The sequence below is a fragment of the Pelobates fuscus genome, chromosome 10, assembly GCF_036172605.1.
Source record: "Pelobates fuscus isolate aPelFus1 chromosome 10, aPelFus1.pri, whole genome shotgun sequence".
Taxonomy (NCBI): domain Eukaryota; kingdom Metazoa; phylum Chordata; class Amphibia; order Anura; family Pelobatidae; genus Pelobates; species Pelobates fuscus.
This window is the reverse complement of record NC_086326.1, coordinates 62,935,879-63,007,967: the sequence shown is the minus strand read 5'-3', so window position 1 is coordinate 63,007,967 and position 72,089 is coordinate 62,935,879.

Below are 72,089 nucleotides of genomic sequence, written 5' to 3'. Positions count from 1 at the left end.
CTTGGCAGATATGGATTGACACCTGTCCTCAAAACCCCTGATACACACTGACACAGAGCAGAATAGAGAATGTTCACCGTCCACAGAGACCATGATACACACTGACACAGAGCAGAATAGAGACTGTTCACCGTCCACAGAGACCATGATACACACTGACACAGAGCAGAATAGAGACTGTTCCCTGTCCACAGACACCATGATACACACTGACACAGAGTGTCCGCGTGAAATAGGGCCGTGAGTAATGACGTCACGGGTAGCCTGCCCATAGTATCGCATAGGGTGGAAGAGCTGATAGGACATCTGAAACGTATTGTGATGGAGATGCTTAATTGTTCTCCAAAATGCTTGACACCACCCCATAGTGAATCTCTGCAAACTTTAATACCATCAGAGGAGGAAGAATGTGGCAGCCCACTGGGATTATTCGAAAAATTTCAAATTGATGATTTTCCAGACCCTGGGGTTGACATTAGTCCAGATTTACATCTTGTGACCCATGAGGATGTTCCAGGCACTACTTGTGAAATAAAGACAGATAATAAAGTGAATGATCCTTCTCCTTGGGACTTGCACCCTGCCGTTGAAGGTGGAGTAGGCAATGGCAAGAGCATGCTGTGGGTAGTCAGTGCAAACACTCTCTGCCCGGTGAAAAATGAGGAGACTAACTATGATGACGTTATTTGCGTTGAAAGTAATGATGCCAGAGATCTTTTGAAACCATATGGAAGGAACGAATTGGTTAAAAGAAAGGCAAGAGACCACCTGCATATAGACAAGAATACGCATAAGAGAAAGAAGAGAACAGGTGAAAAAGAGAAGCTGCAGACTGCCTATCTGCAAATAGTTGAGTTATGTCCTGAAGATGTCCGTGTTACCACAGTGCAGACTCTGTTTGATACACTACTGAGGAGAGTCAGAGAAACCCCAGATCTTCACGTATTGGATGAGTCGGTGCGTGGAATTGCAGAGAACGTAGAACAAGAAATATTTAAACTTTTCCTGTGTACTGACAGCAGATATACATAGGGTCACTTGGCAGATATGGATTGACACCTGTCCTCAAAACCCCTGATACACACTGACACAGAGCAGAATAGAGACTGTTCCCTGTCCACAGAGACCATGATACACACTGACACAGAGCAGAATAGAGACTGTTCACCGTCCACAGAGACCATGATACACACTGACACAGAGCAGAATAGGGACTGTTCCCCCTACATAGGGTCACTTGGCAGATATGGATTGACACCTGTCCTCAAAACCCCTGATACACACTGACACAGAGCAGAATAGAGACTGTTCCCTGTCCACAGAGACCATGATACACACTGACACAGAGCAGAATAGAGACTGTTCACCGTCCACAGAGACCATGATACACACTGACACAGAGCAGAATAGGGACTGTTCCCCCTACATAGGGTCACTTGGCAGATATGGATTGACACCTGTCCTCAAAACCCCTGATACACACTGACACAGAGCAGAATAGAGACTGTTCCTTGTCCACAGAGACCATGATACACACTGACACAGAGCAGAATAGAGACTGTTCACCGTCCACAGAGACCATGATACACACTGACACAGAGCAGAATAGGGACTGTTCCCCCTACATAGGGTCACTTGGCAGATATGGATTGACACCTGTCCTCAAAACCCCTGATACACACTGACACAGAGCAGAATAGAGACTGTTCCCTGTCCACAGAGACCATGATACACACTGACACAGAGCAGAATAGAGACTGTTCACCGTCCACAGAGACCATGATACACACTGACACAGAGCAGAATAGGGACTGTTCCCCCTACATAGGGTCACTTGGCAGATATGGATTGACACCTGTCCTCAAAACCCCTGATACACACTGACACAGAGCAGAATAGAGACTGTTCCCTGTCCACAGAGACCATGATACACACTGACACAGAGCAGAATAGAGACTGTTCACCGTCCACAGAGACCATGATACACACTGACACAGAGCAGAATAGGGACTGTTCCCCCTACATAGGGTCACTTGGCAGATATGGATTGACACCTGTCCTCAAAACCCCTGATACACACTGACACAGAGCAGAATAGAGACTGTTCCTTGTCCACAGAGACCATGATACACACTGACACAGAGCAGAATAGAGACTGTTCACCGTCCACAGAGACCATGATACACACTGACACAGAGCAGAATAGGGACTGTTCCCCCTACATAGGGTCACTTGGCAGATATGGATTGACACCTGTCCTCAAATCCCCTGATACACACTGACACAGAGCAGAATAGAGACTGTTCCCTGTCCACAGAGACTATGATACACACTGACACAAAGCAGAATAGGGACTGTTACCCCTACATAGGGTCACTTGGCAGATATGGATTGACAAATCCCTGACAAACAGCTACCACATGCAAGGAAGGCAGCAGGGGCGCAAATGACCCACTCCCGACGCGGGAAGGTAGTGACGACAAATAACAATACAGGACTCTTTAGAGGCCCTGTAATTGTAATCCGTCCACTTGAAATCCTTTAACTTTGATCAATTGGAGGGATGTCTGGTGCAGAGCCACTGACCCATGCGCAGGGCCAGCCTTAGGCCTTTGGGCGCCCTGTGCAAGAAATCTTCACCCTGTCACACCCATGTGCAAGAAATCTTCACCCTGTCACACACACACACACACAGGCAGACAGCCATACACACGCACACACACAACTGCGACTGACTCGGTTTGTCACCTCCTCAAAAGGACGCATGAGCCTACAGGCATTGCGCATGAGCGTCCAGTAACGTGGCAAAAAAATTCCCAGCTCCCCAGAGGCTGTCCTAGCACCCCAGTCATACAAATATTCATTAACAGCTTTTTCTTGTTGGAGCAGGCGGTCGAACATTAGGAGTGTTGAATTCCAACGTGTAGGGCTGTCGCAAATCAAGCGCGTCACTGGCATGTTGTTTCGCCGCTGGATATCGGCAAAGTGAGCCATGGCCGTGTAGGAACGCCTGCAATGGCCACACACCTTCCTGGCCTGCTTCAGGACGTCCTGTAAGCCTGTGTACTTATGCACAAAGTACTTGTACTATGCGTGCAAGCTACTGTGAGACCAGATATGATTGGCAATGTGAACTGTAACAGTTCTGCAGAGCACACACTGTAGGCCTGAGACACCCGCTTGAAGACAAGTAACTGCTATTCAATCTATAACAGTGAAAAACAAATTTTGGTTTTAAAAGCACGCTATAGAGACACCAGATATGATTGGCAATGTGAACTGTAACAGTTCTGCAGAGCACACACTGTAGGCCTGAGACACCCGCTTGAAGACAAGTAACTGCTATTCAATCTATAACAGTGAAAAACAAATTTTGGTTTTAAAAGCACGCTATAGAGACACCAAATATGATTGGCAACTGTCAAAGCACGCTGGAACAGGTCTACAGAGCACACGCTGAAGTAGGCCTGACACCCAGACGCTTGCAGACAACTAACTGATCTTCTATTACAGTGAAAAAAAATGATTTCTTTAAAATCTAAAGCTTAAGCTATTGTTAAAACAGATATGAGTGGTGGCACTGGCCAAGTAGGCACAGTATCCAATGTGAACCTCACACAGAAGCTGGCAGGCAGGCAACTGCTCTTCTATTACAGTGGAAACAAAATTTTGGTTGTAAATGCACGCTAGAGAGACACCAGATATGAGTGGCAACTGTCAAAGCACGCTGGCACAGGTCTGCAGAGCACACGCTGAAGTAGGCCTGATACCCAGACGCTTGCAGACAACTAACTGCTCTTCTATTACAGTGAAAAAAAATATTTATTTTAAATGTAAAGCTTAACCAATTGTTAAAACAGATATGAGTGGTGGCACTGGGCAAGTAGGCACAGTATCCAATGTGAACCTCACACAGAAGCTGGCAGGCAGGCAACTGCTCTTCTATTACAGTGGAAACAAAATTTTGGTTGTAAAAGCACGCTAGAGAGACACCAGATATGAGTGGCAACTGTCAAAGCACGCTGGCACAGGTCTGCAGAGCACACGCTGAAGTAGGCCTGATACCCAGACGCTTGCAGACAACTAACTGCTCTTTTATTACAGTGAAAAAAAAATATTTATTTTAAATGTAAAGCTTAACCAATTGTTAAAACAGATATGAGTGGTGGCACTGGGCAAGTAGGCACAGTATCCAATGTGAACCTCACACAGAAGCTGGCAGGCAGGCAACTGCTCTTCTATTACAGTGGAAACAAAATTTTGGTTGTAAAAGCACGCTATAGAGACACCAGATATGAGTGGCAACTGTCAAAGTACGCTGGCAGAGTTGTGCAGGGCACACGCTGAAGGAAGGCCTGACAGAGCCGCTTGAAGGACACTGACTGTCTGCTATTAGCTTACACTGGAAACCTTTTTTCTTTGTAAAAGCACGCTAAAGAGACACCAGATATGATTGGCAACTGTCAAAGCACGCTGGCACAGGTCTGCAGAGCACACGCTGAAGTAGGCCTGACACCCAGATGCTTGCAGACAACTAACTGATCTTCTATTACAGTGAAAAAAAATGATTTCTTTAAAATCTAAAGCTTAAGCTATTGTTAAAACAGATATGAGTGGTGGCACTGACTGTGCAAATGGGCAAGGCATCCAACCTGACACAGAAGCTGGCAGGCAGGCAACTGCTCTTCTATTACAGTGAAAAAAAATTATTTATTTTAAATCTAAAGCTTAACCAATTGTTAAAACAGATATGAGTGGTGGCACTGACTGTGCAAATGGGCAAGGCATCCAACCTGACACAGAAGCTGGCAGGCAGGCAACTGCTCTTCTATTACAGTGAAAAAAAATTATTTCTTTTAAATCTAAAGCTTAACCAATTGTTAAAACAGATATGAGTGGTGGCACTGGGCAAGTGGGCACAGTATCCAATGTGAACCTCACACAGAAGCTGGCAGGCAGGCAACTGCTCTTCTATTACAGTGAAAAAAAATAATTTATTTTAAATCTAAAGCTTAACCAATTGTTAAAACAGATATGAGTGGTGGCACTGGGCAAGTAGGCACAGTATCCAATGTGAACCTCACACAGAAGCTGGCAGGCAGGCACCTGCAATTACATTACACAGGAAAAAAAAAAAAAAAAAGCAGCCTGATGTTCTAGCCCTAAAAAGGGCTTTTTGGGGTGCTGTCCTTACAGCAGAGATCAGATGAGTCCTTCAGGATTGTAGTGGACACTGAATACCCTAGCCTAGCTATCAATTTCCCTATCTAATCAGCAGCAGCTTAACTTTCCCTCCTCTCACTAAGCATGCATCTTCCGAATGAATCGAAAATGGATGCTTGGAGGGAGGTTGGAGGGTGTGGAAGGGAGGGAGTGCTGCTGATTGGCTGGAATGTGTCTGCTGACCGAGAGGCACAGGGTCAAAGTTTGCCCAATGATGACGAATAGGGGGCGGATCGAACTGCGCATGTGTCCGCCCGCCGCGGCGAACGCGAACAAGCTAATTTCGCCGGGAACTGTCCGCCGGCGGACAGTTCGGTACATCACTAGTTACAATGCTTATTTGTCCTTTATTTTATATGTTCTGCTGATGCACACACTGTTAGAAATATGTTAGGTACTAACAAGTTGATTGTTAGAAATATTCTTTCAAGTCATGTTCAAGTTGTTTTAGGTATTCAAGTGACTGACAGAGTTAGTCACTTAAGTGAGAATTCAAAGAAAGTTTAACTCTTAAGGTAAATAGCCAAATTAAAAAAAATCCTAACTTGGTTATCCTTCCAATTTGGCTACTTTGGACTTCGATTTGAAATTCACTTTAATTTTCCACTATACTGGATAACTCTATAAGTGTTTTATAGACTTGTAAACAGCTGGCATATTTGGCTTGACCAAACCATTTTTCATAATAATAGAACATTTTTTTGGGACACAGAAAATACACACATAATATATGTTGTTTATATTACACTAACAGGTGCATTTCCCGACATTTGGTTCACAGATCCAAAGTAAGGAAAATTAACCAATAGAGGGAAAAAACAGAGGATCAGTTAAAAATCCATATTTATATATTATAAATATTATATATTTATAAAATATATATCCAAATATATAACATTTAAATTATTTGACTGTTTTGCTTTTGTTTACCTCTATTGCTCACTTCTTACCTGATCTGTAAATAAAATAAATAATTTGTGATTGTCCCCTAGCTATCAATCATCTTATTTTCCCATCAATCATCTCAATGATCATTGTGGTCACATCAGCACCATTGCTAGCTCACCAGCAGCAGACAATGTTTCAATAAATACAAGACATGAACTTGCAGTTTACACCAGAGTTAAGAAAATATCTTAACCCCTTAACCCCTTAAGGACACATCACATGTGTGACATGCCATGATTCCCTTTTATTCCAGAAGTTTGGTCCTTAAGGGGTTAAACATAAATGAATCACTTGTTTTAATTTAAATGTTTAAAAATGTTATATGTGCTAATCCTTTGATAATTTTACAATTAAAATTAATAATTTATAGCGATAGTATCTATACATGGTCTATATGATCCATTAGCTGGGTCTTCGTAAAGTAAGTAAAAATTGTGTAGTGTGAAAATGATCAAACTGGAAAAATGTAATCTAAGGATCAAATGGTTAACTAAAGCAATCTCCTGCAAGGATTTATTGTAAATGCTATTCTTGTGATTAAGAAAGATGAGGTCAGCTACTCCGCACCAACCACATCCTGCCATTAAATGATTCTAATTGTAGAATGTCTTGGATTCAGGAACAGTTCCTGTTTAAAAGGCTAGAACAAGCATTCCAAGAGCACTGTCGATGGATATTGGGTAAAATAGCATGTCTCATTAGTTATTTAAGCATCTGAGCGAATTTGAATGTTAAAGTACTTGCTTATGATGAATATCCAATGCATTTAGGAAATGAAAGCACCCACATAGCACCTGAATTTTTTTTTGCAGAGATCTACAGAAAACATACAAATTAGTCAATGAAGAGACAAAATTTTGCAAGAAAAAATATTCTACAATAGTTTTTCACAGGTGTATGTTTAATATACCATAAATTTCTATGCGCACGGCTTCCCAATTCCCAATGACTTCAGATCAGACATGTGAAGTGGAAAAGATTGAAGCCACAACAAGTTTTAACAGATGTTAGTTACGCACATTTTTCATGGAGTGCCTTCCAGCATGTCTGAATATATTCCATTTTAAAACCAAGCATATTTGTTTATTAAATTTTTTTCCATTTTCTATTAAATTTACGTTTTCTTTTCCAATCAGGAAATTGAAGATCTCTGCTATTTCTCATTTTAAACACATTTGCAACTGTTAATTATGCTTACAATTAACTCTCAAGAGTATATTTTGAAACCCAATATGTACATGTGAAAAAAAGATGTGAAATTTAGAAAAAAAGAATGCAAAATATGCAATATATATTAAGTTATAAATTCAAAAGTCTCTTACAACACAGGCACCAGTAGGCAAAATATGTCTAGTAATCAAATAGTCCACTGTTAGTTTTCTTTCAGTTTAAAATGGTAAGGAAGTTGACAATATACAAAACAGGTGAGATATGATGGGAGGTAAAACCAGTTTTGGTAAAATTGGAGACATTCACTCAAAAATTATCCAAGTCCAGTTTGCCTTATGAAAATTGTTTCGTTTTTGTCCAAACTGCAATTCACCCAAACTTGGAACAATCAGGTGATCAGTAGAATTCTTGAATAGCACCCAAATCACAAATTATAAAATAAAAGGAGATGGTTGATAAAAAAAAAAAAAGTTAGGGTCAGTCAATAAATATTGATTTTATTCACAGAAGTGAGAAGTGAGCAATAGAGGCAAAAAAGGAACAGTTAACCACTACAAATATATATTTTTGTTCCATCTCTTTTTTTTTTCTCTATTGGTAATATTTCTTTTCTTCACATTATCTATGAACCAAATAGCTGGAAAATGCTCTTGTCAGTGTACTGCAAAGTATATACAAATTATTATAATATTATGTAAATGTTTTGCAGTACACTGTTTGGCCAATTTTCACACCATTTTGGCTCATAGGAATAATTATTTTGAATGGGATTTTAGTAACAAAAATCAGTTGGGTCAAACTTACATATGGCCGAAAATTTGGCATCCCAAACATTTTTCCAGCTTTGGAAAAAAAAGGATTGACCAAAATGTTGTCTGTCGGTGCAATTTTGTATTTCTGAACTGTGTTCTTTAGGGCCACCAGTGAAGGCCTGCACCTTCTTTTCTTTGGTGAGGCAAAGAGATGATAGTGGTAGTTGAGTTCTGCTATTTGATTGGGCCTTTGGACACTTTTTCTCTGATTACCAGGAATCTGGATGGGGCTCCCGGCGAACTGTTCGGGACATCTCTAATGCTAAGAAATTAGATACTGATTTACCTAAAACAGTGTATATAATTTCAATTATATAATGGATTAGTTTTGTTATAATCTAAATCACTTCTACTTTTTTTTTTTCTAAATGTATTCCAATTTTATTTTTCCTTTACTATGATGTCAAGGTACCACTGGGGTAAATTACAATCCAAGGTTTGTATTCCAAATGATAACATTCTTTAACTTTCAACCAATATCATTTGAGTAGTTTTAACACTAGTCCCAGTTTTAAAATTGCACATCTGCTGGTAACACTGCCAAAGTAGGAAATCATTATAGAGGAGGGTTGACATCTCTTGGCCTCGTGCAAGTAAAAACAAATTATCCTCTTTGTGCATAAAAGTCACACAACTCTGTGTGGTAGGTTCTATTCACTTGACATGTGTGACATTTAAATTTGATAAATAGAGGTTGCCAAAGTCTGATGTGACATCATACATCCCTGCCTCATTCATTAGTATAACCTATAACCTGGCCAGTACATACTGTATCATTCACTTGATATAGCACTAACATATGAAAAACAGAGATTTTGGCATGACTAAGTGATACAGATTTCATTTTCTTATAACTCCAATGACATGCCTCCCAAAAAAAATCCGCTTTTTGAGGTCCTGTCCAGCTGTACTGCTTTAGTTCCCTCTTGTCCAATCATCACAGCATGAGCACATTATGAGCACTAGTATGCTGTGCAGTGGGAACAAGACTCGTGCAGAGAGCACTTCAGCATTGGACTCTGCATGGTCCTGTCAACAAGGGGCTGGCCAGACAATCCAGCAAGCCTCTTCATGTCATAGGTGTGTTAAGCACTGTGTTATATAACCCAGCAGCCACTTGGAACTACCTACACACCATGCATACACACAATCAACCGCTGATGCTCTACTCGTACACCCCAATCAGCCACTGATTTAATAGACTAGTAAACCAGTCCAGGCAATTTTGGAACACCAGCCCAAGCAAAAGACAACAATTTTCTAGGCTAGCACGCTTGTTGCCAGGTGGCTCATACTTGCAGTATTCTGCCAACACACCTTTAGTTGCATTTAGAAGAAGAATGATAGTGTAAAGCTGTAGTCCAAAATCTCTCTATGCTAGTGAGCTAGTGTACCCTGTGTGCCAGTCCTCTCCTGATCATTACGACTTAAAAAATACTATATTTCAGTTTTCATCAATAATCTCAAAACTTTGAGGTTGATACTCAAAGATAGAAATGTTAACTACAGATTACATGGATCCACCACGAAAATGTCTGACCTCCCTGTTTGACCCAATTATAGTGCAGTGGTGATAATCATAAGTGACATGTATCTCATTAAGATGTTGTCAGTGGTGTATCCTGGTTTTGTGCTGCCCTAGGCAGGACAAAACTCAGGTGCCCCCCTCCCGCCCACGCCACCCCCACCCAACCCTCCCCCCCCCGCCCGCGCCACCCCCACCCAACCCTTCCCCCGTCCCGCCTTCTAAATACACACACACATTCACTGACAAATACGCACACACTCACTAACAGACACACACACTCACTAGCAGATACACACACAGTCTAACAGACACACACACTAACATACACACACACACTTACAGACACACACACTAGCACACACACACACTGACATACGCACACACTAAAACACACACTAACAGACACACACTTACAGACACACACACACACTAACAGACACACACATACAGACATACACACACACACTAACAGACATACACACACACTAACAGACATACACACACACACTAACAGACATACACACACACTGACATACACACACACACACACACACTAACAGACACACACAGACACACACACTAACAGACATACACACACACACTAACACACACTGACATATACACACACACACACACAAACACACACACACTAACAGACACACACAGACACACACACTAACAGACATACACACACACACTAACACACACTGACATATACACACACACACACACAAACACACACACACTAACAGACACACACAGACCCACACAATAACAGACATACCCACACAATAACAGACATACACACACACACTAACAGACACACACTTACAGACATACACACACTAACAGACACACACACACACACACAGACACACTAACAGACATACAAACACACTCACTCACTCACATATTTAATACATTTTTTTTTTTTAAATTTAACCCCCCCAGCCTCCTTACCTTTGGGAATGCTGGGGGGGGGGGGGTCGTATCTGTCTCCCTGGTGGTCCAGTGGCTGCTGGGCAGTGCGGGTAGGTGGGCGGCCGGCGAGGGAGCACTTCCTCTGAGCGGTCTGCTCAGCTCCCTTGCGCGCCGCAGAGTGAGGCTGGGAGGCGGAGCCGGAATATGACGTCATATTCCGGCTCCCAGCCTCACTCTGCGGCGCGCGAGGGAGCTGAGCAGACCGCTCAGAGGAAGTGCTCCCTCGCCGGCCGCCCACCTACCCGCACTGCCCAGCAGCCCGCCGGCCGCCCACCATGCCTTGTTAGCCGCAAGGCTAACAAGGCATTTGCCCTGGGCATTTGGGGGCGGCTTTTTTTGCCGCCCCCTGAAAAATGCCGCCCAAGGCAAATGCCTTGTTTGCCTCGCGGCTAATACGCCCCTGGATGTTGTTGTGTTCTAAATTTACATTGATATGTGTATATGTCTCAGCATGTTCAAATTGGATATTTTGGGTTTAGTGTACATGTGTATTTGTTGTGCTTTTTTGTGCTATGTTTTTTTTAGATAGTTTATTTGTACTTGGTTCACTTTAATTGATTATTGAGGAATCAATGGTTTGGTCATTTTGCTGTTTCTGGTGTTGGTTTTGCTCATGTGGGAATAGTGATATTTGTAGGGTATTTGTCAGGATCTTATCCTGACAATGCAAATCACGTTTCATTCCTTCTGTTTTATTTCCTACAATTACAGTTTTCACCACTAGTGGCCTCCCTAACCACTAGACAAACCTCAGTCTCTCTCACCTGCATAGCATGATAATCTGAATCTGCTATAAAATGGCCTTCTTCTGCTCCTTGCTCTTGCTAAAGAAAACCTGCTCTACCTTTACTTACCTTGAACCACCCTGTTTTATTCCAACCTACCTGGATATTACAGAATTTCATATTATTTGCAAGTATCCTAAAAGACCCTGAAACTGCAGTTTTGATTTTCAACCAAAGAGGCTGATCACCTAAATTGCTACCTTAACCTGTTTTACTTTATCCTTTATGTTCTAGTTTAATTTTATCTAATAGTATTCTTGTTACCTTAATCCTGCTTATGTCTTATTGCCTACACCTTCACTTATGTTCCTTCTATTAAATCCAACCTATAATTTCTCTTAGAGGTTTTTCTGCTACTTTATAATCCTATCTGGGGCTTAGTGCCTTACTCTTTTCTGTTATCCCTTAATTTTCTTACATGTAACTCAGTTTATAGATTCTACTTTCTCTATATTTATTATTCCCTTCTCCCTCTTGCCTTTTCTACTCTCATTGTTTCTTGTCAAACCATGTCTAAAAATTCCAATAAAGTACCTGAAATCTAGGCCCTTACAATCTTCTGAAGACTTGCGTATATCTTCTGTCCTTACTTCCACCTCTGATGCTAGCCTTCAAGATTTCTCGAGGGCTGCACCGTTCCTGTGGAACTCGCTTCCCTCCTCCGTTAGATGCTCACCCAGTCTCCACTCTTTCAAAAAATCGTTAAAAACCCACTTCTTCATAAAAGCGTATCAATTAAACTGTTAATAGATCCCAACTGATTCCTCTTCTGCAACTGTCACTAGTCTAATACTATCCTTACCTTTTTGTGTCATTTTACCCCAATCCTTCTAGCATGTAAGCTCATTGAGCAGGGCCCTCAACCCCTCTGTTCCTGTGTGCCCAACTTGTCTGGTTACAACTACATGTCTGTTCGTCCACCCATTGTAAAGCGCTGCGGAATTTGATGGTGCTCTATAAATATAATAATAATAATAATAATAATAATAATAATAACCCTGGCATAATCTCCTCTCTGACCTGCTCAGAATCATTCATGACCGTATTAGTTAACTGTTTAAAATATGTTTTCTTTAGTTTATTAATACCATTTAGGACCACTTTTTCCTAATGTTCTTTTTATGTATGTCAATAGCTCTCCTTCAGAAGAATAGTTATTGTATAAGATTAACTGTTTACTGTAATGTCTAAGTAAAAGTGTTGTCAAACAGTATCAGAATGATCCAGAGATTTTGCTTCTGTCCACACTTATTTTACCTCTTAATGACACACAACAGAAATATTCAGTCACGATTCCCTCTTATTTCTGAAATTGTGTCCTTAAGGGGTTAATTTTGGTGATAACAGCGAGGGAACAGACTCACAAAGCTAGACACATCATGTGCTGTGCTTTACTAATAGTTGTTTCTCAGATTTCACTTTCCATCAGTTGGCTAAGGCCAGTGGAAAAACATTTAACTTATGAGTAGTCTTTTGTAGAGAAACTATAGGATAAAAACTGTGAGTGATTTCATATAAGAAGCAGGATTAGTAAGAGGAAGCAGGAACTAGAGGCTCCATCCTGACTTGCCCGTTCACATTTATGGATCACTGAAAGTTGATCATTAGCTCCACTGCCCATTCCAGCTGCTGTGTATGTTGGGAACTAATAAAGAACATCATTGTCTGACTTCTGTTGAATCACATAAAACACAGATAAAACCATTTCAAAATACAATGATCTGCATGGATATCCATGAACTCCGTTCAAGTCAAATCTTTCAAAGAAACACAAGTCACCAACCAAGTATATAATATAATAAAGCATTTGACTTGGAACAAATGAAATATGATCTTCAACCAGCTCATGGTAGACCTCTACATTTTAATTGTATTTTTTAAATCTCACAAATACATATTTGTTAAAAATGATTAAGTATGTTTATAAAGATTTTTTGACAGCCTATTTCCAGCTAACAAATTGATTATTAGTGTGCATAATTTCCCAGTGCTGAATTAGTATAATTTTTAAATTGTTTTTTCATTTATTAAGAAAGGGTGCATAAAGTCATCTCCAACATGGTCACATACATTTTAAGTACTGTGGTAGTTTTATATACTATATTTTGGCTCTCAGGAATTTAATATGGCTTTTATTAAATGAGACAGAAAGATTTAATAAGGGTCAGTCCAAGGTGTCCTAGAGTTAAGAAAAAAAATATAAACAAATCCATCCCAAGAGTTAGGGCAACTCATTTTCATACAAGTGAAGGCAGTTCAGAAGTCTAGTATTTTAAAATTTAGTAGAGAAACAAATAATGTAGGAAGTGAGAGCTAGAACGAGGGTCAAATGGAAGTGTGAAAGGGAGCAGAACATGGTGTGCCTAAGGCAATAGTGAGAAACAATGGTGGTATGCTCTTGGGCTATATGAACAAAGTCAGACCACTAACTTGAAGGCGAGAGCTGCATTTCCTGGGTGACACAGGTTAAACCACTAAGTCTCCAAGTTACACAGGATGCACTTCCATCAACTCAGTGGACTCTCTGTGGTTCCTGAAAAATGAGGGATGCTGGAGTATGGACACCCGTATTGTGTCAGAAGATTTTCCAGCACTAACATAAAGCATATTTCTCATTACAGCCATGGCTGGTGCTACAGCTAGACAAAATAGGCTGCCACCTAGGTCGCACAACCACTTAAGGCACAGACTCTGGTGTTATCGCTCTCACACTCTCTCATACTGGTCACTGGAAGTTCAACATGGCACCTCATGGCAAAGAACTCACTGAGGATCTGAAAAAAAGAATTGTTGCTCTACATAAATATGGCCTAGATGATAAGAAGATTGTCAAGACCCTAAAAATGAGCTGCAGCACGGTGGGCAAGACCATACAGCGGGGTCACAGGACAGGTGGTCTGGTCTGGGGCTGCATGAGTGCTGTCATCACTGCGGAGCTACAATTCATTGGGGGAACTATGACATACTGAAGCAGAGCATGATCCACTCCCTATGGAGACTGAGCCACAGGGCAGTATTTTAACATGATAATGAACCCAAACACACCTCCAAGACGACCACTGCCATGCTAAAGAATCTGAAGGTAAAGGTTATGGACTTGCCAAGCATGTCTCCAGACCTAAACCCAATTGATCACCTGTGGGACATCCTCAAACGGAAGGCAGTCTCTAACATCCACCAGTTCTGTGATGTCGTCATGGAGGAGCGGAAGAGGACTCCAGTGGCAACCTGTGAAGCTCTGGTGAACTCCATGCCCATGATGGTTAAGGCAGGGCTGGAAAATAATGGTGGCCACACAAAATATTTTGGGCCTAATTCGGACATTTCCACTTTGGGGTGTACTCTTACGGTTTAGACATTAATGGTTGTGTGTTGTTATTTTGAGTGGACAGTAAATTTACACTGTTATACAGGCTGTACACTTCCTACTTTACATTTTTTGCAGAGTGTAATTTCTTCAGTGTTGTCACATGAAAAGATATAATAAAATATTTACAAAAATGTGAGGGGTGTACTCACTTTTGTGAGATACTGTATGTATATTTCATGTAACATTAGGGACTCTACATACTAAGATGGGCATGCACACTCATGGGGCTCCATGGGTTTGAGTGGCACACACTGTGCTATGTACGAAATGCTGGGACTGGGCTTCCAGTTTCTTTTAGACAGCTGTGAGACTACCGCAACTGCACTGTGGCCTGCGCGCTGAGGGTCCCATTAAGTGGCCCATGCACAGAATGGGCAACACTTTAACAGAGCGACCGGGCTTCTCTTATATTTGCAGCTAGTGCTGAGAGGAAGTAGGAGTCTGGCACTTCCTCCCAGCTGTAGACACAGAGCCGTGTGGGAGGAGAATTGAAGGCGGAAATAGCAGAACAAGACTCTACTTCGCCACAGTTTTAAACCGCAAAAACCTACCTACTACACTCAAAAGGTAGGAAACAGGAGAGTGGCAAAAGCTTGTAAGCTTGTAAATGTTGACCAGCATGTGTGTATGTGTATAGTGTATGCATGTCAGTGTTTGTATCTGTGTGTCTGCATGTGTCCATGTGTGTGTGTCTCTGTGGCTGTACATGGGTCATTGTGTGCATCTGTGTGTCTGTGTATTTGTATGTGTTTCAGTGTTTGTATCTGTGTATCTGTATGTGTTTCAGTGTTTGTATCTGTGTTACTGTGTATATGCATGTGTGTCAGCATGTTTTTTATGTGTGTTCCTATCTGCTCGTGTGTGTGTGTGTGTGTGACAGTGTATTTGTATATGTACATACATCTCAGCACATTCAAACTCCAATACTACACACAAATACACCCTTGCATTCAAACATAAATACTAGATACAAATACACCTCTGTATTAAAACACCAACATTATATATAAACACATACCTGCAAAAAACACTACACACAAATGCATGCTTAAATGCCAACACAGCATACAAACACACCACTACATTCAGCCCCAGATACTCCATACAGAAATATGCTTATATTCAAACACAAAATCACTACTCTGTGCTATGTACAACCTTGGAAGGATTGGCAAATCCTTTGCTATAGGAAAAACATTCTTGCATGAGGACGATTTCTACATTAGTTCGACCACCGCACTACTCTCAAGATGCACTGTTTTGCGCAGCACAGGCATAATTAGGATTGGCTAAAGTTTGCAGGAAATGGCATGAAGCTGACTGAGCTAGATGAGTGTGACAGGGAATCTTAATGTTGCCTGCGCACAACTACAATGCATCTTACAGTCAACAAAACAACTTTAGCTTAATGAAGCAGTTTCTGTGTATAGATCCTGCTTCTGAAGTCTCATTGCTCAATTCTCTGCCATTTGGGAGCTAGATCCCTTTTGTTTTTGCCTATGCAGCCCTAGCCACACCTCTCCTGGCTATGACAGACACAGCCTGCATGAAAAAAAGTAGTTTCATTGTCAATCAGATGTTAACTCGCTTTAGATGTGTGTTTTTTATCTTAAGAATTTTAAACAATAGATCTCACTTTACAGGAAGTGTTTACTAAGACTGTGTAAATCACATGCAAGAAGGTGTGACTAGTACTGCATCAACAAAGTGATTTAACGCCTAAATGGCAGAAAATTAAGCAGTGAGACTGTGGGGGCATAATCTATACACCAAAACTGCTTCATCAAGCTAAAGTTGTTTTGGTGACCATAGTGTCTCTTTAAGATCCCCTGTCAGTCACATTCACCTCACTCAGTCTGTTTGATGTCGTATCCTGCAAACTTCAGCCAATCCATGAACAGCATTCAGACAATGTGGCGCAAGCCATGCAACATTACTTTCTCCCACTGAGTCAGTCTCCACATACAGAGCTAAAGGCAGCCACCAGCAGGGATGTGAGAAGACGCCCTGTGTCTGCTCATGTTATTAGATCATGCCTTGCTGCAAATAATTAAATGGGTATTGTCACGTGTACCTGTCCACTCTGTTTCTTTCAGTTTGTTTCTTTGTCTGGTAACATGACAGGTTGGTAAATTGATATTTTGCCTCTAATATTTGTGCTGTTGGCATCTTATGGTACTTATTTTTAATCTTTAAAAGAAATTTAGTATTTTTAAGTTTTATGCCTTACATTTTTCTACATATCTGTTTTTAAAAATCATTTTTTTATATTTATTTTTATTTAGTTTTTTTTTGGTGGGGGGAGGGGAGGGGGGGCATGCACATAGCTAGTCTTGCTTAGAGCACAACATGGTCTAGCATTAGCCCTGATTACAGCCATCACAACTTATTTTATTTTTTTATCTTCATGGTGTGTTGCAAGTAAAAGATAATCTTTTAATTCAGAAAAGATTTTAACAGATTTCGAAGCAAACAATTACACACATATTTTATGGTGTTCTTATGTGGGCACTTAATTAAAGGAACTGTCAGATAGTACAATCATCATTGTTAAATTAGGTACTGTCTCGGCATCATTGTTTTTTATTGAATACTGTCTCTTTAAGAGTCATGGCTCATGATTATGACATAACAGTCTAGGTCTTTAACCCCTTGAGGACATATGACATGTGTGACATGTCATGATTCCCTTTTATTCCAGACGTTTGGTCCTTATGGGGTTAAAAGAGAAGATTTCTCCTCTGGCCCTTTGCCAATTTGTGGTCATTTATGTGCTATTGGTTTGGCTCAGAGTTTGGAGTTGTGTCTGCTCCTGTTTTTACTAATTTTGACCAGGCTTGTTCTTAACGATTCTGCTTGCTGCCTGCCCTGACCTTGGCTTACTTAACTACCTGATTTTTGCATTCTTGACCTTGGCTAGTTTTAGTTATCTAGTTTTTATACCGTCCTGTTGACTTTCTTTCATGTTAAGCATAGCCACTTTAAGGTTTATCTATCTTTCCATTCATGTGTTTGTCTTTTAGTTAGGGGTTACCTGTACTGTTTACCAGTTTGTTCACCAATAACTACATTTTGAATCCTTTGAACTGACAGGAAAACTCCAAACTCTATAAAGCCATTACAGTGTGCTGTAGTGCTTAGGGTATCAGTCCTGCCACCCCCCGAAATGTAAATAATCAACCTGTTTGCTAACTGTTTTAAATCTTACCCGGTGCTCCCTGCATCTTCCCTTCCATTTCTGAGAAGTGGAAGTTCCTGCTTGAACTTTCCATTAGCTATTCTGAGCTAAGCCCTGCTTTGCAGAGCCAGCTCATTGGCTGAGAGCATCAGCAGATTACTGTTAGCCAATAAGCTTAGCTGTGTACCACCATGTTTAGCTTAGAGTTAAGAGCTTTTGTTGAGGCAAGGAGCACTCTGTAGTGTATACCTACTATATCCGTGAACCATACTCTCTTAGGGACTCAGGCTTGCATATTTTTTTTTTATACAAGTCGTTTAAAAACATGCCTTGGCGCTATTGTTTCTTGAAGCATTGAATAACCGCTAGTGTATAAATATCACAGGCGAGAGACATGTTGAAGACGTGCGGTGTTGATAAAGACACACAGCCACTACAAATTAATGAAAATTTTTCAGGAGAGCAAAATTGAACCAAAATATCAATATTGCATACCTGACCTGTAGCAATTTAAAATGTGTCCCTTTGCATTAATTAATAAAATGTTAAATGACATTGTGATTAGCATGTGAGAACACATTAATTTAGAAATAAAAGTATAAATACCTCAAAATGGGAATAACATTTCTGGTCCTACACGTCTATCAGAACTAATAGCAATTGCAGATCCAAGCGTTTTATTTGGTCATTCACTTGGGGCAATGTATAATTTAATTGTTCCTGAAGTCCACATTTCAACTCATAGTACACATAGACATTGTCATGCGTTAGTGATTTACAAATGTTATAGTTTGAAAAAAGATTCTCCCAAAGAATGAGGAACAAATGATATAGAAAACTCTGTTTTATGCTAAATAATATCAGCAGGAAGATATGTTTAAGAAATGTTCTACATTCTCCAATAAATCAGTGCATTCAACTCATAACAGTAGGTATCTTGATTAGAGGACATCAGATAAAAGCAGACTGTTTTAAAAAATTGACTTTGAGGTCTTCATGAGGGATGAGATGACAAATATGCATGGAGATAAGGTACTGATTACAGGGTGTTTTTCTATGTGTCATTTATTTGTACATCGCAACAGTAACTAGAACAACATACTTGTAATTAAGATGCATAGCACATGGGCTGGCATGTGATGGATAATTTCCTCTGGTTATAATAGGTTTGCTCTTGGAATCAGAGATATCATCTAAAAACTTTGTAATTATAAACATCCCAGGCAAACAATACATAAAGGTTAGTTACATTATTCCCTTGTAGTTTGGTTCAAACAAAGTCTGAGTAACAACTGAAAAAGCAAATTATTAAAAACAAAAAAAAGTCAATGTGTACTCTAGTATGGTAAAGATACTCAACTTTACAACTTTACTAGTTGTAAACAGAATTAGTGCATAAATCAGGTTATCAATTTAACAATTATTTAATGATAAAAACTTTTTTTTTCCAAATGTCTTATTATTAGCTAATAACAATCTTATATCATCTTTCAAAATAACTGTATCCACTGCTTTCATACATGATTCTTCAAAGGGTTTTGGCCCTTAACAGAAATCCGATCAGTTCAATCGATTTTTCTCAACAAAAAAGGAACAACACATAGGTTATAAATGTAACATAAAAAAAAAAAAATGTAAACACCACAACATATCATGTAGACAAATAATGACTATGATTCAGTATGGCAGCTTTTGTGTGCATTTCCCATGATTCATGTTTAACTGTCTGAGAGCAATTCATTTTAGGCAAAATCCAATCCAGTTGAGTGACCAACCCTTCTTCATTACAGTGTGAATCAATTATTCAGGTAGTTTTAGATCCAATACTTTTTGTCCTCTTCAAGTCTGTATTCCAAGTAAAGTTGTAAATGAGGATAATAATGAAATCCTTGGTAGGAAATAGAGATTGGACAACCGCCACTCCGAGGATACCAAGAGGGTGCACAGCTGCCATGCTACAACAACATACCAGAAATGACATAAAAAGCCATATGGCATTTCAGATCAAAGAAGATTTTGTACAAAGGGTTAAAAAAAACTAAGATTCCAGCTCTAATGTCCCTCGGCAGTGACATCATCCGACAGAGCCTAATGTGCATGCGTATTGACGCTGGATGACCAGCATTAATTAAGGAACTCAGAGTCCGCTAGCATCACTTGGGGCAGTCTTAGTCTTGAAAAGTAATTATTGCAGTTTGTCGAAAACAGCAAAGATTTGCATTGAAGGACTAAATGGGACAGGGAAACTACACCCAGACCACTTCAATTAGATGAAGTGGTCTGGGTGAATATAGTGTCCCTTTAACCTATGGATTAATTAACTGGAATTCAGGGGTCATAAAGCCATATGCACGCCTGGCAGGTTTCCTTTCCAGCAGCTCGTTTGCAGCCCAGGATCATATGATTGGGCATCTCTTTTCCTCTTTTCTTTTAAAAGAATGATAGATACATTAAGGTTTGACCCATCATAAAGTAGTCAGATGGGGATTGTTGCGGAGCATATACAATCTTCAAACTTTGTCTACCAATTACTAATTATTACTAACAGCTGTACATAAATAGTCTCCTCAAACTTTTTGGATAATATCATGAAATCATCGTACATTTTGATTGCTCTGCAATAGGAAATAACTTTATGCCGTAATAAAGTAATAATATACTCTAAACATATTAAAACAATTAACACCAAAGACTGGGAGAAGAGAACAATTGGTGAAAGTGAACACTATGGTAATAAATGTTCTTCTGTAATTAGTAAGTGGCAGCAATTGACTTTTCAACTTCTTCCGATCTGAAGGACAGTCAGACATCTGTTTTGTGTTAGTGATCCCTATAATGAATTCCTTAAAAGTTCCTGCATTCTTGAAGACAGACACATCCCTTTTCAGTGACTGCTGAAAACATGTTTCACTTCCTGGGAGATGAAATGTCTTTATAGAAGCTGATGAATTTGGTCATTATTACATATAGTTGCATGTTACATGTGTTTGTCCTCCTGTAACCCTCGCATCACTTGATCAAATTGTCTCAAAACATTTATTAGAAATAAATACACGTGCACTGTATGGTATTTTAAAAACCATGTCACAATTTAGAAAGAGCACAGAGTAAGTATTCAGATTCATAGCTAGATTTTATTTTCCATAGTTAAAGTCTGTTCACCAGCTGAGAAGAAATGTAGGGAAGGAAAAAAGTGTTAACTACATAATGGTTAAACATTACTGACATTATGAACAAATAAGTGCTGCGGAATTTGATGGCGCTTTATAAATACTAATACTACTACTAATAACAATTCCCACAGCATTCTCAGAGTGCCATGGATCGATATGAAAATGATTACAGGCAGTATTGTTGTATTTTCTGTTCTTCGCTTTCCTCACCTTTAACCCCTTAAGGACCAAACTTCTGGAATAAAAGGGAATCATGACATGTCACACATGTCATGTGTCCTTAAGGGGTTAAAAGGATCTTGGTTAAGCAATTTTCTCTTTTAGGCCTCCACATACATAAGCATCCCTGACACCAGTACGAAGTCTCAGAAATCTTTTACATCAACCTACATTTAAAAAGCATTTTTACTCATTGGTAATTCCTAAATTAATTGTATATACCTACAGAATGTCTATAGTGTATCTTGGGGTAGCACTACCAGCAGTGCAGTTGGTGAAGCTGCCCCAGGGCCCACAATTTTCAAGGCCCATAAGGTTTCCCTCCCACTTAGGACAATCTGATGGGCATCTCTGATGAGGCAAGGTTGGGCATTGCGGTCTTTTAACAATGCTCGGGAGTAAGCGATTAACGTCCAAAACAAGTTAGCCAGATTATATATATATATATATATATATATATATATATATATATTATATTCTATAATGTTTAATAATGCATTTATTTTCACCATTCCACTTTTCATCAGTTAGCCATTCAATGTGCATCTTTGATGAGTGGTTTGGGTAAGTGTCTTGGTTTATTAAAGCACGTAACAGGCCCATGATGGTTTCTCTGCTCCCCCCGCCTTTCAGATGTGCTTATTATTATATATTATAACACTGAACAGCCACAACATCAAAACCACTGACAGGTGAAGTGAAAAACAGTGATTATATATTTAAAATGGCACCTGTTAAGAGTTGTGGGGTGTTCTTGGTATGTACCCAGTATGCGTGGTAGTACCTGCCAAAAGTGGTGCAAGGAAAAACACAGGTGTACCGATGCCAAGGTCATGGCTCCAAGCCATTCTTACTGGTAAATTTGATTTTGATACCAATTCTAAAATGAAATCTAAAGTCATTATAAAATGCACTTTCTCGCTCTAATTTCCATTAAAAGAGAAGTCTGAAAAAATGTTCTTCAGATTAAATAATAAATGCTGTACATAAAAAGTAAAAATAAAATATTATAACCCTGAATGGAATTGAGTTTATGCGTTCTGCAGTGTTTACATCTATTGTGTTTGTAAGGTAAAAAGTATGCAATGTAAAACTTTCGTTATGATATTTTCTTTTTTCACTTTTTACTTTTTCAATATTAACTGAATTCAACTCACAAAACATATGAGTACTGTCTACAGGACAAAAATAAAATTAGCACAAATACTTTTTTAATTAAGAAATTTCTAAAAATATTTAGGCTGTAGAGCAGTAGTGGCCAAAATTTAAATCCTAATCAAAGTTATTCAACTTTGATCCTCATTAATTACCAAGAATCAATTCTAAAAGAGAAACTCATAGGAAACATAGTACAGTCATAGATGAGCTACGATCATTCATTTCATTGTTCCACTGTAATCTCTGGTGCAAAGATGTTTATAATATTTATATTTCTATGCAAAATAGTTGTAACCACACTTACATAATTGCTTAAAACAAATTGTACCTATTTTAAGATACATTTCGAAGAGCACGTGCTGGCGTATTGCTTAAGTCAACCTCTCTAATGTTGGGTTCACTGTGGTTTGGTTTACCACCAAAGTTTGAAAATTGTGGTTACGTTCATTAAAAAGGGAAATAAATATTTGACCAAGCCCCAATGGCAATATTTCTGGCACCACAATAATTTTAGCTTTTCTAACTAAGAACCTGTCAATTAAAAATGTTATGCCCTGTAATCAAGGCAGTTACCATTCAAGACACAGAAAACAAAAACACGCTATGTTTTGAGATAAGTTCTCCCATTTGCTAAACAAAATATTGTTGTATTAGTTATATAGAGAATATAGGGGATCTAAAAGTGTAATATGAATTTCAATTGGCACACATAGCTACACTTCTATAACGTATGGGATTTACAATAGGTGAGATAATCAGTTGTATCAGTATGTAATTCATATGCGTCCTGTGTTTTAATTACTGCAAAATATATGTGAAAAAAAGATGTTCTGGCTTGTTGTTTCAAGGTTAATTGTGTATTTCATATGTATTTGTATTGTCATGTAAGTGCCTTATGCAAGTCTGAGTTTTAAAAAGTTACCTACTGCAAACCTGAACATTGCTCAGATCAGATCAAATACAGCTGGATCAGTGCCTTACGCAAGGTAGACTATGGAGGACACTATCAATCCTTAATACTGGACACTATCATTTTATTGTATTTTAACTACTTGCTATTTTTTAAACAATGTATCTTTAAACACTATTTCTTTGTCATTGTAACATACCTGGGTGTGCATGTTCTTTTGATATGTGTGTATAAGTTTGTGTATATATATATATGTGTGTGTGTGTGTGTGTGTGTACGTGCTTATTCATACATATATTTTGTAGTTTGTCTCTTTCTGCGTGCTAAAGCTAGTTGTTCCCTGCCCTACTCATCATTGTTGGTTTGTTAACTTAAATGTTATTCAATTATCTCATTATCTCCTTATTTCTAAAGACATTCTCTGTTATTTCTGTTCCCCCCCCTTATTTTATTGATACCCACCCAAATTGCCTTGCTTGACCAATCCCCACTTCCTCTGTGCATCTCCATTCCATAATTTTATTGCAGGCCTTTTTTGACCCTATCCTCTCTGTCTTCCACAATTTGAGTTTTAAAAAGTTCCCTAATGCAAACCTGAACATTGCTGTATCTACTTTATCTTCTGCCAGTGGCCAAAAGTTCAGTGGGAGATAGATCTATTTCATTCATCCTAGTCTGAGACTTTTGGTTAGTGGTTTGTCTGCTGCAAGCTACTGCCACTTGGAATCACCAATTTATAGTTTGCCAGGTCTGTTTTTGTCATGTGTTTGTAGAAAGAACATGTTTTTTGTTTTGTTTTTTAAAATAATGTGTGCTCAATCCAGCGTGTGGTATACTATATATTGTACAAACAATGTTCAGGACACTGTTTACTTTGCACATTGTAGTGTTTTCTAAAGCTGAACACAATAATATTTACAGTAGTAATACCATTAAGCAGCAACTGCAGCTCCTTCTACCACATCAATTGGAAGAGTTACAGCTTCTGTGTTTATGGTGGTTGAAGCAAGGAATTGGTGAAACCAGTGGACTTGTTGCCATTGTCTATTTTATCCCCTCAATAAGGAAGCAGCAGCTCAGCAGACACTTTTTTTTCTTCCATCATAGATGACATTTACGAAGGAGGTAAAGAAGTGTAGAAGCATGTCTCCACTATGTCGAGTTGTGGTGATAATGAATCTAGTGATTATTCACCACTACAGACATTTATTTTTCATTTGTCCAAGGAGGAACACAACTATGAGACAAAGGAATTATAATACGAGTCCAGAGAGAGTTTGGAGTCCACTGTGTTGTGCAACTACAGAGTTCTCCTTCTTCATCACTTTGTGTAAGTTCATCTCTATCTGCAGTTGAATACCCTAATATTAAGGATTTGAGCATCATCTTCTACCAGTACAGAAGTAGCTCACCTAGTGAGATTATTATTAACATCAGCACCACCTCTATTTTGATTAATCAACCAAGTGCTAGCTTAAAGGCTAATGTTGTGTCAGCTTATATTGCCACCAATGGAAATCCACCTACATCTTAACCAGTCACAAAGTGCATGGTTGAAGCTAATATATTGCACAAAAGCAAAGGCAGAACAGGGAGCATGTTGAGCAAAGTGGCACAAGGCAACAGGGACAGACAGTTTTGCAATCCTTATCACCCAAGGGACATGTCCTTCTGCCCATATTTTGTTGTATTCCATACCAGAGGCATGTCAAAACAGAAGGCTTAGAAAATCACCTGGCTGACTGCCCAGCTTATTGCTGTAAGAGGGAGTTTTCTTTGCCATGATAGAAGTGATCCTTTTAAGGCAATATGTCATTCCTTCACTTTCAGTGGAAACATAGTATCGTCATTGTACCGTTCCTGCATGCTATTATTGAAGGAGCAGCTGGTTAAGGCCGTAGATTCTCCTACACAGATTTTACCTCATATTTATGGAGTGCTTACAGTGGCTACCATGCCTTGTTGTAGTGTCAGAGTAAGAGTGGATATGCAGGGCTATCAATTTCTGCTGCAACATGCTGAAGTGATGTATGATAATCATATTTCAGCAAACATTTTGAAGGCAATCAGACAAATGGTGGCAAAAAGTAAAGGAGGGCAGGCAGGCACCAATCTGCATGGTGGGTTCATGGGCACAGACAGAACTTCTACATGGTCAAAGTTCTGCGAGAGAGCTCCTTTGTAGGTGTACACTGTTCTGCCCACATGCTACAACTTGTAGTAATAACTGCAATTCATGAAGCCAACACAAAGTTGCAAATCATACTTCAACTTTGCAGGTCGATTGCCAAGTATTTTCACCATAGTGGGTGGAAAAGCCAATTCTTGAGGCAGAAGAAAGAGCCAGTTCTGTGACAGATACTTTGAGAAACAGGAATTCAAGTTTTGTATTAATTCGTGGCGGTACAATAAACACCAATGTAGCAGCAGTGGTCTAGAAGCTGAAAGATCTACTCAATGCTCATTAAAGTGAGCTACTTAATAATTGCTCCAAATTGATACTAGCTTCCCTGTGTGATTCTAGGATCAAGGGGAAATGGCAATACAAAAGCCTGACTGTCATGAATGCCACCCCCATAGTCTACTGACCGGGCACCAACTTGGTGTGCCCATGGTCCTTTCTATATAACTGACCTTGACTTGCTTAACAATTCTGTGTACCTCTAAAATGCTTGACTTTTGGCTTGTATCTTAAAATTGCTTATTCTCTGTGTTTTGTACACTAAGTCTGGCTGCTATAATGTCTGGTATTACATATCTTTCTATTACCATGTCCTGTGCAACTATTCTGTATGTTGAGTGATGACCTATCATGACACTGAAATACTGGAGGAATAGACTTATTAATATGGCCCATGATTTGAGCAAAATCATCAAGTCATGGTCTAATTCTCCCAGCAGCAGAGGTGGCAGCATAATCCCCAAACAGCAAAGATTAGCATATGTGGTTTTGGCTGAGGATCTTGGCAAATTTGAGGGGAGAAAGTTAATTAACAGACAGCTAAAAAGAGAGCACTGCCTCTGAAAAACTAAAATCTTAACTGTCTAAATGTGCTTTACCTCCTACTAATGACCATCTGAGATAATAGGATTAAAAAGAAAGTGTGTAACCTAATGAATAAGAGCACTGTGTGTAGCGGGCCCTGGGTAAGACAGGAAGAGACCCATTTCCCCCAGTAACTGGATGGCACACAGTTCCAGGGGTACAACAACAACTTTATTGGCCACAGGCGGCTTTATACTTTACCCATGCAAGGTGTGGAACACACATGATAGTAATGTCCCCTCCCAGGGTCCTCCCCCTCCGGGGGGTCATACAACAGAACCGGAACCCCAGTCTCTTTGTCCCTTGTTGCTGCCACTCAGAGTCTCCTTCCTGGGTTCTCTCCCTCCCAGGGGCCTGTGTGTGGGACAGAAACTCTAGTCCCTTTGTCCCCAGTTCCCGCCACCCAAATATAGGGTTTTCCACTTCCTGTCCCAAAGGGTCTTCTTCCCAGGACCCTCTGTACCTTGGAGTCCTAGCGAGGGAAAGATTCCCACCTCTTGGGCTTCTAGGCCCAGAAAGCCCGCCAAACCGCCACTGTCCCCAAGAGAGTTTCCCCACCAATCTCAGGGATTCCCACAAACGGTAACTGCCTCCGTTCGTGGGATCCCTGTGTGAAACCAGGCAAGAGAAGTGTCCTTGTTCAGGACACGAATGCTCCCCCTGGCCGCTGTCTGTCTATACAAACGGCGGCCCTTACGGTTTCACACTTATGTTGCGAATTGCCAACGTTCTAATTGCTTGTTGTCCAAGGGGCACTGGGGAGGTCCCTGTTCAGGAACTGAATGGGGTGGGAAACAATCCACAAATGCTCCCCCTGTATGGCATACGTCTAACGAACGGGCCGCCACTCAGGGTCGGCACGCGCCGAGGCTTCCCTTGCGGTTTGTTGTTTTCACACCTCATTAACTAGATGCGAACATTCTAACAAGGTGTGAATGTTCCAAACAAACATTCTAATTGGGGTATTGAGGTGGTCCCCGTTTGGGAGTCCCCCTACGAATGAGTAGGTAAAACATAAGAATACACACAATATAGGGGAAAACATGGGGACTGTCCCACAGCAATTCACTAGCAGGCAGTGGTCCCGCCACACTGTGATTGTTTAAAAAAAAAATTCTCCCTATACAAGCATAGTATGCACGCATCCCCTTCATGGAGAAGTTTAATTAATTTCATCGTATTGCATTAGGGTTTTTTTCAACTTCATTTTGCACGGTTTACTATGGGAAAAAAGGAATTTTTTGGTGCGGATGATAAGATTATTTACAAGAAAGAACACTTCTGAAGGTAAGTATGCTTAGTTTTTTGCAGGCATTAATTTAATTCCCTCCATCACTACTATTATAATAATTGAAACTTAGAAGTGATGGCTAGGGCTTGAGGACTCCTACCACACGTGTTTGAGGTGTGTGAGCTATGCCACCTTTTAAGGGGGTCGGCAATGGTATGACCCCCTCCATTGTATAATCGTTTTTAGAGCCCTCACTAGCCATCCATGGGTGGGGGATGGAGATGCTAGGTCATTCTATTTATCAATATTGGAGCCTCCCACCCACTGTCGATGGGTGGGTGATACTAGGAGGGAGAGGTCTTTCATATTAATAAAGAGGGGTCTCTATATCAATAGTTAAAATCCACCCAACACCTAGGGGTGGGGGCTGGAGTAGGGGACACTAGTTCTCCTCTTACCAATATTAAAGCCCCCTCCTGCTGTTCATAGGTGGGGGCAGGGATGAGGGACACTAGATCTCACACTTATCAATATTAGAGCCCCCACCCACCACCCAATGGTACGGGCTGAGGAGACTTGGTACCCCTTTGTATAATTTTTAGAGCTTCTAACAACTTGCAATTGTAGGTGAGGACATTACACATCCCACATATTTAGTGAGTTTCCCCCACCCGCTAACAATGTTTTTTAGTGTTTAGTAGATATGCAATATACAGACTAAAGATCTAGTGTTCAACCTTCATTATACCAATATTGGGGTCACACTGATTAAGATAACTATTTTTCTGCTAGCTACTAGATCTGCAGGCTGGCCAAGAGAGTAACGGTCAGCTGAAATTCAGTGTCAGATGATATTTTCACCAAATTTCGCTGACCCAAGTAGGGATGTGACCGGAAAAAAAAATACATTTGGTTTTACTGAATAAAAAAAAACAATGACAATTTTATCTGGGCACATGTCTATCAACAAATATATACTGTAGATGAAGAATTGTTATTGGACATTATTTTATCTTCCTGAGCTTTACTCCTATGTTGGCATAGTAGTAATGACTTAATTTAAGAGTCCTATGCCTAAAATGAAGCAGTCGCATTGCACAAGCCTAAATGGAGCCAGGCACTTGAGAATTTTGGGATTTCAATCACTTAATTTGTTGGGAGTGGCTAGTGGCTGGCGTTGTTGCTTATCTGCTCCACCCTGTCCAGACTCAGTGCTGTGTATAAAGAGTCTACAGCAAGCATGTCAAACTCATGGCCCGCAGGCTGCATGCGGCCCACAAGGACCATCTTTCTGGCCCAGCGAGCCGCGAGTGCATGCTCAGTGTTATAGCAGAGTAGGCACCTGCTTTCCCCATATTGCAGGTGCCTACTCTGCTAACACTTACCCGGCCGGGGAGGAGGACCGCGGTTTGCGGCCCACATCAACTTAAACCTTGTTTATGTGGCCCGATCCAGACTTTGAGTTTGACATGCTTGGTCTACAGAATGCATATGTATATTTTTTATCTATTCTTTTGTTGACAAATTTCACCAACTTTAGATTAAAGATTGAATTTAAAATGTTTACCTACCTGAGAATAAACCATCATCTATACGGTTTGTGGATGATAGATTCACATTAAAGTAAAGCACAATATTTTTATTATATTGGGCAAAGTTGTGGTGTATATGAATGCACAAACTTGCAAACTTTACTTTTAGTTTTGTGATTTTCTTTTCATATTTTCAATGCACAGATAAAAGGTTTTGGAATAATATTGATGGATTTAGCAATGCACAATACATGCATGATTTCATGATCCGTTGACAGGACATTAATCATTCTTGATAATATTACGAGACTTATGCAAGCTTTTGATCTTTTTCATTGTTCCCTATACAAAAAAAGCCCACAGAAAGATTTACACATAATTTATATCAGTCACAGAAGTTACTTCACAGAAAACTTGCTTGTTTATGCTATTGCCAAGTAACGCTGTTTCCCATACAGCCTCATTTCTTAACCCTTCACATAATACTGTTAGGACATTCCATGTCTTTATAAAAGTAGTGGCCTTTAAAACTGCTGGGATGCCATGGAAATGTAGTGGCCTCCGCACCTTCCTTCAGCCGGTCAGGAACCACTTGAACTGCAACGAGAGCCATTTCCCTCAAGTAAATGGACAAGACCTAGTTCTGGAGGTACAACACAATTTTATTGGCCACACAGCTATGCATACCCTGTGCAAGAGGTAGAACACACAAATATGAAGACACATCCCACAATCCTCCCACACCCTGAGGGCCCAGCGCAGGAAGGGACTCTGTTCCCCTTGTCCTCAAAGCCCGCCACTAAATCCCCAGGGTTTCCCACACCAACTGCCAGGAATCTTCTTCCCAAGAGCTTCTGTGCCTGGGAATCTAGGCGCAAGAAAAAGGGTCTAGGCGCTGATCTCTTTGTCCCTCTGACTCATGAGAGCCTGCAAAACTTGCCAGTGCCCCAGAAGTGCCCACACCAATCTCAGGGATCCTCGCCTCGGTCCCTTGACCGACTAGTCTTAGTTTGCAAAGTCCTGTTGTGAAATCCAGACAAGGGAAGCGTCTCCTTTTGGGGTATGAATGCTCCCCCTGGATGGCGTTCGTCTGCACGAATAGCGGCCACCCAGGGGAACATTCATTAATTACTTTCCTTGCGTTTTCACATTCTGTCTGCAAGTGCGATGTTCTGATTAATTGGTGCGAACATTCTAATGGGGCACTGGGGAGGTACTCGTTCGGGAAACAAACAGGACTTTTTACAGGACTACCCAAACATCGGTTCCTGCACACCAGAACTGACTTATGCCACTACTACTATAACTCTGCTTATTGTCCCCGACCACAAATAGAAGGCTGAGCCTGTGGGTGAACACTGGAATTGTGGGAGGGGTTAGTTTGCCTATAAATATACAGGCTTCACCTTCCTCTGTGCTGTTGCTGTTTAGGTAAACGATTCGTTCGCCTGTCCCCATGGGTGGGCTCCCAATCACACCTTCAACGTGACATCATACAACTATATAAAGCTGACAACAATATAGTGGAATGATCTGAAATGCATGCCTATCCCCCAGGGTGGGCATAACAATTCATCCACACATTCATAAAAATGCTGACAAGGTGTATTTCATTGAGACCGTTCGGGTACACGGTTCTCAAAGTTCTGATCCAATACAGTTCTCGTTGAAGTAGCATTTTTTTCCTGTCCCCTCCTCTTCGTGGGACTGGAATGTGATCAATAGCCATAAGTTTCAGGGTAGGTAACATATGTCCTTGTTCCAAAAAATGTTTAGCCACAGGAAGGTCTGACTTCTGATCTCTGTAAGCCACTCTGATGCTTGATCTGTGATTCCGAATGCGTTCACGTAGAGGTAGATCTGTTTTGCCAATATATATATCAACCCACAGGGACAGCTTAATGTATATACTACATAGCCAGTAGTGCAGGTTAGTCGATGTTTAATGTTATATCTTTTCCCTGTATGTGGGTGGGTAAAGAATTTCCCTGATAGCATCTGTCCACAGGTAACGCATCCCAAACATCTATAGCAGCCTAAATTAATAGTTCTTTCTTCCTGTAGATAACAATGTGTAGGGTCCGTCTTGACCAATAAGTCCTTGAGACTTTTGTTTCTCCTATAACACATCATTGGGGAGTGGCGAAACTGGTCAGGTAATGTGACATCGTTCCTCAAAATTCTCCAATTCTTATCAACAATTTCTTTAAATTGTGAGGAAGCTGTTGAATAGGTTGTTGGAAACGTCAACCTCTCCTTAGGTGACTTCTCTGGTGTAGTGCGAATTTGTTGGCATTTGTCCAGTGCTCTCTGTAGTGTATAGTTACTATAACCACGCTGTTGGAATTTTTTTGATAATTGTAGTATGTGTATAATGGGAGTGGTAGTCCGCTCCACTGTTATGGAGGAGCTTGACCAGAATAGCTATTATTGAGTATTTTTTTCAGGACCAGATTGTGGTTAACTCTTTTTATATCACATGATGGACATTTAAGTTCATTTTGAACTACATTTATGGACATTTCAAATTCAATCTTGGTGTGTGATTCCAATTTATGATGTGCCTGAAGTTATCATCCCCCCTTTTGTGATATAATTTATAGGGTTGTTTTTAGCGATTTTAATTTTTTGTATACTCAAGTGTCCATGGCAACGACCCCGCCCGCGTCATTGAGCGCGACACCACGTGGCTGCGTGCGTACATGCGTGCTTACGTCATACAGCCCGCGGCAGTCTCGGTCCGGTCATCCTGTCGGATGCTACACAGGTGGGGGTAAGTAAGTGTTATGTTTTATGCTATATATGTTGGGATATTGTTCGTGTACTGTGTGTCCTGAGGAAAGCTTGAGAATATCAGGCTGAAACGTTGACCATTTTTATTTTTGGAATACAATAAAAGTAAAATTTTATACAAAGTCCTTGGAGTGCTATCCATCTATATCTTGTATACTTTTTGTCTGGATAAAGCACCGGGCGTAACATTAAGTGGTTTTGGTGTAGTGCAAGATTTTTGGATATTATATATATATATATATATATATATATATATATATATATATATATATATGTATATGTATATAATTATATAGATTAATATTAAAATACACTTTAAATTAAATATCTAATATATATATATATCTATTAAAAAGCTTAAAAAAAACTAAATAGATTATATATATATATATATATATATATATAATCTATTTAGTTTTTTTAAGCTTTTTAATAACTTTCACTAACTTTTCTGCAGGCATTAGATGGACTGGAAGGAAAGGGAAGGATGAGCGCTAAGATATCTGGCTAGGGAAAGTGATATATATGTTTTTTTTTTTTAAATCTCTACTTGAAAAAGCCCCTGAGGCGAAACGCGCTGTGGTTACTTATGCTGTTTTATACTGCTTTATATTTGTAAGAATAACGGTATTTTGGCTTATATTACACTTTTACAGAGTGTGCCATCTTACTCTTTTTTTCTATATTTTATTATTACTGCTATTTCTATTACTTTTGCCTCATACAGTCTGGCACCTAATTTTATCTCCAGTGAGTACTACTCTCAAGACATCCTCTGGTAAATATGAGTACGTTCTTCATTTATTTTCAAACTTCTGGTATTTTACTCAGTGAGCACTATTGTTGTTTCTTTTTATATTTTATGGTGCACATACTACAAAGACACTACCCTCACATATCCATAGTGGGGATTGTACCACTGAATGCCATTCATACTGGAGCTAGTTACAGCTCCAAAAAAAATATGAGTAGGACTATATCTTATTCCTTTGAGTTGTTCCCTGTTAGAACATACTACCCTTTTTTCCTGTTGTTTCATACGGATTCTACTGCTGAACTTACCCTGGTACTTCTATTGAGGAATTGCACAGGTACTTTGCAAGCACTTTTGGCAAGTGTATTTTCACACTACAAATTTGGACTTTATCATATTGGACTTTTTTGTTCCTCTAGGGACTTCAGTATATCTATTTGTGTGCTATACTATAGCTTCTAAGCATTTCAGTTTATTCAATATTTTATACTGTATATTTTACTGTATTTATCCGTATTGTAGCGCTACACCATGCTTTCTCCTTTATCTGTGTTTTTTTTCCATTAGAGGGACTTCCTCAGAGCTCAGGCATGCCCCCTGCAAGCACTGCAGAAGCCGGCTATTCCAGCCATGTGATCACGAGGACACCGCAATCACATGGCAAGGGGGAGCCGGATTGGGCAGAGGGGGTCTGCCTGAGCTCCCATGTATACCCCAGGATCATGATTCCAGGGAGGGGTGGGGGGGGGGTGTATCTCCAGTGATCAGGTAAGTAGGGATTTACTATCGGACGTACCAGGTACCATGTTTTGTCGGATGTACCTGGTACGTCCGAGGTCATTAACGACCATTTTTTTGTCGGATATACCTGGTACGTCCGCGGTCAGGAAGGGGTTAAAGGATGTGAAAATCCCAATAAATCTCCATTAATGCCTTTACAAATACAACCATCTAGAGAGGTTATATGGGGTATTATGGTTACGTATTTAAAAGTTATTGTTTACAAGTTTTTATCTGCTCTTCCCTTTTGCTAGTTTCAGTAAAATGATACATACTCATAAATGTATGGAAACATTCATGAAGAATTAACTTTGGGGATACCAATAGTAATGTGTTACACTTTTTTACATTTGGTTTCACTTTGTACGTACGCTTTTTAAAAACAGTTGTAGAAAGCTATAGTAATTCTCTTATAATAAATGGTATTACAGGAGACCATAACCTAATTAGTAAGGGTAGAACCAGAAGTCATGGAAGGCACATCATCTGCAGGATTTTGAAAGAAAACATAGACTTCTTGAAGGAAAAGATTGACTTGGTTTAAAGCTTGCATGAGTTTTAAAGATGACATATCCATCTATCCTACTCAGACAACAGTCAACTGAGGCAAGATTTTCATGAACTTCATTCCTGGATTCAACAATTATAAATATATATATATATATATATATATATATATATATATATATATAAAAATATATATATATATATATATATATATATATGGCTGGGCCTGTAGTTGTGGGAGGGGCTTGATTTCCCTACTTAACAATCACCAGACCTCTCTCCATTACCGTTATTGGTCTGGCATTTTTCTTACCTTACTGCATGGTTACCTTACCTGCTACTACAGAGTCTGCCCGTTCCTGTTCTTTTCAGCTGTCCCAGGCCACCAGGATACTTCCCTTCTCCTCCGGTCGCAACCGCTAGCTATCCTGAAGCTGCTGTAACAGTGAGTTATGTTGACCTTCGTGACCCTGTCGTGGGTGCACACCATCATTACGGACCGACTCTATACCTATACTTATAATAATAATTGTATGATTTTCATGAGGTTATTCGTTCACTTTCATATGAATGTACGGTTCGGTAAAAAGTCTAATTATTCCAATGCTTGTTCGTATGAATTGACTTTCGGGAATTTTCGCTCACACGTTCGGCCTCTTTTTACGTACGTACGAACGAGGTTTACCATTCATACAGCATGTCTAATATATTGTTAAATGTGGAGCGTTCGGTTTTTATGCGGCTCTTTGCTCCTCAATGGGGCCGTTCGTATAATTACAACCGAATGCCCTATTATAGTTATAGGTATTTTTCCTGAGTCTATGCGAAACATTTGAATAATTGTTATATATGCTTAGTGGGCTGCCGGCCTCTAGAGGCTATAGGGGAGTACTGCATGTTAGATATTTTCCTGATCAAGATGCATTTTTCAGTTTAAATTTAATTAAAGCAGCTTGCGTTGTTTACCAATTTAGTTTCTGCTTTTTAGATATGTTCTAACAAGATGATGTCTTTTATAGGTTGTCGGGCTTGATCATTTCTTTTGGCTGTGCCTCTGAGGGTTTTTCAAGTCTCGTAGGTTCATCTTGGCTCAATTTCAATTGATCCACTCGCCTTAGGTAGGTCTTTTTACTTCTGTTATTTGGTAGCTAGTTATGCTTTATTGAAGGTTTTGATGTTGGTTGTATTATATTACAGATTAAAGGCACTCTGCTTTTGAGCAACCATCTCCTCCTTGTTGATTTTCTGCGATTTCACATTGGTTAGTGCTTTTAGATTTTGTCTTGGGATCCACGATCTGACCCTCACTGCCTAGATAACCTAATATGTTTTATTTCTATGTTATTAGGTGCTAGGCCCTCCTGGTTCTACATCCACTTGCACTTTTGTGTGGTTTCATTTTAGGCCAAGTCAATAGGCTGGTAGGTATCCCAAATTATTTTGTTTTCCGGCTACTTAACAGTCATGACTTGGGTACTACAATGTTGCTATTACTCTCACAGGTTTTGCTCTGGTTCCAACTACTCTGTCCTACTCTATACCCATCGGATACGACAGGTATGTGAATCCAGAGGTCGTTACACCTCCCTCCTTCCCCAACCTGCACCTGGTTCTAGGGTGAGAATTGTTTACTGGCTTATAGGTTTCAGAGACCGCTTATTTAGATTTTCTGACCTTCTTGCCTTAATTTAGTGGTCTGCGAGGCCAACACCCATCCTCATACTTGGTGGTACTCGCACCCAACAGCCAACTTATAGTTAGTCGCCTCCCATGGTAGCATAGAGAGGGCCCCCTGTCACTCCCATGCTATCTTTTGCTTTACTGGTCACCGAGGGGTCGACATCCCGCCACATCCTTCGGTGGCCACAAAATCCCCTTAGGCCAACACATAGCTAGAGCCACTCATGCCTCTTGGCAATTAGTAGGGCTCTCCTCTCTATTGTTAGATAATTTCTTAGTCAATTGGCATTAGGTAGCTAGCCAGTATGGCATAATCACCTTGGTTACTCATAAAATGTTATCCTATCCTAGCATGTCTGAACTGCCAGAAGCCATTGAGTATTTATCAATCCCCAGCACTCCAGGAAGGTCTATAACTCCATCTCACGGAGGGGACAACGCCAGCCCGTCTTCCCTTAGGTCATGGACCATACCTAGGATCGCGGCCGAATTAAGGCGTAGCAACATTACCCTACCCTGCCACTGCCAGGAAGGCAGAATTTTATAGACTGCTCAATACCAACACGGATAATACCGGGGCTGGCGAGGGGCCCAGTGGTGTCCAGTCATCCAACCTCCAGGCCGTCCTATGGTCAGTCTTCTCCTCATTGGGACGGATTACCGATAGGCTGGACAGTTTAGATGCTAGTGATAAGTTGATGGCACCTTCTGGATTAGTTACTCCAAAACCTACTGGTGTACCCGGCACCCAAACTAGTAAATTCATAGGTCTGCTACAGAACCCCAACATCATCAATCCAGCACACATTGTGCCAGCTAATATTAAGAAGGATATCTTTGAGAGCAGGGATGTCAATCTAATTTCGCTGCTGATTGCCTCCCAAGATATTCTTGAGAACAAGACTTATTCTTATGGAGATGTCTCTGTTGTACTAAAGGCTAGGGACCCCAGGTTGAATAGGAAGTTCGTCCTGGCCTTAGGTATATATAGGGATGTGGTGTGCTCTGTGTATCCTGAATGCAGAGAGGAATTCGAACTGTACTTACACAAGCTGGTGGACCCGGGACATAAGTATGGAGGGACATCATTTTACGATTACCATAGGTTGTTCTCCGTGAAGGTATCTGCAGCTCTGGCTCGGTTCAATTTCCAGACGGACTGGAGCCAGCTGGACATGGAGCTATTCTGCAGGCACTTTGCGGGCCTCAGTCTCCAGTTTGTGGTATTTGCTCTTCATCCTCATAATGAACGAACCTATGTCCTAATACCCCTGATCTTGGTGCTAACTTCCCTATCCCAGCCTCCTCAGCTAAGCCTTAGAAGGTGATTAAGGACAAGCTGGGGAGTAACATTGTTCTCCTTGGTAAATCCCAGATTTGCAATAACTTTAATGCAGGTTCCTGTGGATTTAGTGCCTGCCAGTTGTTACATGTGTGTTTTCTTTGTTTTAGGGCACATGCCAAGACGATGTGTCCCAATAAATTGTTCCTCACACCCTACATCGCTTCAATCAATGTGAATGGTTTCCCCAAAATTTTGCATAACCATCCCTCAACCCCTTGGTGGACTTTTTGGTGGCTGGGTTCATGGAAGGGTTCCATACAGGAATTATTTCCATGCCATCCGGCATTGTCGAATGCAAGAACCTGCAGTCCGCCCTTGTGAATCCAGTAGCTGCTAATGCTCTGTTACAGATTGAATTAGATCAAGGTTTCCTACTAGGGCCGTTTAGTTCTCCACATTTGTCAGTATTTAGATCTAACCCTATATTGGTGGTCTCAGGTAAAATTTCAGCCAAGCAAAGGTTGCTTGTTGACCTCTCTGCTCCCCACTCTTCCAGAACTCCTAGTCTGAACTCTCTCATTCCTTCAGAGTAATTCTCCCTACAGTATGCCACCATTGATGCAATTCTGACTGCAGGGACGGGAGCATGGCTCAATAAGACTGATATCAATAACACCTTCAAGCTCCTCCCAATCCATCCTTATTTGTGGCATCTACATGGTGTTAAGTGGCAGGGTTCTTAATATTTTTTTCTCACGTCTTACCTTTGGTGCAAAATGCAGTCCCAGGATTTTCTATATCTTTGCTGAGACATTGTGCTGGCTATTGCTCAACATCTGTAGATGCCCCATGGTCATTCATTATTTGGATGACTTCCTGACTATTGAGAGTCACTTATTTCCGCCCGGTAGCCTGAGAGCCACGATCCAACTTTTCAAATATTTGGGGGTTCCCGTCTCGTCTAAAAATACAGAAGGCCCCGACATGTTGATAAATTTCCTGGGTATCACGCTAGATTCTGTTAATATGCAAGCCAGCCTGCCTAGAGAGGAAATTGATCGCATTCTAGCCAGCATCGATCTATATCTTACTGCGGAATCTTGTAATCATAAAGAATTACAGTCCCTACTAGGCTCCCTCAACTTTACCATGAAAATCATTCCGCAGAGCCATGCTTTTATATCTAGACTGCTTAATCTGTTTTATTATTATACAGCCATTTTAGCATCAATTTCTTAAAAGGTATATGGTATTATTTTATTTTTGCATTTTTGTACATGCACATTGAAATTCAGCTGCATATTTTGTAAACCTGATAATTTCCATTGTAATGAAAATCACTAAATTGCGCTCGGCTATATCTCCTTAGTACAGAATGAATCCTTGATCAGCCCTTGTCACTTTTTTGTGAATTTTTAACCTGATTGCATGATTTTTTTTAATAATACCAAATTTAAAATGGGTATATGGTGCATTTTGGGCAATCTTAATAGACAACGTATTTAAATTACTCCATAAATGCATATCATTTTTAAAAGTAGACACCATGGGAGCTATCACATGATCTATTTTGAGCTTTATTAACGTGTCATTTTTCACAATTTATACCATAGTTTGTGGTATTCATTTTTTTTTTGAAATTTTTACCTACATATTGTTAATTTATAAACTCATGAGTGCCATTGTAAGGAAATTATCTTAACTATTCTTAGCAACATCTCCTTACTACAACAATACACCATTTGTATACCTTTGCAAAATAATAATCTTAATCCTAGTCTAAATCCTTAATCAATCCCTAATTCTAAAGCAAATCATAATCTTAAATAAAACTCTAAATCTAATTATAAACCTCACCTTAATCCTATGCCATACCCAGGTTCTACACCAAACCCTAATTATAACCTTAATCTGACTCTCAACTCTCTGAAACATATCCCATTCCAAAAATTAACTCTAAATCCATGTAAAATCTAAATCTAATAATAAACCAAATACTAACCCTAACATTTATAGTGAGGGGGAAAAGTATTTGATCTCCTGTCGATTTTGAACATTTGCCCACTGACAAAGAAATGATCAGTCTATGATTTTAATGGTAGGTGTACTTTAAGAATGTGAGAACGTATAACAAAAAAATAAAAATCCAGAAAAATGCATGTCAAAAAAGTTATAAACTGATTTGCAAGTCAATGAGTGAAATAAGTATTTGACCCCTTCGACTTAGTACTTGGTGTCAAAACCCTTGTTGGCACTTACAGAGGTCAGACGTTTCTGGTAGTTGGCCACCAGATTTGCATATGTCTCAGGAGGGATTTTGTCCCACTGCTCTTTGCAGATGCTCTCCAAGTCATTATGGTTTCAAGGCTGACATTTGGCAACTCAAACCTTCAGCTCCCTCCACAGATTTTCTATGGGATTAAGGTCTGGAGACTAGCTAGGCCACTCCAGGACCTTAATGTGCTTCTTCTTCAGCCAATCCTTTGTTGCTTTGGCTGTGTGTTTTGGGTCATTGTCATGCAGGTATAGCCATCCATGACCTATTTTCAATGCCCTGGCTGAGGAAAGGAGGTTGTCATCCAATATTTGATGGTACAGAGTCATTGTCCCTTTGATGCGGTGCAGTTGTCCTGTCCCATTAGCAGAAAAACAGCACCAAAGCATAATGGTTCCACCTCCATGTTTGACAGTGGGGATGGTGTTCTTGGGGTCATAGGCAGTATTCCTCCTCCTCCAAACATGGCGAGTTGAGTTGATGCCAAAGAGCTTGATTTTGGTCTCATATGACCACAACACTTTCACTCAGTTCTCCTCTGAATCATTCAGATGTTCATTGGCAAACTTCAAAAGGGCCTGTACATAGGCTTTCTTAAGCAGGGGGACCTTGTGGATGCTGCAGGATTTCAGTCCTTCACAGTGTATTGTGTTGCCAACTGTTTTCTTGGTGACTGTGGTCCCATCTGCCTTGAGATCATCAACAAGATCCTCCCATGTAGTTCTCATGATCATTGAAACTTCACAAGGGGCGATCTTGCATGGAGCACCAGACCGAGGGAGACTGACAGTTATTTTGTGTTTCTTCCATTTGCGAATAATCACTAGTGATGTCGCGAACATAAAATTTTCGGTTCGCGAACGGCGAACGCGAACTTCCGCAAATGTTCGCGAACGTGCGAACCGCCATAGACTTCAATAGACAGGCGAATTTTAAAACCCACAGGGACTCTTTCTGGACACAATAGTGATGGAAAAGTTGTTTCAAGGGGACTAACACCTGGACTGTGGCATGCCGGAGGGGGATCCATGGCAAAACTCCCATGGAAAATTACATAGTTGATGCATGTCCTCCCCCCCTGACCCCCACCCCTGAGCAGTGGGTGGGGGCCCTAGATAAGAATGGTGGGGGGGACCTACTGTCCTCCCAGACGGCACCCACCCCTGAGCGGTGGATGGGGGCCCTAAAAAAACAATAAGGGGGGACCTACTGTCCCCCCCGGCCCCCACCCCTGAGTGGTGGGTGGGGGCCCTAAATATAGAGAGGGGGGACCTACTGTCCTCACCCCGGCTCCCACCCCTGAGCAGTGGGTGGGGCCCCTAGATAATAATGGTGGGAGGGGACCTACCGTCCTCCCCCCGGCCCCCACCCCAGAGCGGTGGGTGGGGGCCCTAAAAAAACAATAAGCGGGGACCTACTGTCGCCCCCCGGCCCCCACCCCTGAGCGGCGGGTGGGGGCCCTAAATGAAACCCCCCCACCCAAATAAAACTATCCCCTACCTACCCCCCTCACCCTAAAAATAGTGAGGGGGGAATAAAATAACTAACCTGTAAACAAAAATTAAACTTACCATTTGACGTCTTCTTTTTTCTAAAATCTTCATTTTTCAGCCCCAAAAAAGGGCAAATAAAAAGCCATCATACCCGACGAACTTAAAATAAAATAAAAAACGAGCGCAAAAAAAAAACCTGACAAAAAGAAAAAACCTGAGCGCAAAATAATCATCCATCTTCACCCATGGAGGGCTCCGCGCAGACTGAGCTACGCAGGGCGGAGGAAGGCTTATAAAGCCTTGCCCTGCCCTGCAATTAGGCTAAGAACACTCTGATTGGTGGGTTTAAGCCAATCAGCGTGCTCTTTGTCATTTTACACAGCGTGGGAAAGTTCTTTGGAATTTCCCCACGCTGTGTAAAATGACATAGAGCACTGTGATTGGATGGCTTGAAAACCATCCAATCACAGTGCTCTGTGTCATTTTACACAGCGTGGGAAAGTTCTTTGGAATTTGCCCATGCTGTGTAAAATGACATAGATCACTGTGATTGGATGGATTTCAAGCCATCCAATCACAGTGCTCGGTGTAATTTTACACAGCGTGGGAAAGTTCTTTGGAATTTTCCCATTCTGTGTAAAATGACACAGAGCACTGTTATTGGATGGCTTGAAAACCATCCAATCACAGTGCTCTGTGTCATTTTACACAGCGTGGGAAAGTTCTTTGGAATTTGCCCATGCTGTGTAAAATGACATAGAGCACTGTGATTGGATGGATTTCAAGCCATCCAATCACAGTGCTCGGTGTCATTTTACACAGCGTGGGAAAGTTCTTTGGAATTTTCCCACGCTGCGTAAAATGACACAGAGCACTGTGATTGGATGGATTTCAAGCATACATATTGGCTGGAATGTGTCTGCTGACTGTTAGGTACAGGGTCAAAGTTTACTCAATGATGACGTATAGGGGGCGGACCAAACATTGCATATGTTCGCCGTCCGTGGCGAACGCGAACATGCTATGTTCGCCAGGAACTATCCGCCGGCGAACCGTTCGGGACTAATAATCACACCAACTCTTGTCACCTTCTCACCAAGCTGCATGGCCATGGTATTGTAGCCCATTCCAGCCTTGTGTAGGTCTACAATCTTGTCCCTGACATCCTTGGACAGCTCTTTGGTCTTGGCTTGGAGAGTTTGGAATCTGATTGATTGCTTCTTTGGCAGGTGTCTTTTATACAGGTAATGAGCTGAGATTAGGAGCCCTCCCTTTCTCTCAGTTTTGGTGCCAATTTTAATTGTGTATTGTAATAAAGATTTTTTGGTCACTTTCCTGGTGCCAAATTTCTTTTTTATACACTTTTATACAACTTTACCTTGCATTTTGTATTATCCTGCACTCCAAGAAATCTGAGGTGGGGATCATGCCACCAACACTGTTACCAAGGAGCAGTTAGCCTGCTCTTTGCTTGTGAGTACTAGTTTAGTTATTATATATACTGTTGATTTTATTCAGAGAGCACTATTAGTTATCTCTTTCTAATCTCTTTCCTGAGTGTGGACCATACCCCAGATGGAAGAAACCCACAGCCCATCCCATAAGCGGGGATTATACCGCTGTACGCCCTTCACACTAGAGCTAGCTATAGCTCTACTAAATGTGAGTTTATTCCCGTTTATTTCATCTATATACATACTTGACCGTTCATATTGGACTATTGGTTCTTTATATCTGGTTTTTGAGTGGATTAATCTGGAAAAAGACACTGAGGATATTACTCATGTTGAAGCACCTTATTCTATATTTGATCTGAGTAAGATCCTTTTGTTTGGACTTTTTTTACTGATATTTGTATTTTTTACTTATTTTACGTGTTGTGATTTTTACTTATTTTATGTTGTGATTTTCATTGCTCATTATATTTTGTTATAGAAATTGGTGCAGCCCTTACCTCTATTTTTTTCACTATCTTTGTTTACGAAGGGTTTGGAGGGATCTCCCTTCTAGGGTTGCTGCCCATCTGTTAATTAACGCTTACTCTTTTTTTCTGTTGATCACTGAATCAGTGTGTACACGTGAGTTTCAGAATTTAACTCCAAAAATTAACTGAAATTAGCCCTCATAACGCACTTTTTCAAGTTTGTTTTTGACACTTCTAGCCATAGCTTAGTATTCCTTTGTAGTTAAGGGTAGCCATGAGTATAACCAAATATTGGAGTAAAGGGGTTGTAAAGTCCTTAATTTCACTTGTTTGAGTGAAAAAGGAGGGATTTGCTGTTATACATTTCATGGGATTTTATGAGATGATTTAACCCGTGGCCTCCCACATCCATTGGGGTTGATACTTTACTGTGTGTTTTAGTGTTGCTGCCTAGAATCTGACTTTAGATTATCGATATGGCAACAGCCAGACAAATTGTGTGTGCTTTGTGATGGTTAAAGGACCACTATAGGCACCCAGACCACTTCAGCTAATGAAGTGGTCTGGGTGCCAGGTCCAGCTAGGATTAACCCTTTTTTCTGTAAACATAGCAGTTTCAGAGAAACTACTATGTTTACCTATTGGTTAATCCAGCCTCTAGTGGCTGTCTCATTGACAGCCGCTAGAGGCGCTTCCGCGCTTCTCACTGTGATTTTCACAGTAAGAAGACGCCAGCGTCCATAGGAAAGCATTGATAATGCTTTCCTATAAGACTGGCTGAATGCGCGCGCGGCTCTTGCCGCGCATGCGCATTCAGCCGGTGACGGAAGAAGAGGGAGGAGAGGAGGAGGAGAGCTCCCCGCCCCGCGCTGGAGAAAGAGGTAAGTTTAACCACTTCCTCCCCCCAGAGCCCCAGGGAGGGGGTCCCTGAGGGTGGGGGCACCCTCAGGGCACTATAGTGCCAGGAAAACAAGTATGTTTTCCTGGCACTATAGTGGTCCTTTAAGGGGCTGTTGAGGGGTTGTAATGTTTTTTTTTTTTTTACCAGTTGGAGAGTGCTAAGCAGTTTAGATTGAGTCAGATGAATAAAGAATAAGAATTTGCATCACTGCTAAAACTTATTTTACACTATGCTATTGCAGCATATGTGATAGTTCTTGATCATTTGACAGGTATTATTTAAAATTATAGAAATGCTTCAATCAGTCAAAAGTAATTTTGAACTGCTGATAAAATATTATCATAGTCACTTTGTTTTCCTAATGACAGCATTACATTTATTCCACTGATTAATTTAAGACATTATGTCAATAGAAAACGTTTATCCTTAAACATTTTGTATACAAAAAAAAAAAAAAACTGCACTAATAAACACTAGTTAGATTTCCATTCCCTGCTATTATCTGAAATCTAATGGTGTTTTAGACATAATGTATTGTATACATATTCTACTTAGCTGTTGGTTATTCAGAGGTTTTGCGCTTGAAAGATCAGATGCTGTAAGAGCTCAGTTAAGAGTATTGAGATTTAAGAATGACATGTTTTTATTTGTGTAAAGACAACTTCTTCAATAGACTATCAAAACAGTAGCATAACACTGAAGGGCTTTTCTTTTGGTATCAAATAAACAATTGCACGTCAGTTTTACAAAGAGGAAATAGCCTTCATTCCAATTCTTTACAACTCATACAACCAGGTGCTCCGCAGGTGGTAATACATGGGGCAAATTGAAAGAAGCTGTGGTGGTTGAATGAAATGCTGTTAAATAGTTGTACAATACTATTTTGCCTTGCTATTGATACCCATTTAAGAATAATATGTGTTAACTGGCTACTACATACAAGAAAACATTTTTCCGCATAATAAGAAACAATCTTCAGAGATAGATTTAGAGCTGCACTCTAAGCAACATAACTACTAGAGCTTAGTATGGTGATATTTGCAAGTTTATACTGCAAGGATACAATCCTCCATTGTTTTCACAAACCAATTGAGAGTAGTTGGACACAAAAATGTGACTTTCCTTAGCACCAAAACTGTTCATTGCATGCTTTTTTCATCCAAATGTACTCAGGTGAATCAAACATTTTCGTGGCGCCCAAGCCTACCATAGACATCCCTCTCTAAGCAACTTCTTTTTGTAGAATTTGCACATTAACAGCATTAATACCACTCAACATGGATGGCAGTGATACGCTGAAAGTTCGGGGGTAACCCTTCCTTAACCTATCACACAAGTGAGCAAAGTGTCCCTTACCTTTATACGAGCATCACATGGCTAGCATCAAGACCCATCCTCAAAGCTGGAGAAGCAAAATTACCTACCTTATTATTTATTTACTATATGATCCAGGCAATCGGCCTATGACACTTAAATGTTTATATTAAGCTTCCAGATCAAACCTGGGATACTTTCATGGTATCTATAATACATATATTTTAGCATCTGATTAACAGTCATAGGGTTCCATGGGTTTCTTTCTGCATATTTAATAGTAATACAACAACACGGTAAGGAAATATGAAGGGGCTTGGTTTGTCTACAGCTCACAAGACCAGGAGTAAAGTTCTATGATATTGGCAGGTGATACAAAGCATATCAGGTTTCAGAGTTTGTGAAAACATTGAAACTATATATTCAGAAGGTTTAGATCGTCTGCCATAAGTGGCTTCTATTTTTGTCCATTCATTGCATTTTTAAATATAAATATATACAAAACAATGAGTGATAATAAACTATCAAATGCAATGTAAGTGAAAGAAATTATTCAAATGCTGCAGTGTTTTACCGTAAGAAAGCAGCACACCTCTAGCATACAATTTCACTTTCATTTATTTATAGTGTTTAATCCATCAGTTGTCAAATGTCAACAGCATTGTTTCACCACTTTGGCACTTAAAGGGTGTAATCTTAAAATGTAATATGACCTAAAGGTGACCTGATTGTTCAATGAGAACAGATGTAAAGTGACAGCATGTTGAGGCTAGATATGTGGTCACAAGCTGCGGCATGCCAGTCGCATGAGGTGTTAACTCATTCCATCATTTAAGTAATTAGTGGTCAACCGGTGGTTAGACAACATTGGTGCAATGGACAGGCAGATCTATAAAACATGTATATCTTCTCCAGAGAACTTAACATACTGCAGACTTTGTTTTCAGACTTTTTTATAGTTGTCGCCAGGTACTAGGTCAGAGCTAAGTTTACAGCAACTCAGAGGGCAAGTTTACTCAATTATATAACCATAATTAAGCCCAGATGCAATAGTAGCAAAAGACCTTTAACATATTCATTCAGAAGCATATTGATAAAAGAGGGGAAAGATAGAAGACAACAATGTTCATCAACAATTAAGATGCACCATGCAACAGATGACCACAGTATTTTACAAACTGCATCAAAAAGTTTGTACAAAAAAGTAAAATGCATATAATTTAATGCCCTTTCACTTCCCAATTATCTCCAGGGGAAGGGATACCTACACTCTGAGGATTGCTATAATCACTTACTCCCCAGAGTAAGCTCTTGTAAGAGCTTGATTTGTTCCTGCTACGCTCTGGATTTAGGAGAGGTTCACCCACTGGGAGCTGGATCCTGGTCATGGATCCAGGGTGGGTGAGAGACAGCGAGACCCTGGTGCAGCTGCATCGCTGGAAGTGGAGTCCGAAGTGCTGATGGTGTCGGTTGGAGTGCTCGGAGTCCGCGGCAAGCGCTAGGAGCATCGATTGGCGGAGGTACTCAGTCGGAGTGCCAGCGGTCCGTCACACTATCTATCTATCTATCTATCTATCTATCTATTATTATTATTATTACTGGTATTTATAATGTGCCAGCATATTCCCATAGTGCTTTACAATATTATCAAATGGGGAGATTTAACAATAAATGAGACAATTACAAAAACTTACGGGAACAATAGGTTGAAGATGGCTCTGCTCAAACGAGCTTATAGTCTATAGGAGGTGAGGCGTAAAACCCAACAGAACAGGAGGTAGCAATCAAACAAGATGGAGTGAAGCAGAGATGGAGGAGAGAATAGAGTATGCCCTTTAGGAAAGAGCAAGGGACAGGCATGTGAGGTAGAGGTTACTCTGGGAGGCCACAAGCTTTTCTAAAGAGATGAGTTTTGAGGCACTTTTTTAAATGATTGAAGACTAGGGGAGAGAGGCAGGCTATTCCAAAGGAAAGGAGCCACCCGCGAGAAGTCATGCAAGCAGCAGCAAACAGGAGGTGGTCATGGGAAGAGTGGAGAGACCGATAAGGGGCATATCTGCAGATCAGTTAAGAAATATAGGAGGGGCTAAAATTGGTCAGTGCTTTATAGGTATGGATTAATACCTTGAATTAACTAGAGGATACAGGAAGCTAATGTAAGGACTGACAGAGAGGTAAGGTGTGAGAGGAAAATCAGTCTAGCTGCAGCATTCATTACAGACTGTAGCAGGGTAATACGACTTGTGGGAAGACCTATTAGGAGAGAGTTAAAATAATCCAATTGAGAGATTACTAGAGCATGGACAAGCTCCTTAGTAGCATCTTGTGTAAGAAAGGGTCGGATGTGGCCTATGTGTTTAAGGTGGAATCTACAGGATTTGGTAACAGACTGGATGTGAGGCTCACATGTGAGGCCAGAATCAAGTCTAACGCCAAGACAGTGTGCTTGCAAGGATGGACTGATGTGGGTACCACTCACTTGAAGGGAGAGCAAAAGAGGGGGATCAGTATTAGGAGGAGGAAAGACAGTTTTAGAGAGATTGAGTTTAAAAATGCGGGAGGACATCCAATCAGAGATGGAAGAAAGGCAAGCAGTGACACGTTGCAGGTCAGCAGGGGAGAGGTCCGGGGAGGTGAGGTATATCTGAGTGTCATCAGTGTACAGGTGGTATTGGAATCCAAATGAGGTAATACGTTTGCCAAGAGAGGCAGTATGAAGAGAAAATAGAAGGGGACCAAGTATAAAGCCTTGGGGGACTCCAACGGAGACAGGACGAAGGAAGGAGGTATAATCAGAAAAGGAGACACTGAATAAACATTGGGAGAGATAGGAGGAAAACTAAGAGAGGACAGTGTCACATACACTGAGTGATTGAAAAGTTTGGAGAAGGAGAACATGGTCAACAGTGTCAAAGGCAGCAGGGAGGTCAAGAAGAATTAGTATAGAGTAGTGGCTTTTGGATTTAGCTGCAATTAGGTCATTAGTGACTTTAATAAGAGCAGTCTCAGTAGAGTGGAGGGGGCGGAAGCCAGACTGAAGAGGGTCAAGGAGAGAGTTGGAATTGAGAAAGCAAGTCAGACGGGTAAAGACAAGTCTTTCCAGAAGCTTTGAGGAAAAAGGCAGCAGGGATATGGGATGATAGAAGGGGAGGATGGGTCAAGAGATGTTTTTTTTTTTTTTTTTTTAAAGATGGGTACTACAGTAGCATGTTTAAGGGCAGCAGGGACAACACCAGAAGAGAGAGAGCAGTTGATGATGTGTGTTAAGAAAGGCACAAGAGAAGAGAGAGATCTGATAATGTGAGACGGGACATGATCAAGCGGGCAAGTAGTGAGTCGAGAGGAAAAGAGAAGCGCAGCCACCTCTTGTTCAGTGGCCTGGGAGAAAGTCTGAAGGGTAGGAAAGGCATGACCTTGGTGTGGTTGAGAAAGAGAGGGGCAAGGTGGTGAGAATTATTTCCTTAGCTGTTCAATCTTGTCGGTAAAGTAGCATGTAAAGCTATCGGCTGTAAGGTTAGTTTGTGGGGTGGCCACAGCAGGGCAAAGAAGGGAGTTAATGGTATTAAAAAGATGCCTGGGATTGCAGGATCATAAGCTAATGAGGTAGGAAAAGTATGACTGTTTGGCAAGGGCTGTGCTGTAAGAACGCAACATGAATTTGTAGTGGAGGAATTCAGACTGGGTGCGTGACTTCCTACAGCAGTTTTCAGCAGAACGGGAGCATCTTTGCAGGTAGCATGTTGATTTAGTGTGCCACGGTTGGGGGGGGGGGGGGGGTGTTCTCCTCAAGGTGCATGTTTGGAGTGGGGCTGCAGCATCCAGGGCAGAGGTGAGGATAGTGTTATATGAGGAGATAGCCAGAGAGAGACAGGAGAAAGTAGGGATGGATAGAAGTTGGGAATCAATATTAGCAGATAGCTGCTGGAAGTCAATATAATTCAGATTTTTTTCTTAGTTGAAGGGGGTTAGGTTGAGGATGATGTGGTAGGGGGCTATTGAGAGCAAATGATATGAGCTGGTGATATGAGAAAGGAAATTTAGTGTTGCAGAAATTAGAGATTGCACATTCATGAGAGAAAATAAGATCAAGGATATTGCCAGCTACATGGGTGGGGGACTTAGCCCACTTTGATAGCCCAAGGGAGGAGGTAATTGAAAGCAGTTTTGAGGCTACTGAGGACAAGGGTAGGATAATGGGAATGTTGAAGTCCCCAAGAATTAGGGATGGAATATAAGAGGAGAGGAAGTAGGGAAGCCAAGCAGCAAAGTGGTCAAGGAAGAGGAGAGGTGGACCAGGGGGACGATAGATAATGACAATGTTAGCAGAGATGGGTTTGAAAAGGCAATTTGAATGAAATTCAAATGAGGAGAAAGAGAGGGAAGGGGGGGTGGGTAGAGGTTTGAAGGAGCAGTGAGGCGAGAGCCAAAACCCTACACCACCACCTTTGCTTTCAGAGTGTCTTGGGTTGTAGGAAAATTGAAGACCACCAAAGGATAGAGAGGTAGGGGTAGCGGTGTCAGAGGGAGAGAGAGCCATGTTTCTGTTAAGGCTAGTAGATCTGGGGAACAAGAGATGAAAAGGTTGTGCACAGCAGTGGATTTAGTAACACTGCAAACAGTATCGAAGGAGGATTTAAATAGTTACATGAGATGGGTATAAGATTAGCATGATTCCTGGAGTTAGCACATGGTGGGTTTGCAGAGGTGGTACCGAGATTTGAAAAGACATCACCAGCTGCTAGGAGCAGAAGGATAGAGAGTAAGAGAAGGTGGGAGTATGATTTAAAAGTTTTGTGAGACTGTGTGTATTTAGCGGTTTTAGAAAGGGTTGGTGGAGATAGGCTGAAAAGGTATAAGTAGAGTGCATGGGATTAAAATAGGTGGAGGGAAGTAAAGTGGGAGCAATGAAAATGGTGTCAGCAGGGACAGGTGAGCAGAGGGATAAAGAGATTTTGCTAATTAGAGAGGTGAGAGTGAAAATAAAGTAAAATATAAAATATAAGGGAGAGCATTCTCTAAGGAGAATAAAAGGAGTTTATATAATAAAGAAGGGAAATTAGGATTTTTATTTAAACAAAATTAGATGAGGTGGGATCTTAAAGTCACATGAGAGATGAGGGGTCAGGGGTTGCAGGTATCTATCTATCTATCCATCCTGAACTTACCAATACCGATATTAGACAATATGTGATGGTTGCACAGGTTTATTTACCTCGTGCAAACTTATATCTTATGCAATATTATTATACAATTATATCTTGTACAATGTGCATTTCAAGTGATTTTTGTTGGGTTTAGCTTAATGACCACTTTCGAAGAACATAAAAATGGCATTGATCTTCTGCCACTTTAGGAATCCCTACTCTTGTTAGGGGCATCGTTTATACCATAAATTATTGACGTAGAGAAAAGTACACTAGTGGCAGTCAATGTTTGCATCTGTTGAATGCCCCTTTCAGCTCATGCCTGGTACAGATCTAATTTACTGGAACATTGTCATAACCCAGCTTATTCATTGAAGTGTGCATTGTCAAGATTTTGAAGTAAATGCAAAGGGAATTACAAATTCTCAGCCAAATCTGATTTATTTCCAAGTCAGCTATGCTTTGTAATTCACTTGACATTCATGTTGAATTCCTGTCAATTCATACTCTATGAATAGAAGGGTGACACTAATAAGTAGTGGATGACTGCTCTTTAATTAATTATTTAAGTGATGCCAGTTAAAAGAACACCTTAAGCTCATTAACCAACCATCTCCCAATGCTTGCAGTCCATCATTAATGTCATACCTTGGAAAGATTTATAAGGATACCATGGAATTGAATTTTCGCAATAATTCAGATAGGGATATACAATGACACTATGGACAACATGACATTTAGAAATCAAGAACCACAACCAGATTTTTTTTAGGAATATGGAGAGGAATTTATGTAACCCAAAATAAAAGATGCTTCTACAAACAATCTGAATCTGAAACAGCAGATTGCTTGTAGCAACACCTTTTATTTTGGGTAATCTGACCAATTGTTTAGTAAAAGTTGTAATAAACGCTCGACCAACACAACATGCATTTCTTGTCTTTTAGTTACTAAAAGAATAACTTTTAGTTGTTTGTGTTAGCAGCTAATTCTATCTATTGTATATTAAAAAAAAAAAACATTTAGGTCCAATATTCTAAAGGCACCTTTTGCTCATGTAATCCTCCAACCTTTTGCACATTTAAAATTATTGCCCTATATATACTGCAGTCATATGTAGAACTTTAATTGTACCAATTTGAGAAGAGATGATGCATAAGCAGAGAAAAGAAGTGGGAACAGAGTGTCACGGTAATATACCCCAACACGCAGGAATAGTTCACAGTCAAGAGACAAGAAACAGTGTTCGTCTTACCGGACCTTAGAATGGCCGGACTAGGACGAGAGAAAGACAGAGTCAGAACAAGCCAAGGTCAAGGGAACTGAGAGACAGCGTAACGTAGAACAAGCCGAGGACTGGTACACAGAGGACAAAACAGCGGATAAGCAAGCAAGGATAAGGAGAGAGCGGAGTCAGGAACAAAGCCAAGGTCAAGCACCAAAAAACCAACTGAACGATACAAGCACTAAAGGGAACTGGACAGAAACCACGATAGGGCAAAGAGCAAGGGAAACAGGTGAGTATAAATACCCTTAAGGTTCACTTAGATTGGCCCCTGTCATATCCACGCCCCCAAAACGTGAGTGTATGGGGAATGTGGCCTGACAGGGGCCAATGGGAGACTGATTCTAATTTAGTCTCCCACTGTCCCTTTAAGAGCGCGCCCGAGACGCGCGGCGCGCTCTTAGTGTCGGGCGGGACATGTGACCGCTTCTCGCGGTCACTGCCCGCCTGACTGATCCCATCGTTGGCTGAGCCGCGCGCGGCTCGTGCAGGAGCAGGACCGCGCGCGGCGAGAAGGGAGGACCCCGGCCGGCCCCTGGAGAGGGTAAGTACCGCTACAGTACCCCCCCCTGAAGACACGCCCACCGGGCGGGGAGGAGCAGGCCTGGCAGGAAAACGAGCGTGGAAAGAACGCACAAGGCGAGGAGCGTGAACAGCGTCAGCGGAAATCCAACTGCGTTCCTCAGGCCCATAGCCCTTCCAATGTACCAGATATTGGAGGCGACCCCGAAGCAAGCGAGAGTCAATTACAGCCGCCACTTCAAACTCCTCATGGCCCTCCACCGAAACCGGAGGAGGAGGGGGGACATGCCGAGTAAAACGGTTGCACAGGAGGGGTTTTAACAAGGAGGTATGAAACACGTTAGGAATGCGTAAATTTTTTGGAAGATCCAATGCATACGAGACAGGATTAACCACATGCAAGATACGAAAAGGACCAATAAAACGAGGGGCCAACTTCATAGAAGGCACACGAAGACGAATATTGCGAGTAGAAAGCCAAACCCGGTCTCCCACAGCATAGGATGGAGCCGCCCTGCGATGCTTGTCAGCGTGAACCTTCTGGCGAGCAGCTGAGGCCACCAAAGAACACTGAACCTGCTCCCAAGTATTACGTAGACTAGCCAAATGTTCGTCCAGAGCTGGCATGCCCTGTAAGGAGAATGCAGCTGGAAGAACCACGGGATGCCGGCCATAAACAACGTAAAAAGGGCTGTTACCGGAGGATTCATGAGCAGCATTATTACGAGCAAACTCAGCCCAAGGAAGCAGGTCAGCCCAATTGTTCTGATGGTGGGACACGAAACAGCGAAGATACTGCTCCAGAGATTGGTTGGCACGTTCAGCAGCTCCATTAGACTGGGGGTGGTAGGCTGAAGAAAACGAGAGGGAGATACCCATCTCTGCACAAAACGCTCTCCAGAATCTGGAAATAAACTGGCTACCCCTATCGGACACGATCGAAGTGGGAATACCATGCAACCGAAACACCTCCCTGGCAAAGATAGAGGCAAGTTCCTTGGATGATGGCAATTTGAGAAGAGACACAAAATGAGCCATCTTAGAAAAACGATCCACAATCATCAGGATGACAGTTTTACCATTAGAGGGAGGTAATTCAACAATAAAATCCATGGATATATTGGACCATGGCCTCTCGGGTATGGGCAACGGATGCAACAACCCACAAGGAACTCTGTGGGAGGACTTCATACTGGCACAAGTGCTACAGGCATTAACGTAATCGGTGACGTCCTTGCGCAAGGAAGCCCACCAGAAATATCTAGAAACTGCTGAGACTGTCTTAGAAATACCAGGGTGTCCAGCAGTTCTAGTGTCATGATATAATGACAAGATGTCTCGTCTCTCTGGTATATCAACGAATAGCTTATCAGCAGGCCTCTCCTCAGGAGCCAAGTTTTGTTTAGCCTGAATAGTTTGTAAGAGAGAAGACGAAATAGAAAGAACAGTAGTCGCTATTATTCTGTCAGGCGGAATGACAGGGGTAACATCGACCTCGAGTTTGTCAGTAGTCTCGAATTGTCTGGACAGAGCGTCAGCTTTAGTATTACGATCACCCGGTCTGTAAGTGATTATGTAATTAAAACGAGACAAAAAGAGAGACCACCTGGCCTGCCTAGAAGACAATCTTTTTGCTTCACTAAGGTATGAGAGGTTTTTGTGATCCGTTAAAATGAGGATAGGATCCCTGGTACCCTCTAGCAGATGTCTCCATTCCTTGAGCGCCAAAATGATAGCAAGGAGTTCACGATTGCCTACATCATAATTCCTCTCTGCTTTGGACATCTGTCTGGAAAAGAAGCCACAAGGGTGTAACGGCTTTTCAGGTGAATCTCTTTGAGACAAGATAGCACCTACCCCTATCTCAGAAGCATCAACCTCAAGAATAAAGGGCAGTGAAGGGACAGGATGCTGTAAAACAGGAGCAGAGGCAAATGTAGCTTTCAAGAATTCAAAGGCCTCGAGTGCTTCTGGTTTCCAGACATGAGTATTACCATCCTTCTTGGTCATTCTGGTTATAGGCGCTACAATGGCAGAAAATCCTTTAATAAAACGCCTATAATAATTAGAGAACCCCAGAAAACGCTGAATGGCTTTCAAACCCTGGGGCAGAGGCCATTCCATAATGGCAGACAGTTTCTTGGGATCCATACGAAAACCCTTGGCAGAGATTATATAACCCAAGAATTGGACTTCAGATTGATCAAATGAACATTTTTCGAGTTTGCAATAGAGACCGTTAACCAGAAGAGTTCTCAACACTAATTTAACATGCATGTGATGAGTCTGTAAATCATTAGAATAAATTAATATGTCGTCCAAGTATACTATAACGAATGTATGTATAAATTGACGTAGGACATCATTAATAAATTCTTGAAAAACTGCTGGGGCGTTACAAAGACCAAAGGGCATCACAGTGTACTCGTAGTGGCCACTCCTGGTATTGAAAGCAGTCTTCCACTCGTGATCCTTTTTGATACGTATGAGGTTGTAAGCACCCCTAAGGTCCAATTTAGTAAAAACTGTGGCCTGTTTAAGCCTATCAAAAAGTTCTGTGATCAAAGGTATGGGGTACGCATTTTTGACGGTGATTTTATTAAGGCCCCTATAGTCAATACAAGGCCTTAATTCGCCATCTTTCTTAGACACAAAGAAGAACCCAGCCCCTGCCGGGGAAGAGGATCTTCTTATAAATCCCTTCTCTAGAGATTCCTTGATATATTCCTCCATAACCAGATTCTCCTGAGGAGATAAAGGATATATTCTCCCTTTGGGAGGCATCGTACCAGGTAATAAATTAATTGCACAATCGTAAGGCCTGTGAGGTGGCAATCTTTCAGCCTCCCTTTTATCAAAAACAGATTTAAGAGACAGGTACTGAGAGGGTATGACCGTAGGCACGGGAGGAATATGAGTAGAATTCAAAGGGGTGACTTTAACAACACAAGACTCTTGGCAAGAATCACTCCAAGAAACTATTTGTCCTGACTCCCAATCAATGGTGGGATTATGAGTACGTAACCAAGGATACCCTAACACGAGGTGAGAGGAAGGAGAAGTAATGATCTGAAACCGAATGGTCTCAGAGTGTAACACCCCTGTAGACATATGTAGGGGAACAGTCTCATGTGTGATAATTGGAGAGCATAATGGTCTACCATCTATGGCCTCAACAGCCAAGGGTGTCTCCTTCTCTCTGGTGGGTATGTTATTCTCCTTGACAAAACTGGAATCAATAAAGTTTTCGGCCGCTCCGGAATCAACCAGGGCTAGTATATTCCCTGCTATGCAGTCACTATCAAGGTGCAGGGAAACAGGAAGAAGTAACTTATTAAGAGGCAATTGTGAGGACTGTGATGTCACACCCAAGGCCAGTCCTCTATACGGTCTTAGGTGCGATAGTTTCCCGGACGCACGGGACATTCTTGTCTCATATGACCCCTCCTACCACAATAAAGACAAAGTCCCTCCTTTCTCCTATAAAGCTTTTCAGCGTCGGTAAGTTTAGCAACCCCTAACTGCATAGGTTCCTCCTCAGAACCTTTAGATCCCTCGGGAGTCTCAGCTCTAGGGGAGTTAAAGGGAACAAAATGTCTATTTCTGGACCTGGTATATAACCTGTCACGGATCCTGTTATCTATATCGATAAGATAGTCAATCAGGTCCTCCAGGGGTACAGGGAGGTCCTTAGCTGCTACCTCATCTAAGATAGTATCAGACAGACCTTCCATAAAGGCAGTAGTAAGGCCATTATTAGTCCAATCTACCTGTGAGGCAAGGGTCCGGAACTGAATAGCATAATCGGCTACAGATTTAGATCCTTGCTTTATTCTCATTAATGCCCTGGCGGCATTTTTTGACCTTTTAGTCGTGTCAAATGTTCTACGGAACGCTGTGAGGAAGCTATTGAAGTCGTGTACCATAGGCCCATTAGCCTCCCAAATAGGATTTGCCCATTCTAGTGCCTTATCCGTAAGCTGGTGCATAAGAAAACCCACCTTAGATCTGTCAGTGGGAAATGAACGTGGGTACATTTCGAAGTGGAATTCCACTTGATTAAGGAATCCCCTACATGTCTTAGCGTCCCCTCCATACCTAGGTGGCGGGGTTAGATGTGCAGAAGCATTAGACATATTAGCTGTGTCCGGTATAGGGTTTACAGGAGGCGTAGGTACAGGTACCGGAACAGATCTGGATAACAGTGTCTGGATGGCTTGAGCCATTTGATCCATACGGTGATCCTGTTCTGCGAATCTAGCCTCATGAGTGGCCATCTGTTGACCTAAACCTGCGGGGTCCATGGCCCTATCGTAATGTCACGGTAATATACCCCAACACGCAGGAATAGTTCACAGTCAAGAGACAAGAAACAGTGTTCGTCTTACCGGACCTTAGAATGGCCGGACTAGGACGAGAGAAAGACAGAGTCAGAACAAGCCGAGGTCAAGGGAACTGAGAGACAGCGTAACGTAGAACAAGCCGAGGACTGGTACACAGAGGACAAAACAGCGGATAAGCAAGCAAGGATAAGGAGAGAGCGGAGCCAGGAACAAAGCCAAGGTCAAGCACCAAAAAACCAACTGAACGATACAAGCACTAAAGGGAACTGGACAGAAACCACGATAGGGCAAAGAGCAAGGGAAACAGGTGAGTATAAATACCCTTAAGGTTCACTTAGATTGGCCCCTGTCATATCCACGCCCCCAAAACGTGAGTGTATGGGGAATGTGGCCTGACAGGGGCCAATGGGAGACTGATTCTAATTTAGTCTCCCACTGTCCCTTTAAGAGCGCGCCCGAGACGCGCGGCGCGCTCTTAGTGTCGGGCGGGACATGTGACCGCTTCTCGCGGTCACTGCCCGCCTGACTGATCCCATCGTTGGCTGAGCCGCGCGCGGCTCGTGCAGGAGCAGGACCGCGCGCGGCGAGAAGGGAGGACCCCGGCCGGCCCCTGGAGAGGGTAAGTACCGCTACACAGAGCGGGGTACAGGCAAAAACATTCAAGCCCCCCTACTGTTAACACATCTTCTGGTGAACTATGTTCTCAGCCTTCTACCATTGTTTGTAATGCAATTCTGGTAAACCTATTGCTGTCTTGTAAGTTCTAAAATTATGAGGGGGTTAAAAGTAAGGGGCAGCATCTGTGTAACATATTGCATCTTCTGCATCAGCAACATGGCATCAATACAGAAAAATAATAAAATCCTTCGACACAGTGGCCTTTTCTATCACTCTCTAGATATAGGGCCATTTGCTTGCTACCATTTATCTACCGGTATATGTTTTGTTGTGTTTTATTACTTTATAAATAATAATAAAGATTAATAATTTTGCAGAAAGGACATGAGACTGGCAACTATGAAATTATAAAGGCATTTAAATACAAATACATTTTAACACATTCACTAAAATGTGTTACCTTTTATATAATAACTTTAATTTCACTGAATTTTTACAAGTGAGAGAAAAATAAAACATACCCCTCTAAAAAAAAAAAAAGTACATTTGGTATAGTAATACATATAGGTCCCATAAAGTGGTGGTTTATGTGAGTCAGCAACCCCTACAGGCTGCAGTGAGGTCATTCAGTGAGAAGAAAGCCACATAGAAAGTTTTCGATGATTTCAGTTCTTGTGACAGTAATTATGACTTATGTAGATAAATCATTTGGAAGGGTCATCACCATAGGATGATCTGGCTGCAGGGAGAACTTGGTATTGGTGCTATATTAAGGTGAATGTTCCTTTTTTTTTTTTTTTTCCTTTTTTTCTTTTGCCAGCACGTGTTACAAAAACCAAAAAGGGTGTTTTGTTAAAACACTTTTTTTTTGAGTAACACTTTAGACCAATGATATTTCATGCCGTCTTCCTAATCAAGCCTGGGGTTCCTATAACATTTTTTGTATGTTCAGCTTATAGAGAATTAGGAATGTTATACAACCTTGATAAATGAGTAGGGCATTACATTATGATGTAATGTATTTAATGAGTAAATCACTATAAGATAATTATTTAATTACTGGTTCTCAACCCCTTCACTGCCAAGCAATTTGCCAAACAAGAAACCTTCAGATTGCTAGCAATTTGGGTGTTCTGGGAAGTACAGATTAATTATATTTTTGGCTTTAGGATTTGCAGAGCATATTATTTAATGGAAACAAAATGACAGAAATACTTTAAAAAATAATTGACCAAATAATGAAGTTACGGGCAAAAAAACAGTGTCATAAATAAATATATATGTACAATTATATCTTGTCACATTGCCATGACATTGCCTATACCACCCTCATTTCAGTAATGTTAGTTCTTTGGACACAAACTTACTAATACATGCACACACATATACACTGATACATGCACATATGCACACACTGTGATACACACACATACACATGTTAGTGCACACACATATATACATAGATATGACTGATATAACCACCAAAAAGACGCACACAAAGATATTCACTGTTCCCACACAGACACACGTTATCAGACACAGACAGGTACACAATGTCAGAAACACATTTACACACTCACAGAGACACCACAATATAATGTCAGACACATATACATGGTGACATACACATAAACGCATACACTGCCACTAAAACATACTGTCAGACACATACACACATGTACATTTTGACAGGCACATACTGTCAAACATACATAAACTGTTAGAAGCATGCAAACAGTTACCCTAGTGGTGATAGTGTGATGTAACTCCTGACAACAACCATCATGCTGCTTCTCTGCTCTGTTATGATGTGCAGATTGACATAGTAATTGACCAGGGAAAAGCGTGGTGCTGCTACCAGGAGTTGTAGCACATTAACACTGTACCCACTGCCCTCAGCCAGCTCAGACCTCCAAAAGCCATAAGCTTAGGAGCTGTGCCAGCTCTCTCCACAACTTTCCCTGGACTGCAGCACAATCATCTGGCTCACAGTGTAACCAGAAAACCTGCAGCCCTCCCCTACCCCCTTCTCTACCCTGCATTATCTGACTAAAAACAACTAAGAAAGAACGGGGCACAGGCTGCAGCTACAGGTGATACTCAAAAAATTAGAATATCGTGCAAAAGTTAATTTATTTCAGTAATGCAACGTAAAAGGGGAAACTAATATATGAGATAGACGCATTACATGTAAAGCAAGAACGTTCAAGCCGTGATTTGTCATAAGTGCAATGTTTATGGTTTACACCTCATGAAAACCCCAAATCCACAATCTCAGTAAATTAGAATATTGTGAAAAGGTGCAATATTCTAGGCTCACAGTGCCCCACTCTAATCAGCTAAGTAAGCCATAACACCTGCAAATGTTTTCTGAGCCTTTAAATAGTCTCTCAGTCTGGTTTAGTAGGAATCACAATCATGGGGAAGACTGCTGACCTGACAGTTGTGCAGAAAACCATCATTGACACCCTCCATAAGGAGGGAAAACCTCAAAAGGTAATTGCAAAGGAAGTTGGATGTTCCAAAAGTGCTGTATCGAAGCACATTAATAGAAAGTTATGAGGAAGGGAAAAGTGTGGAAGAAAAAGGTGCACAAGCAGCAGGGATGACCGCAGCCTGGAGAGGATTGTCAGGTAAAGGCCATTCAAAAGTGTTTGGGACTTTCACAAGGAGTGGACTGAGGCTGGAGTCAGTGCATCAAGAGCCACCACACACAGACGGATCCTGGACATGGGCTTCAGATGTCATATTCCTCTTGACAAGCCGCTCCTGAACAACAAACAACGTCAGTAGCGTCTTACCTGGGCTAAAGAAAAACAGACCTGGTCTGTTGCTCAGTGGTCTAATGTCCTCTTTTCTGATGAGAGTAACTTTTGCATCTCATTTGGAAATCAAGGACCCAGAGTCTGGAGGAATATAGGAGAGGCACACACTGCAAGATGCTTGAAGTCCAGTATGAAGTTTCCTCAGTCTGTATTGATTTGGGGAGCCATGTCATCTGTTGGTGTTGGTCCAATGTGCTTCATTAAGTCCAGAGTCAACGCAGCCGTCTACCAGGAGATTTTGGAGCACTTCATGCTTCCTTCCGCAGACAAGCTTTATGAGGATACTGACTTCATTTTCCAGCAGGACTTGGCACCTGCCCACACTGCAAAAAGCAACAAAGCCTGGTTCAATGACCATGGGATTACTGTGCTTGATTAGCCAGCAAACACGCCTGACTTGCATTGCTAAGAGAAAGATGAGAGACATGAGACCAAACAATGCAGGCCGCTGTTGAAGCATCCTGATCTTCCATAACACCTCAGCAGTGCCACAGGCTGATAGCTTCCATGCCACGCTGCATTGAGGCAGTAATTGCTGCAAAAGGGGCCCAAACCAAGTACCGAGTCCATATGCATGCTTATAATTTTCACAAATCATGGCAAATGGTGTATTTGTTAGCAATTATGCAAATCGTGTATACATGAGTGCCAAGATGGAGTTAAGCACTTAAGATATTATTTAAAGGGATCTATATTTGTTCTCTTTTAGCCATAATACACTATGACATTATATATAATTCCTACCTTAACACATAGTTCATTTTATATAAAAATAAAATTGTCTCCAGGTGATATTCAAATTCTAATTTATTTGCAAACCAAATACATTATAAATCAAGAGAACTGACATGTTGTTGGGGTTTTAAAGGGAGAGTAAATGTGCAAAGTGATGAAAGATTGTCATTTTACAACTCTCATTGTGTGTTTACTAAAACATGCATTATGGGAAATTGACATTGGGAATCATAGCCATAGCAGGTAAAAATAGCCAATCTGTGATGTTAGCAATTTTGCCAACTTGGCTTAGATATTATAAAATATCTTGAATCATGTCACTGTTTAGTTAAATAAATAACTTGTGTTTTATGTCCTATTTGCTCATTCAGAAACTATTTGCAAGAGAAGAATACTGCCCCAGCCTGACCTAGGTCATGTGGTCTAAAAACATACATAGCTGCTTAAACAAGACAGATGACTATAGATGTTGACGATTCTATAAATTCTTTTACAAGTAATTTTGAAATTGCTGAAATAAAAAGTATGTGTTTATATATATATAATACCATACAAGATACAGCACACTCGCTAAACCGCAATTAAATAGATATTTTTTTAAAAAGCACAGATCCTAGTTAAACATGATACAGGCTTGGTTACAGTATATGATCATACATAGCATAAGCCTGCAACAGCACCTTTGTATCCCATTTTGGCAGGTCCTATCCTAGCATCCTAATGCCTGGAAATTGGGTACAGTGGCTTTGTGGCAGGCTTATGCAATGTATGATTATTGTAACTAGCAAATCATTATTTTTGTCTAGGGTAGGTGTTTCTAAAAAAAAAGCTATTGCATTCTGTGAACTGTGCCGTTTAGTGAATCAGTGAGTTCTCTGGATCTTGTATGTTGTATGAATTGCCCCCAGTTGCACCCTTATAATGTATGCATGTTTAGGTGAGTGCAGCCCTCTTGCTTTCGTATATATACACATACACAGAGCTGGTGCAATGATTTTTAGCTACACAGGCAAAGATGCATTTTGCTGCTACCTCTCTAAAACAAGAATCTTTAACTGTGTCTCCTAACCCCATTTTTGAATTTTGTACCCTCTTGTACCCCCTTTTGTGTTTCTTATCCCATTGTTTGTATCTTCATCCCCATTTAGTGTATCCTATCTACCATTTCCCCATTGTGTCTTCCTTTCCCCCAGCCCTTTTTGTGTGTCTCCTCCTACCCCCAGACCCTTTGTGTGTCTCCATCTCCCCCACCAAACCCTTTGTGTGTCTTCTTCTCCCCACCAGCCCCTTTGTGTGTCTCTTCCCCAACACCTTTGCAGGCCTCTTTCTCCCCCTACAGACCTCTTTGTGTTTCTTTCCCCACAAGCAACGTTGTGTTTTCTACCCAGCTCTTTGTGTTTCTCTTCCTCAGCCCTTTTTTGTGTTCCCTCCCTCCTTTGTAATTTTCCTTTTCCCATTTCTTAGACCCTTCTGTGTGTGTCTTTTTCCCTTGCCAAGTTTCTCTGAGTACCTTTGCCCTCTTCCCCAGACCCGTCTGTGTGTCAATGATCCCTGCTTCCGCCCCTCTGTGGATGTCATTGTCCCCTTTTTCAGTCCTTTTGTGTGTGTGATTGTCCCCTTCATCTCTGTGAGTGTCATTGTCCCCTTCCCCAGGTTTTTTTGTGTGTCTTTCTCTCTTCACCCCTTGCTTGCCTACATATCTCTCTCCTTCTATTGTGATCAGGCAGACTGCAGTAGAGGAGATTCCTAGCAGACTGCATACCTCTCTCTTATTGTGATCAGGGGGGCCATGGAAGAGGAGCTTCCTATCAGAGCCTGTACTGTGATCCACTCACCCATGATACAAGGAGTGACTGGCAGAAGGGGGAGAACTATGCTGTGTGCTTCTCTCCTGCAGGTCATCATAAGCCTGTGGCACCTTATGGTTCACCTGTTGAATTTAGATATTGCCTTATTGTTGTGCAGGCATAGAATTATTATTATTATTTTTTTTTAAGTGACTTGTAAGGCTTTGAGTAACTATTTGTAACACTTAGACTCTGAACATTAGATTTTGGTTGACTGTTCCTAAGAAAAGGTTGTTTATTAACTAAACTCCTGAAGGTCAACAACTATTATTAGTGTAAAAAAAACAAAAAACACCTACAGACGACAACAACAACAACACAGTAAAACAGTGACCAAGAACATGAGAAGTAGCTGTAGAAACTGATGAGTGTGCATTATACATGAAGCTATAATTACCTAAAGATTTAAAATTCATCCTCAAACTTTTTAATTTTCAATAAAGAAGTAACTCTCGAGGGTCATTGCACAGATTTTTTTTTTTTAAAAAAAAAGCTAGTCTGTGAAAACCCGCTAATGACATCATTATAATGACGTTAAGCAAGTATTGTTGTGAACATGTAATTTTCTTTATTGACACAAGATTTACTGCACAGACATTTTACAAGCCCATGGGTCACAGAATAAAATGTAGGTCAATAAAAACCATAGCAGTTGATGGAAAAGGTTTTTAACAGCGAGTGAAAAGTCTAGAAAATCACTAGTACTAAGTATGTGACATGTTGTAAACTAGTCTAATTGCATACTGTACCTATTTCCTTTTTGTTTTGATTATTTACAGCAGGGATAGCCAAAAGGCAAAGCTTCATGGGGGTTGTAGTTTCACCAAAGTTGGGCAGCCTGTCTTTTGGTATACCTGCTTTAGACACAGAACTACATATATAAGCAAACATAACAGAACCTCCAAGAGAACTAAAAATAAACCATGTACAGGGCTTTGACTTACAATTTTGTATTAATTTTAAGGTTAATGTTTAAAGTATTATTGTATGACGATCACCAATATTCAGTTTCCTTAATGTTTATATTTAGGGAAAGATAAAACATGGAAACTTATTTTTGTATTCCTTTTAAACTATTAAAGAAGTTTCACTTTGAGAAACTCTAGGTTCTACACGCACTGCACCCCTACACACTGTATCCCTCACACACACTACACCACACTATTGCTAGAGTCAGAGGCATAACTAGAAACCACAGGGCCCCTGTGCAAAAATTGGCCTGCCCCCCATGTTATCTCACCCCACCAAGCCCCACCATGTGTCTCATTCTCTTCCCAGCTTCTCCATGTGTCTCATCCCTCCAAGTGTCTCATCCTCCATGTGTACCAATTCTCCCCAGGCCCTCTATATGTCTCATTCTCCCCTCAGCCCTTCTGTTTGTCTCATTTCCTCCTTCGATGTGTCTTCTAGTGAGGGAAAAAAGTATTTGATCCCCTGATGATTTTGAACGTTTGCCCACTGACAAAGATATGATCAGTCTATAATTTTAATGGTAGGTGTATTTTAACAGTGAGAGACAGAATACCCCCCCCCCCCCCAAAAAAAAAGACAGAAAAATAAGTGTCAAACAAGTTATAAATTGATTTGCATGTCAATGAGTGAAATAAGTATTTGATTCCCTATCAATCAGCAAGATTTCATTTTCAATCAGCAAGGCTCCCAGGTGTCTTTTATACAGGTTACGAGCTGAGATTAAGAGCACTTTGTTAAAGGGAGTGCTCCTAATCTCATCTTGTTACCTGTATAAAAGACACCTGTCCACAAAAGCAATCAATCAGATTCCAAACTCTCCACCATGGCAAAGACCAGAGGATGTCAGGGACAAGATTGTAGACCTGCACAATTCTGGAATGGGCTACAATACCATTGCCAAGCAGCTTGGCGAGAAGGTGACAACAGTTGGTGTGATTATTAGCAAATGGAAGAAACACAAAATAACTGTTAGTCTCCCTCGGTCTGGTACTCCATGCAAGATCTCACCTCGTGGAGTTTCAATGATCATGAGAACGGTGAGGAATCAGCTCAGAACTACACGGGAGGATCTTAATAATGATCTCAAGGCAGATGGGACCATTGTTGCCAAGAAAACAATTGGTAACAAACTACGCCGTGAAGGACTGAAATCCTGCAGGGCCTGCAAGGTACCCCTGCTCAAGAAATCATATGTACAGGCCCAGCTGAAGTTTGCCAATGAACATCTGAATGATTCAGAGGAGAACTGAGTGAAAGTGTTGTGGTCAGATGAGACCAAAAACTTATTTTTTGACATGCGTTTTTCTGGATTTTTGTTGTTGTTGTTATTCTGTCTCTCACTGTTAAAATACACCTACCATTAAAATTATAAACTGATCATTTCTTTGTCAGTGGGCAAAAGTTCAAAATCAGCAGGAGATCCAATACTTTTTTCCCCTCACTGTATCCCCCCTTCCATGTGTCTCAATGCTGGCATCAGAGACGTAACTAAAAACCACTGGGCCCATTTACAAACATTGCCCTGGGCCACCCCATGTGTCTCATCCCACCAGCCCCTCCATGTGTCTTATTCCCCCCAGCCCTTCCATGTGTCTCAATTTCCCCCAGCTCCTCCATGAATCTCAATCTTACTCCTAGTCCCTTCACCCCCACCCCCCTCTGTACCTTCTCTTATCCATGTAACATGGCCAAGTGGACCACATTACCTAATCTGACAGGAATTGCTCTGACTGAGGGTGTAGGGGAGCTCCCAGTACCCTGGCTGAGTAACTCTGCACAGGATTGCTTCCTAGCTGGAATCGGGGAAAATTGCTGTGGCTTGACTGGGGTTCATCTGGAGCTTTTCCACATGACCAGGCTGCAGCACTCCTACCAGGCAGGCATCATACCCTCTGCCTATTTCGCTGCAGTCCTTCTTCCAGGAAGGTATCGTCCCCTCTGCCTTTTCCGCTGCAGTCCTTCTTCCAGGCAGGTATCCACCTCAGACTGCAATGTGATTTCTATTGCCTCTACAATGGCACTTCCGGCTCTCAGGCCTTGCTCTCTTGATTTATCCCAGTGCTAGGGGGATCATGCAGTAAGCCAACAGGTACAACAACTCTGTGGCTGGAATCCTTAAAAATCCACACAGAACACCATTCCAAATGGAACTAACATACAATACTGTTCGCGGTCCGCTTGATGTGCTACATTCAGTTGTGGAAGCTCTGTACACTTCCCTCCTGCCAATTACATGGCAACTGCATGCCCTGGGACAGATGTGGTAGCAGCCCACATCGACAGGGGGGCCAGTCCACCTGGTGTGACAGGGGGGCCAGGCCACCTGGTGTGACGGTCGTAGTTGCAACCCCAGTGATAGCGTTAGGTACACCACTGGCTGGTGTAGCTGTTTAGGTCCTTCAAAGTTGAGATAAAAAGTGATTAAACTTACCTTTTCACAATTGCCGTGTGCGTCACCACAGCTGGTCATGTCTCCATGGCAGAGATCATCAATCTGTACACTTCCCTCCTGTCAATTACATGGCAACTGCATGCCCTGGGACAGATGTGGTAGCAGCCCACATCGACAGGGGGGCCAGTCCACCTGGTGTGACAGGGGGGCCAGGCCACCTGGTGTGACGGTCGTAGTTGCAACCCCAGTGATAGCGTTAGGTACACCACTGGCTGGTGTAGCTGTTTAGGTCCTTCAAAGTTGAGATAAAAAGTGATTAAACTTACCTTTTCACAATTGCCGTGTGCGTCACCACAGCTGGTCATGTCTCCATGGCAGAGATCATCAATCTTGATGATCTCTGCCAATCTAATGCTTTCCCATAGGAAAGCAATGGGAAGCTCTTGCACATGTGCAGAAAAATGCCATGCTGCGCCACTCAGCATTTGAATCAATAGGGACTGTTAAGCAACTCCATGCTGGTAGTGGTTGCAATGTTACTAGGCAGCCATGTAAACACTGCCTTTTCACTGAAAAGGCAGCGTTTACATTGAAATGTCAGCAGGGACATGCTATAGACACCAGCTGTAGTGGTTTTGGTGACTATAATGTCCTTTTAAGATCACTCTTTGTACTTGCTTACTTTAGACTTTTTTGACCGATGTTCTCTCAGCTTAGGTCTATGCTCACAGCTTAATAGTTGCCACACTATTTGGCTCCCATTGCACATCCACCTCCTTTGCTTGTACATTATATTTCGCTATGAGCAAACTATGAACCCCCATCTATTTTAATTATCTTGTTTTATTTTGTTTACTCCTAAATTACACATTAAGATTTATGAAATGCAAAATGCCCACTCCCTAACTTAGCATTGTGTAGCACAGACTGACTATATATATTTATAATTAAATGGCATGAGGACTTTTTCCAGATAAAATTTGACTTTTCAATGACTCTTTGGAGCTAGATGATTATAGGAAATTTATAGTTTCATTCCAGAACATCTAGGATATTAAAACTGTCAATCTTAGTTCCAAACAGCTTATTTTGATTGAGTTAGCAATAGAGGAATGATGTTTCATTACCTGAGAGGCTTTGCCGTCAAATGTCATATTGTTTTTTTCAGTATTTACTGCTTTGTTAAATAACGGGTAGATGACAAAGACAACATGGACGTCTCACCTGGTGTTCTATGTTTCTAGACTTGTGCATATATGAATGATAGTAGTCGAAATTACATTAAGCGCTACACAAAAAAAAATTAATACTTCACCATTGGCACAGAATCATCAAATAATTACATTACTGGAGACAAATACAGAATTTTGTTACGTATAGGACAGATGTCCCACCATTTTATTACTGTTACTGCATTCCATATATAACAGTTCCAATCTGCTATATACTTAGCACTCTAAGGACAACCTAAATATTTTTATTTTCTAACTTTCTAAAGCAGACCATAGGAAACGTAAGTTTGTATTTCGCTTAAAGTTGACCAGAACTATTGCTCTGCAAAATGAGATACTCTTTCAAATTCTGTTCATCCAAAGGCATATAAATAAGCATTTTGTTTTTCATGACTGTACTCTTTCCTGTTATTCATTAATCCACTTAATAAAAAAAAAATGCATTCTAATTACTATAAAACCACTAAATATTTGCTTTTTTTTACATAACACACAATCACAGAGGGTTACAAATAAAATCCGACAATGAAAATGATGCATTGGAAAAGCATTTAAATCGTGTGCACAGTTTGTACACACAATATCACAGCATGACATTACATTTATTGAGCCTGAATCTAGTCATATTGTACAATTTTTAAAGCAAGCAGTTTTAGAAACTTCAATATTGCCCTCTGCTGGTCATATTAAAGTATTATGTCTTGTTAAATGTGATATTGCAAAGTATTGCTTCAATGGAGATTTATTTTTGTTGAAGTGAGCATCTCTATGGTCAGTCGAATGCACATTTAAAGAATTTTAAACACAAAAATAAATTCAGATTTCAGTAAAATACATTATCGTTATCTAATGTGTGTCATTATTCAGAGATGGATTTTAGGGTGGGTCTGGGTCCCCAAGTAAGTGCTATAAAAATGGCAGAACTTTCACAACTTTTTTTTTTTTGTAAATCTTTTTTATTGAAAGACAGCAAGAAACTTTGTGAGGCTCACAGGCCTCAAGAGACATACAACAGTACATAGAGTGTGCACATGCTTATTTGTTTTACATATCCATGTAATGTTGGTCTCATGTCATTGTTACTTATATAGTTAGATTTTTCAAGTATGTTTTGTTTGTTTTTTGATTCCCTTATAACAACAACTGTGCATTTGCGTAGAGATCATAACTGTGCCCAGTATGTTGCTCCCAGATGTATGTGCGATTCAGATTCTTGTATTCCTATATTTTAGGGTGTGTATGTTCGAGGTAGGTACCTCATCGAAAGGGGAAGGGATACATGTGTGAATGTAGAAATAAGGGTAAATATAAGGATGGATAGTGAGGGTAGTTAATGCCCCCATGAAAATTCTGTGTCATATAACCTATTTGTGTATGTGGCACTCTACCTGCGTATAAAGTGGTAAGGTCTTAATTATGGTCAACTCCTGTGGATATCCCCTGGTGTTCAGCGTGGGGAACATTGAGTGATTGGCACTCTCCCGCCGTTCATATTGGCTTTGTTTCGTGTGTCATGTATTTAGTTTAGGTCATGGGCACGAGTCCCACCAAGGATTTGCCTTGCAGTGAGCTACGGGAGGCTCGTGTACCCTTCTTTCGGGAGTTGAACATGTGGTGTATGATAGAGGCTTTCCGTAACATGTATTTATAACCCTTCGTAGTTCGTCACTAAGGTGTGTGTGTGAGTGGCGTGTGGCCATGAGTGGTATGTGAAAAATTGTTAAAAAGGGGTCATTGTGCGTATCCTATTGTCACCTTTCTCCTACATTTCCTCCCGTCCCTCTCCTCACAGGACCTCCATCGTTGTAGTGTTGTCGAAGATTCTCGGGGGTCACCACGGTGAGATGGAGGTCCAGAGAGGCACACTCAAGTGGGGGTGGGAAAATGAGTGGGTTTATCTCTCCGCTGTCTGTTCTCCCCACCCTGCAAGATGGTCATTAGCAATACCTATGTCCTTGCTCTGAAAATGAACCACGGTCGCCACGCCTCCACATGCCCGCTCCCCTCACTGCCAGGGAGGCCCGGAACGCCTCCGCCGCCTGAATGTCCTCGACCCTTTGGATTCACTCCCTTCACGTGGGGATCTCGGTCCTCTTCCAGTTGACTGGCACAAGAGACTTGGCAGTGTTTACTAAGTGTCTCAGGATCGATTTCTTGTAGCCGGAGATTGTTGTGAGGATATGTGTAGTAGGACTAGCTCGGCTGACCATTCCATTTCAGCTCCCAGAATTGTCTGTACTTTAGTTTTGATCTGGTTGCAGTATGGGATGATGTCCTGGCATTCCCACCAGAGGTGTGTCAGCATCCCTCTGTCCTCCTGGCACCTCCAGCACATGGAGGGGGTGGTCGGGAAAACTCTATGCAACAAGACCGGGGTCCTGTACCAGAGGGAGATTAGTTTGTAGTTAACTTCTTGTTAGTGGGAGCTGGAAGAGCTTTGATGTTGCCATAGCAATGCCTTTTCCCATTGTGCGGGTGTGAAAGTTCTGTTTAGGAGTCCTTCCCATTGTCTTTGGAAGGTAGTGTTAGCTAAGTTGGCCCCTGTTAGAAGGTGTTGATAAAGTATTGAGATTGCCTTATCGAGCGAGGCTCCCCGCGAGCAGAGGTCTTCGAACCATGTTAGGTCTCTATGCAATCGTTATTTATGGGGAAGTGAGTTATAGTAGTGTGTCAATTGCATATAGCAAAAGGATATCATGGTTGTTCCCGGTCTATCTTCCAGTAGTGACTCCAGGCTCAGTAGAGATCCCGCTCGCAGAACTTTGCATATCGGGAGATATGTCTCTTCCCCCAGAAACCTCTATGCTCCAGCGAGAGAACCACCCCCCATGTCAGGATTGTGCACAATCGAGAGTAAAGGGCAAGGGGTCAGGGAAACATTTGGCACATCTCTAGTTGAGTCCCATGTCCTCAACGTCTGTATCACTGGGTCTCCATCGTCTCCACCGCCTCAACCCGATCTTCCCCGCCACACTCTCGACTTTAATTTCACCACGTCTCCCTCTCTATCCAAGATCACCCATTGTTTTGGTGTGTCTGACGTGTGCCATTCCAGGAATTTGCTGTAATGTGGCAGCCTGGTGGTATCTTTTAAAATCTGGCAAGGCCAATGCAGCTGGGATCTCTCTCCCCTCCATCCGTGTCGGATGGGCGCCGTTTTTAAAGTGGAGAAGAATGACGCCGGCAGCACCAACTGGATGGTCTGGAACAAATAAAGTACCCATGGCAGCACATTAATTTTCAGTACCGCTATCCATGCCATGTAACATGTGGGTATGCCCATTTTTCCAGGTACGTCGCAATATTCTCTAATAGAGTTGTAAAGTTGTGTTGATATCCCGTAGGTCCGTGGTCACCCAGATGCCCAACTATCTAATTTTGTCCAAGCACCAGTGGAACATGAACACAGTGCTGAGGTTGGTGTATTCTTCCATCGGGAGTGTGATGTTCAGTACCTCACATTTCGTTAGAATGAGCTTAAATCCTGAGAATTGACCGTAGCGCTCAAATTCAGAGAGTAAGCAGGGCATTGTGATCCTTGTACAAACACAAAGATAAAGCACCGCGCTTACAGCAGCAGTAGCTTAGTATCCAACAGCTTAAAATACATAGTAAAAACAAAGAACATTACCTGCGCTCTGGCCTAAATCCCCATGTACATTAAAACAAAATGGAGGTTCTTTAGTTTTATTCCAATGGCCATTTGAATGGATAAGCTCACCTGCCACGTCAAGGCAAGCCTCCATAGGTGAGTTCCTACACTAGCCATTAGATATGCTGATATCAGCCAAGAATTTCCAGTAAGACAGGAAGAGGTATTTTATAAACCCTTTTACATTTAACCCTTTATAGGGCTTCTACACATACAATAAACTTTGCTGGTATCAGACAAAGTATAAACATCTCTAATGAGACAGGAAGGGGTATTTTATAAACCCTTTCACATTTAACCCTTTATAGGACTTCTACACATACAATAAACTTTGCTGGTATCAGACAAAGTGTAAACATCTCTAATGAGACATGAAGGGGTGTTTTATAAACCCCTACATACTTAACCCTGAATAGGGCTATAACACATACAAATCACCTTGCTGGTATCAGCTAAAAAGCTAATTTCTCTGATGAGACAGGAAGGGGTGCTGCCCCTACATACTTATAAACTCTTAATAAGACAAATGTGGGGAGGCTGGCAGCAATGTAACATAGCTGTGTGATACAAAATTCATATACAAATATACAAACACAAAGATAAAGCACCGCGCTTACAGCAGCAGTAGCTTAGTATCCAACAGCTTAAAATACATAGTAAAAACAAAGAGAACGTTACCTGCGTTCTGGCCTAAATCCCCATGTACATTTAAACAAAATGGAGGCTCTTTAGTTTTATTCCAATGGCCATTGTGATCCTTGGGTTAGATATAAAAAATAGGACGTCATCCGCGTATGCCGCCACTTTGTGTTCTGTTCCTGCCCAGGAGTAGCCACTGATATCTGGGTTCAGACGGATCGCCTGGAGTAGTGGTTCTAGGGACATTGCAAATAAAATCGGAGACAGGTGGCATCCCTGCCTGGTCCCATTGGTAATCCCAAAGCTAGCGTTCAGCGCCCCATTCACTCTTACTGTTGCTCGCGGTGAGTTTAAGCTTGGTAGAACTTTCACAACTCTTACATAGAAAGTGTAGTTAAAGATTAAGCATTTAACCAGCAAAAGTAATGCATGTGCCTTATTTAGGCACAGTTAAGTTAAACCCACTAAGGTAAATGTTTAAAGTACACTATAGTCACCAGAACTATTGTAACTTAAAGTACACTATAGTCACTAGTACCAATGCAACATAATGCTTTCTGGTGTCTATAGTCAAACTCTGCAGGCCTTTCAATGTCAATGTTGTCTTTTCAGAGAAAATGCAGAGTTTACATTGGTGCCTTTCTAACCCTTCTTGTGGCAGTCACTCAGACGGCCACTAGAGGTGCTTCCTTGTCCAGTGCTGCACAGCATTATTTTTGGTAAGGCTTTGAGTTCTGGGGTTTGTAGGGTTATTTGCAAAATACTCTCCATACTATTTCTTCAGTTGACCAGTCAGATTGTTGATCTAAGAGCTGCAGGAGTTTTTATGCAGTGTTTATCAGAAAAAGCTTCAACTGCGCCTCCTACAAAGCATTTGTTATTGGGCAGTTGAGAAGTGACTATTACTGTCCAG